Source organism: Dreissena polymorpha, chromosome 8 (genome assembly GCF_020536995.1).
Source record: "Dreissena polymorpha isolate Duluth1 chromosome 8, UMN_Dpol_1.0, whole genome shotgun sequence".
NCBI lineage: Eukaryota > Metazoa > Mollusca > Bivalvia > Myida > Dreissenidae > Dreissena > Dreissena polymorpha.
In genome coordinates this window covers 35,384,923-35,457,011 of record NC_068362.1, presented here as the reverse complement: position 1 = coordinate 35,457,011, position 72,089 = coordinate 35,384,923, and the positions used below count along the sequence as shown (strand labels likewise).

Genomic DNA, 72,089 nt, shown 5'->3' with positions numbered 1-72,089 from the left:
ACATAATTTCAAATTTACTAGAGTACTTTTATATTGCACCACATAAAATGCTTTAAAACTATAATATTGAAGTGCACATATAAACTTTATTATAGATGGGTAGGTATTTCGTGTCAATCTCTTTCACATATGAAAGAGCTGTTGGTCATGCTGCTTTAAGTACATATAGATGCATGACACAATTTAGATTAAGCAAAATAAAACACTAGGTATTTGCCAAGAGTCAAATATATACGAGCAGTAAGAGCGTAATCGTGCACAGCGATACTTACTCTTGTAGAATTGAAACTCTTATTGCTTTCTTTCGAAATAATTTCATGTGTCCGATCTAATATGCAATATGCCCGGTGTTTTTTTTGCGGATTAATGTTCCGTTTTAGATCCATAATTAACGAATGCCTCAATATTTTCAAAAATTAACACCGGAATAATGTTCACCGACATTTTTTCATACAGATTGGATATAAATATTATAGAGCTTAACAAAAAATACATTAAGCCCTGTTCTCCCGGCACACGTGCTGGACACACAGGTGGTTAGCGTGTGGCTATGATAATAATTAGTGAAAACATCTTTTTGAATGATAAATAATCATATTAAAACAAAAAATCAAATTTTCTATAAAAAAAAAATCACTACCGTTTTATATATAACAAGGTATCCAACTCGAAATCATCCGAAAACGGGGTGCATCGTTTTGAGCAGCCATTACTAAATTAATTTTGCAGCGATTTTCATGACCCGGTCTTATTCAACGCAGAAATGAATTTCCTTTTAGGAAATGTATATATATATTGTTATATTTCTACACATGCTGGGTCAAATTTTAAGAAATAAAGCTATACATAATTCGCTTGACCCAGTTGTTATCGATCAGACCGTATTTATGAATGAAATCTCCAGTTGTAAGGACACAACTCCGCATTGGAGCAATGAAATCACCCTTGTGTTTAAAATGTCAGTTGGTTGAAATGTATGTAAACAAAGGTTTGAAAATGCGCTGGACAGTTAGTTTTGATGCATAATTCTACGGCAAGCACGGTAAGAATGTTTTTTTTTCATACGTTTTATTGAATTATGGTATCGAGGTTCGTGAACTTTGCAGGGAAAATGCCCATTTCCCCGTGAAGATTTCAGTCATGAATACTGTCTGATCGATCACAGCTGGGTCACGCGAGTTGTGTATCGTGTTATTTTTTAAAAGTTGACCCAGTATTTGTAAAAATATTGCAAGACATATACATTTCCAGAAAGGAAATTTATTTCTGCGTTGAATAAGACCAAGATCGTGAAAATCGCTGCAAAATTGATGAAGTAATGGCTGTTTAAAACGAGGCATCCCGTTTTCGGATGATTTCGAGTTGGATACCTTGTTGAATATATATTTAACTTATTTTTTTTAAGAAAAGTTGATTTTTCGTTATAATATGATTACTTATCATTCCAAAATATGTTTTCACTAACTAGTATTATAGCCACACGCTAACCACCTGTAGCTGGACACTTTTAAAAAACACTATACAAATTCAAGTACTTATGCATTTAATTGATTGTAAACAATGACGGTTGAAATACGTGCGTGGGAATTTTTCTGGTAACCAAGAGCGACGTCAACGTTCATGACAAACCTGTTTATATGACATTTATTTATTGATTTTTTCCAACTTGATTGAAAATTATGTTTTATGATATTTTAATACATGTAGATGAAGTAGTTGTTTTCTCAACGAGGAGTACAATAGTTGTACAGTACTAGACACGAGTACTTGTAACTTTCAGGTTTCTCTGTATACCACAGACATTATATAGTCATAAAATGATAAATATGTGTTTATAGAAATTGTAATTATAGCATGGTAAACAGACTAGAGAAATCTGAAAGTTTCACGCACAGGTCTGTGGCAATGGGGGTTTGGGCTACTTTATAAATATGAGGTCGATATGCAATGCACATCGGTAGATTACGTCTACTGTAATTATTTGGACTAGGGAAGGACCACAATTCCAACACATCAGCCCCGTTATGTTCTGAATAAAATGCATGTATAATTTCTTGAGTGCCAATTGCATCTTACAAATATCAAAAACATTCACGGCAGTCAATTCATTGTGTAAACTTACTGGTCTTCATGGCAATAATGAACGTATTTAGTTTAATGGAGATTATATAACGAAGGGAACTAATTCAGCTTATTCAGTTTACTAGTCAAAATGATTCGGATGTTTTCGCTTTTTTTTCCGAAAAGTAATTTATTCAACATACGGAAAATAAACGCGCGCCACCTGATGTCATAATTTAGTAACTTGCATTCTGCTTACTGCCTGTTGCTAACTGCCGTTGTTAATGACGCTTAGTGGCAAAACCGATTATGACTGGTTTCAGGAATAATGAACACACAAACATTGGATAGTCACCAAGCATGTTGAAACAATCATCAAGTATAACCGATAGAGAACAAGCATGTTGGAACTGTCATGAAGCATGTTAGAATAAACATCACGCACAATGTAAATATTATTCATGAATGATGTAATGTTGCAGCAATCATCAAGTATAAACGAATAGACAACAAGCATGTTGGAATTGTCATAAAGCAAATTAGAATAAGCATCGGTCATAATGTAAATATTCACCACGAATGATGTAACTTTTACCTAAATATCCTTCCATAGACATGTGTTGTTACTAAAATAGACATAGAGATTTGAGCATTGGGAGTGACCTAATCATACTGTGCTTTAGCAGTATTACGGAATACCGTTAGTGCCATCGTGGTTACACATTACAATCCAGAGGGCGAGAACGCGAGAACGCGATAGTACGATGGCGACAATGTGACAATACGATGATGACAGGGTGACAATACGATGGCGACAATGCGATAGTACGATGGCGACAATGCGAGAACGCGATAATACGATGACGACAATCAGACAGTGCGATGACGACAGTGCGACAATACGATGGCGACAGTGAGATAGTACGATGGCGACAATACTACAGTTCTATAGTGCGATAATACGATGACGACAGTGCGAAAATACGATGACGACAGTGCGACAATACGATGGCGATAGCCGACAGTGCGATAGTACGATGGTGCCAATGCGATAACGCGATAGTATGATGGCGGCAATTCGAAAATGAGATGGCGACAGTGCGACAATACGATGGCGACAATGCGATAGAACGATGGCGACATTGCGATGATACCACGGCGACAGTACGATATGACTATCGCATTGTCGCCCCCGTACTATCGCACTGCCGCCATTGTATTGTCGCACTGTCGCATTGTCGTCATCGTACTAGCGCGTTTTCGCAATCGTACAAACGCATTGTCGCCATCGTATTGTCGCACTGTCGTCATCGTACTTTCGCGTTCTCGCATTCTCGCCCTCTGGATTTTAATGAGTAACCACGGTGGCCCTAACGGTATTTTGTACAGTAAAGTGCGTAAAATCTGGTTTGGAATAACAATTTTTATGCCGAAAACCCGACTTTGTTTTATAAGTAGTAGTCTAAATATACAATGAGTTTTCCGAGCATTAAATAAACATATTAAAATAAAATTCATGTTCGTATCAGTTGAAGTTCTTGTTAATAGTAGAAGCAAAAAACACAATAAAACGCTGATTGGGCTTACTAATTTGAGGCAAGAAAAAACACATCGCGCTATTATATATAACATATAACGCGCATCCGCAAAGTTCGAGCGCCCGTCTCGGTGCCGTCGTTTCCGGTGAAAGTTTCGCACAGGAGCTACCGAGTTAGGATATGAGACCACGAATCATGGCTTGACTTTATATATCAGTCAGCGTAGTACCTGACCAGACTGCGCGGTTGGACAAGCTAGGATGGACCAACTTCGGCCGCATATGACATAAGACCCATTTTCGCATGACGCGGGTCATCTGACCTTTATAATGTGTATATAGCTTTGAATGGAATTTGCACATAGTTTTTGGCATGGACTTATTGTTATGTTAATGTGTTGCACGCTTTCAAAAGCAGAGGGCATATATAAGATCAATTATACTACGGAGTTCATTTTCTGTTGCAAAATGAAATGCAATAAAGATTGTTACTCAGCGGTGTGTACAGTATGACAGCGTTGTCTGTCTGCGATGCATTTATACTGGTTCTAAGCTGGCATACTCACCAATTGGACTCAACCATCTGCTCGAACAAGAAATGATAAGTTCTACTAGCATAAACCTTTAATTGTAACTCATTTTAAAAATATTCATGTTATTTATATTATTCAATTTATTATTCAAAATTATAATTATTATTTCCTTTATTGTTGTTTTTCGCATTAAGAAACTTATTCGGCTTACGAAACTGAAAAATCCCATTGGAAAAAAATCCCATGGGAGAAAAAATCCCATGGGATTTAAAAATCCCATGGGATTTAAAAATCCCATGGGATTTTTTGTTTTTTTTTAAACACGACTAAACGCATTAAAATATCGTAGTTGTTCATCATTTCATAAAATATGATGTTTCTGAAAGTTTCATGAATAAATCTCTCAAAATAAGATTTTAAAATGGGATTTTTTTATTACTAAATATTTTTATATATAATTGGCATAAAACCAATATACAGTCCTTAAATAACGTTAAAATACTTGCAAACGCAAATAAAACACGTTTTTTAAAATGTTCAAAATCCCATGGGATTTTTCTCCCATTTGCAAATTATGGGAGAAAAAAAATCCCATGGGAGAAAAAATCCCATGGGAAAATCGAAAATCCCATGGGAAAATGCAAAAATCCCATGGGAACCCCAACTTTGCTTATAAATTTCATAGTGAAGAAAACGCGTTTTTTGAGTGAAAATAACCAATTATTAATCAACGATAAGACTTTTATCGCATACTATGTCTCAAAGTAGCAAATCTTTAAGAAAAAGGGTACTTAAGTTTGCGAAATTTCGGTTTCGCAAAGTTTTTCCGGTGGCCGTTTACTAATGAACCTGATAGTTAAAGATCATTCAGTTAAGGATTTGAGAAATATCTACGAAAAAACATTATTATCAGTTACGAAAGTCGTTCATTTTTGAATGGGCACATTTGACATACAAAACGGTTTATAGTTTAAAGGGATCTTTTCAAGGTTTGGTAAATTGACAAAATTGAAAAAAGTTGTTTCAGATTCGCAAATTGTCGTTTTAATTATGATATTTGTGAGGAAACAGTATGACTGAACATTTACCATAGTCCAATATAGCCATTATATGTATCTTTTGACGATTTGAAAACCTAAAAATTATAAAGCGTTCCAACGCGAAACGATTGAATAATTTGGAGAGTTCTTTTGTTGTCCTTTTTAATTTACGAAACTACGAAGATTGCTTATATAAGGTATAAAATACATAAAGTGTGTATACCCGGCGGAATAGCCGAGAGGGCTAATGCTTTTTTACTCCAGGACTCCGGGGGTCACTGGTTCGAGCCCTGTTACCGGCTACTTTTTTTTCCTTTTTTAAATTTTATTCTTGATTTTTTTACTGGAACTTTTAAGATCCAATGTTTACATTTATCAATATAAAGCATTTAATGACAAACTTCAAAATATGCAAAAATCTGTGAAAAGGCCCCTTTAATGGAGACAGTTTGGTAGAGACCGCCGAGCCGACTAACCAAACAACACGCATTAAGGTGCGTGTATGTGTGTAGCTCAGTGACGTACACTGGCGAATTGATTGTTTTAATACAATCAAACAGGTGCCCTACAGCTACAATACTCATGTTGAAAATAACGCTATACATGCGGTCGCAAACGGCTTGTTCACACCGTGAAGATACTCCCAAAAGATTAACACCACACGTCGTTTGCTCGAGACGTATGTTACGCGAAGTAATCATAATAAACTACGTCACAGTTTGCGGATTCGATCTTATAATTTAACGCATTTATGCCTAGTGGAATCTCCCATCCTTCAATATTGGAACAATTTATTTCCAAAATTAGGGTTGTCTAGTATATTTATTTCTATATTTAGAATATTTCTTACAGAAACTCCTTTAAGCAAACAGCGCAGACCCAGATGAGACGCCGCATTATGCGGCATTTCATCTGGGTCTAAGCTGTTTGCGAAGGCATTTTTTCTTGAAGCTAGGCATAAATGGGTTAAAATAACATCTATTATTAAAGTTTAGTGATTTGCCATTCTATCCTTAGTGCTGAAATGTCATAGCGTTATTATTGTACCATACAACGTGACAGCAATAATCATAACAACCAAAGCCATAAAACGAAGTGTTGATGCAACACAAGATATCATTTAAGTGCCGTAGCTAATGGATTTTTCACACAATGAGGCTATTCCCAAAGTAATCAACATCAACAATTATTTCAAGAGTAAGATAAAGCGACGGTATCAGAGCATGCAGTGCTTTACGGGAACAAACTCACTGCACATTCTTAACAATGAAACAAACGGTGTGTTTATTATGTGTCTGTAGTAACATTGCGGCTTTTGTTTTAGATATATGTATACTCTTATAGTAAATGAACGTACGATACGTTATGTCATTATTTGCCATCGTTGTTCAAATAACACATACAAAATCATAATGATTAGCATGTGAATGCGAGTAAAGGGACGTTTCACGTTTTGGTAAATTGACAAAGCAAAATTAAAAAAACAGTTTCATATTCGCAAATGTTCGTTGTAGTTATATTTTGAGAGAAAACAGTTATACTGAACATTTACAATGCTCTCAAATATGTACGTTATGCTGTTTCGTTATACATCTTTTAACGGGCCGTGCTTTGTAAAAAAGGGGTTTAATGCATGTGCGTAAAGTGTCGTCCAGTGTTAGGCTGTGCAGTCCGCACAGGATAATTAGGGACGACACTTTCCGCTTTTATGATATTTTCCGATTTAAGAAAGTCTCTTAGCCAAAATGAAGTTTAGGCGGAAAGTGTCGTCCCTGATAAGCCTGTGCGGACTGCACAGGGTAATCGGGCACGACACTGCGGACCGCACAGGGTAATCGGGCACGACACTGAGGACCGCACAGGGTAATCTGGCACGACACTGCGGACCGCACAGGTTAATCTGGCACGACACTGCGGACTGCACAGGGTAATCTGGCACGACACTGCGGTCTGCACAGGGTAATCTGGCACGACACTGCGGACCGCACAGGGTAATCTGGCACGACACTGCAGACCGCACAGGGTAATCTGGCACGACACTGCGGACTGCACAGGGTAATCTGGCACGACACTGCGGACCGCACAGGGTAATCGGGAACGAAACTGTATTCACATTCATTAGACCCATTTTTTTTACAGACCAATGCAACATTTGTATGATTCATACACACATTATAACAGACTTTACGTATGTTTTATACATGTATCCTGAGCAATTAAAAATGCCGTGGGTAGGCAGGCACCAACACTGCGAATAAACATAACCGTGATTTCCGAACATATATATAGAGGATAGGTTTTTGCTTCGTGGCAATACCATGAAAATGTTCCAATGCAAGGTTGAACACGTATTGTTTTCATGAGCGCCTGCAATATAGATTTCGAAGATTTAACCCATTTATGCCTAGTGGACTCTCCCATCCTTCTAAATTGGATCAATTTATTTCCAAAATTAGGGGTGTCAAGTATATTTATTTGTATATATAGAATATTCCATAAAGAAATTCATTTAAGCAAACAGCGCAGACCCAGATGAGACGCCGCATTATGCGGCGTCTCATCTGGGTCTACGCTGTTTGCAATGTCCTTTTTTCTTGACGCTAGGCATAAATAGGTTAAAAATAATGGGAATGAAGAACATATTAATATTTTAAATTTATATCTGTGTAGTGTCAATAAAATGGTTTAACATGTATTGTCATATCATTTTAGGAGGAAGTAGCATGATCATCAGTGGCGGCAGCAGTAGTATCAACATCAGTTGTTGCAGTAGTTATAAGGACTGTTCACATACATACTGTAAACTAGCTCACCGTTTGTGACGATTTCATGTTGTAGCGTACAGTTACTCTTTATACTGCGAAGACAATATTATCCTTCAACAAAGGCGATGCCGCTCGCAAATCGAGATAATTCCGATATCAATATTAATCGATGAATGCAAGACGACGTTCATGTAACGCAGATGTACATATCCATTAGATATGGCGATCATAATAGGATTGATCGATATTTTAATCGCTATTATATTCAAATAAAGATAAACTATTTTGCATCGTGGCCAAATTATTTATACCGTTTTTGCTCAATACCTCCGATGTTTTATTATAAACGTTAGCTATTTCATTCCAAAGATATATGGTAAATTAATTGCAAAGATACATTACATGACTTGTGAATGTGATTATATTGACTAAAATTGATACTTGAAGCGAGGTGTTGTTTACCATTTATTATATGTATACATAATCTATATATATATACATAACATTACTAATATACCACTGAACACCAAGCTGGACTACTTTTTCCTATGTGAGTGTGATTATAATAATCTGTATAAGTATTTTTGGATGACACGTGGAACGTGTGCGACTGTGAAGTGTGTTGACTAAATAATACATATTTAAACAAACGACGTATGCATGTATGCGGAAGTAACGATCGTGTTATAAAATGTCAGGGACTGCAACGCCAACCAGCGGAGGAGATGTATCCATTTATCATCAAATAGGGGATACCACTTACAAGTTGTCCGATGACCCGCGTGGTCGATTGATGTACTACATAAACACGATTTGCGGACTACTGAACCTCAAAGGCATAGACCCAACAATCGAAAGGTATCCTTTTTACAAATATAGTTTTAGTTAAGTTGTTTAAGACACATTGTTGAAAAATTGCAAGGCACTGTGTTGAGCAAGTAATTTATTATTTTTTACAATTTCTAAACCAAATAATCAACATAATAAACCACATATTCTAACTTCGTAAAACATTTTATTCAAATCAAGGCTATCTCTAAGTTCGTCTTCAATGTCTGAGGTATTCTCTTTTTACAAACATGCCCCATATTGTACAAGATACCTAAACAGCTTATCGAAATAATACCATTCTATGTAGATACCGTAAATTCCATGATTACAAAGACATCAACGACAAAGGGGTACAAGAGCTACTGGATACTGCAAACTGTATACGTCCGCGATTGCTACTGGGTTTATGCCTTTTCGTTGACAATGAGAAATGCAAGAAGGCCGGATATGCTTCCTTGACATTCCCTAAAACACCCAGTGTTATCAAGAGGCTTCAAATGCCCGAGGATTACGTTGATCTTCCGAATGTTGGTAGAATAGAAATCACGAAGGTGTTTGTGGTCAAACGGTCGTGGCTAAAATACATGTTTACTGAGCCGTATAGTGCCCTTGAACGTGGCTTGCAATCGTATTATTTAGAGGAGGAGGAAGAGGAGGTGGTCCGCCGAGAAGAAGAGAACTTGCGTAAGATGGAAAGAACGAATTGCATGTGCACTGTGAGCTGATTACTTGAGATTGTTATGATTAACCAATTTATGCCTAGTGGACTTTCCCATCCTTCTAAATTGCATCAATTTATTTCTAAAATTAGGGATGTCTAGTATATTTATCTCTATATCTAGAATATTTCTTACAGAAATTCCTTAAAGCAAACAGCGCAGACCGTGATGAGACGACGCATCATGCGGCGTCTCATTAGGGTCTACGCTGTTTTTCAATGCCCTTTTTTGACGCTAGGCATAAATGGGTTAATTATGTTTGAATAAAAGATATAATAATGTATATTTGACGCAAATCCTGCCTATTACGCTTCATATATATTTATATTTATACATTTGTGTTGCTAATATAATTCATATGTCAACTTATGCAATGAAGTGCCTTACTGTAATGATCTGATATATTGTATTGACAAACGCTTATTAATTAAGAACACATAATTACACTCGTGCATAGATCGATGAAGCGATGTCATGATTGTTTCTCGCTGCCCCGATATTCCAAATTAAAAAAAACGCTACTCAAATTAATGAGTGTGACAATTATTACATATGTGTCGCGATCTGAGAAACGGGGCTTAATGCCAGTCCGCACAGGCTAATCAGGGACGACACTTTCCGCCTAAGCTTGATTTTCGCTAAGGAGGGACTTCCTTGAAACTAAAAATACCATAAAAGCGGAAAGTGTCGTCCCTTATTGGCCTGTGCGGACTGCACTGGCTAATCTGGGATGACACTTAACGCACTTGCATTATAGCCCAGTGTTCTCAGAACAAAACTAATATATATATATATTTATATATTTATACAACAAGTGTGTTGCAAATATAATTCGTAATCGACGTATGCAATGTAGTGCCTTACCGTAATGACGACGTATGCAATGTAGTGCCTTACCGTAATGACGACGTATGCAATGTAGTGCCTTACCGTAATGACGACGTATGCAATGTAGTGCCTTACCGTAATGACAGTGGTGTAGTTTAATACAACAGCACGAGTGTGGGAACGGTGTGCAACAGTTCCAGTATTGTTTATAAACAGGTTGCAGTTAAACATTCGCAAATACAAACAAAATGCAATACAAAGCTTTACAATTGCAAAGACAACCAATACAACAATTGCTTGTTTAAATAAAACAACTACAACAGTTCTTGTATTCTGATTCGGTCTCGAGCTATAGATTAATTTAAATAAGTCGCGTTCTGAGAAAACTGTGCTTTATGCATGTGCGTAAAGTGTCGTCCCAGATAAGACTGTGCAGTCCGCACAGGCTAATCAGAGACGACACTTTCAGCTTTTATGGTTTTTTTAGTTTCAAGGAAGTTCCTCCTTACCGAAAATCAAGTTTATGCGGAAAGTGTCGTCTGCACAGCCTAATCTGGGATGACACTTTACGCACATGCATTTAGCCCAGTTTTCTCATAACGCGGTTCAAATTATGAAAGACAAATATCTATCAGAGGGATAAGGGCATTAATCAAACTACCATGTAATCAAAAAAGTACAAACGAAATTCATCACCGATTAGTAACTTTATCGGTGGTGGGTGCGATCAGCTATGTAATTGTAGTTTGTAAAGACGCATTCATTTGACTTAACAAGACAGTTGTATCGATGTCTTCTTTATCACAGATTTCAACATACGCAATTATTCCAACTCCTCACAATATAGTTATCTGCGGGAAGGCAACACGCATCGAAACATCCTTTGCAATTACTGAGTTGTATTTCATCGGTTCGTAAATAATTATGATAAATTCATCGACGCATAATACATGGCGTTTATGTGTTCGTGTTAACATATCTATATATATATGTCATGCTTTTCTGTGGTTTATAGAGATATCGGATATAAAATTAAATTGGAAATTCACTGTTTCAATCAGTAAAAATGAAACTTATCGATAATGACGTTAAGAAGTCAGTTTTTCAGCAAAAATACAAACCATAATCAATTGTAAGCATAACATAATGATACAATTAATTCACTCGTGATCAAAGAATACATTTATGTTCACTCTAGCGCCACTCATGTAAATATAATTTTATATGATCACTCGTGATTAAAACTCGATGTTCCACACAATCCAACACATATTCCCTTTTAAACAAATATACATGAATTTGATAAATATGGAGTTGTAATACATGTCTGTGTACAGTGTAATACAATTATAGAATGTGGGTTTTGCTAAATCGAGTATATACGATTTTAGTGGTTACATTGTATTTTCGCAATCGTTAAACAACATATGAATACGAACGTTTTATATAAACAATTGGCAATCTTTGTATTGTAACAGCAATGCAAATAATGTTTACTTAAATGAAATGTACAACGTGTGAATTCACAGGGCGACCGAAACGCTTACTAAATGATTTGTTGTAGATCCACAAGGTTGTCGTAATTGTGTCGTATTAACTATATATGTATCGATTCGGTCCAACGACACGCCTGGGTCCGGTTTAATGAGAGCGACCATGGTCGGGCGACTATGGTTGTACCAGCGAATAATCGTCGTGCGACGATAGCCGTGTTTAATGGAGAGCGACGGTCGTCAATCGACCGCGCGTTGTTCGACATATTGTCGAGCGACCGCAGTCTACCCCTCACACCACGACTGCTCGTCGCTTGACGCTTTGTCGGCATTGAAAACCCGTGCAAAATGAACGCGGATAGTTTCGAGTTTAATCATGGCGGCCTCCATGCGACTTGTTCATCGAATGCGAAGACATTTTCGAACAGAGCGAGTTTTTAGAGATAGGTTGAATCCATTAGACATGTACAATGATGATGAACTTTTCCGTCGATTTCGCTTACCAAGGAGAGAGCTATTGGAGCTCATAGACACCTTTGCTGTAGATCTAGAATACGTTTCCGAAATTTATACAACATTGTATCATCAATATGCGTATTTCCCATCCAATACACGGATGTCTCGAACAAGGGAAAGTAATACATATCAGTAGTTTAGAAGAAATGCACTTAATTGATTAACCTTAATAACAATGGGATAAATATGTTTTATGATGCTAAACGTCGCGTCATTAATTTTTCTCCCGGCTTATAAAGAGTAGTATTAATACAAGAGAGGAGTGCAAACTATTCACTGAAAGTTAAAGGTTAGTCCCACAGGAAGGCAATGCTCAAATAATCCCGGGTTTATGTGCACCAATATCATTTAATAAACTGCTCATTAAGGGCAACTTTCTTTGGAACTTATCTTGGCATATAATTCGCAAATTTAACACGTACGTTGAGATGAATTCAGTTGAAGGCACTGATTTTACATTCAACGTGTCCCGTTGACGCATTACTCTACATATGGTCCGTGCTCTGTAAAAAGGGGGGTTAATCCATGTGCGTAAAGTAGCGTCCAATATTAGCCTGTGTAGTCCGCACAGGCTAATCAGGGACAACACTGTTTGCCTAAAATAGACTTTTGTTAAGGAGGCACTTTCTTTAAACGAACAATATCATAAAATCGGAAAATATCGTCCCTAATTAGCCTGTGCGGACTGCATAGGCTAATCTGGGACGACACTTTACGCACATGCATTTAACCCACTTTTGACAGAGTACGGCTCATATATATGCTGAACTATATGGAATGACAACATACATGGATATTGATAGCATTCTTTTAAAATTGTAAAAATACACCATGGTATAAAAAACGGCAATACTTATACCATACGCACAAATATTTATACATGCAGTAAAGTGTAAAGTAAAATGGTGTCGATACTTAGTTACATGTGCACAACTTTCAATAGCTTCATCGCTTCGTGTTTATATATAAGAAACAGTACCAATTTAATTTTGTAATAACAATACTGAATGAGTCATATAACCTACATCAATATTAATAATGAATAAGGGCTTTTTGAAGAAAGAATTTGTGGTTACAACGAATGAAGGGAAAAACAGAAACAAATATCAACAAATAAAGGATTGGTATTTTCCCTCATGAATCATTACGTCATTTTTGTAGGTTGAGAAATAAAATGATATATAGATAAAGACATCAAAAATAAAATTAAATCACAAAAATAATGCTAAAAAACACTCGGATTACTAGATCAGTTTCGAGCCATCAATAACCAGACTAATATCTTAAATACAGACAAGATAAGTGTAAGTAAACTTTTTTGTAATACTGACAGATGCTTCAAATATTCATTTGATTAATCTTCTAGTACCGACAATACGAATTCATGACGTTTTTTTTTCAGATCAGATGTGAAATATATCCTGTATACAAATACCGTTTACTTTAGACAAAACAGCATGGTATCAATAAAGCAAATCTCAGATATGTTGAGAGTATTATAAAATATGCAGGAACGAACTCCCCGACATACAATTTTCTCGGCACCATGTACCTAGATTTATTTAGAAGAGTCCCATACATATTATTCGAGTATGTGTATCAAGTTGAAGTGAAATTTACAATGGAATATGAATAATTAACAAAACGATCATTGCCCAGATAAAGTGTCATAAGTTCAATCCTATAAAAGTGAAATATCAAACTTATTTAGATCGATTCTCATTAATATGAATTTTGCAGACGATAATGCAATGTATCAAACCTTTAAGTGCAATAATTATTGGGCAGATTTAGAAGCCAGATATAAAAGAACATTTTAACAAAAATGTCTCAGCAGTATGTTCATAATCATTAGTGAATTCCAGAGCTGATTGCAAACCCGTTATTTGGTTTTAAAGACTTCCGTAGACATCCAGACTCCACAATGCAGTTTTTGCACGCGTTTTCCTCGATCTACGAGCATTATTCATTCGATCCTTCCTTCCGTCCGATTTGTCGAGCGCACCAATTCATATTGGTATATGGTGAATATTCATATAAATGTACGGTCTTTAGTACCAACATCTTGAAACTGCGTTGGCAAGTATGTTTGAGGTTCTGCAATTTTGACACGCGAAAGGACAATGTCCAGAGAAGCGTGAACCATAGTAGTAGATTTTATTTCATTGCGTCAGATTTTGTATTTGAACTTTGAACACTTAATGAATATTATTACAAACACACCTTTGACGAAGAATCCGCAAGCGAATTCTGTTTAAACAAATAATATCATATTATTTTAACAAATTTAAGATTTACTTTTCGTGATATGAGTTTTCGCACAATAAATAAAAAATGTTGATGGCGGAAGTGATAATTTTCTAAAAATAGCGACTACAACGACCGCCGTCGACTGACCACACAGTCATGCGACCACAGTCGCGGCAAATTTCTCCGTGAACGCGACAATTTGTCAGTTGGCGGCCGACAACCGTCGGTCGACCGCACAGTCGCGCGACTACAGTCGTGTTTTGTAGTTTTTTATTAAACCGGACCCAGGGCCCGGTTTTATGAGAGCGACCATGGTCGAGTGAGCATGGTTGTACCTGCGAATAATCGTCGTGCGACGATAACCGGGTTAAATGGAGAGCGACGATCGTCAGTCGAACGTGCGTTGTTCAGCGTACTGTCGAGCGACCGCAGTCCATCCCTTACACCACGACTGCTCGTCGCTTGACTGCTCGTCGCTTGACGCTTTGTCGGCAATCAAAACCCGTGCAAAATGACTGACCACACCGTCGTGCGACCACAGTCACGGCAACTTGCTCATTTAACGCGACGAATTGTCAGTTGGCGGCCGACGAGCGTCGGTCGACCACACAGTCGCGCGACTACAGTCGGATGTTGTAGTTTTTCATTAAACCGGCCCCTGAAAAAGGTACCTTTGTGTTGGTGAAAAAACATCAAATATCACGAGCGTCGGGGATTATGGTCGCTAACTGTTCACAAAATAGATGCCTAAAATATTGGCTAAACATTATAAGCATGCCCGACTCCAGATACATTAACAAATGCTACAATTATTTCTTATTGAACACACACTTCAATCTTAAATTGGACCGATTAAATAAAGTGCTAACTTAGCAAAAAAGAGATTAAAGTACATTTGGATTAACTAGCATGTACCAAACCCACACACATGAGTAAATGAATTAATAGAAAGTACTAAGTCCCAATACTGACAGAACTGGTGGAGTTAACTAAATACATTTCCCAAATTGGAACTATACAAACCGTTTAAGTCACAAACGAACAGGAATCATACCTAGACAACCTATTTGTGCGCACATTTAGGCGCAGTTTTGCACAACTTCGTTACCCCCCCCCCCCCCCCCCCCCCCCCCCCGTTCTCACATAGCTGCGAGTTTACGACGATCATCCCGATCAAGCCACGATCTGAAAAAAGGATCGAGGCCGATCGGAGTCGAAATCAAGCAATTTGGAAAATTATGGTCTTCATTTCGACCGTTCTACGATGCCCCTACGTCAAACGTTTACTGTGTTTACTGCCGCGAGATTCAAGATCATACTACGACGCTACGCAGAGCTTTTACTGCGCTTTTACTACGATAATGAAGATCTCTCCACGATGCTTTCGCGCTACCTGTACGATTACGGCGCTTCTACTACGCTCTTTTTACGACTTTACACCGATTCTTGTTGGCCACGATCCCGCTACGCTTGTTTTGAGCATGTTCAAAATAAGCGTGGCGAGAGCGTAGAGCTCTCCTATCATGAAGACTCTACCGCGATCATACTACGCTTATGAAGACTCCACTACGTTTCTCATGCGATTCGTCACGATCGGCCACGTTTTCGGGCATGCTTTGATCGTAGTGGAAGCGGCGTCTATGTGTGAAGTGGGGATTACGGAACCCTTCGGCTAAAAATCGAAACAGGAAGATCTCACGGTGTAACTAGAGCCTAACAGGTTTGACAATTTGCAATACTGGCGAAATAGAAAGCGAATTACATTTTCTGTAAAAATGCACTGTATTGCAGGATATACAAACACCATATATACAACGTTATTTTTTCATATTTTTTGTCCAAATATTCATATATTGTTTATACTGTCGTCAAACAAAAATGAACAAACAATAAAGCAAACTGCTATTTACATTGTCCAAGCAATTGAAACGCGAACATTAATTTGTGATCAATGATATGACCAAGTTATGAAATTTCCAAGGGAGAAAGCTCGGTTATCAAGCATTTGTAAACATGCATTTATATTAAACATGTAGTTACTTACCTAGAAAGTCCTATATTTCGTATCGATAGGGCTAACTACTCGGTATTAAATTTATATTTAGTAAGTGTAGGCCCTACCTATATGACCTTAATTATGTAATACAATTTCTATGAAATCTAAACGCAGGTTTTAATCCTTTTTTTCAGGTTATATGCAGGGGTTGCATAATTATATACCCCATATAAATGTATGTGTGTATGTATGCATATACATATGCCTGGGAATGAGTGTGCGTTCGCACATGCGTGTGTATATGATAAAAAGATGTAAATATAACTTTTATGCTCTACTAAATGTCAATGTTATACAATATTTTAGCACGCTAATCTCAAAAAAGACAAACGTTTTTTTTTCGTTAAGCAGTACAGGTTATTTTTCGATTGCATTTACATTTAAAAGCTTCTCATATTCCCATTTATCAATACCATCCAAATTAATATTGGCACCAGATGAAATCACATTGCGATTTATCACTTGGCAATGACATCCGACATGAGTTATATTCTAAAGGGATCACGTCACTGTCGGTACAATCTTTTTTGCCGAGACAAAAGCGCATTTATCTCTAAGAAACTGTTGCGTTGCAAGTTATTCTTATGTTGATTGAAATATTTTTGATAAAACAAGTATTCGGGAAAATAACGATTAATGCAACAGTGTACGATTCTGCCCTAGATAACTCCCACGTGGTTAAATATATAAAACAGCGTCATTTTCTTGTGTGTTTGTTTGTGTGTGTTTTAGGTTGAAGATCGATTGAGTTGATTTGTTTTGTAACTTTGAATAATGTAACTTTTTGAACGACAAAATAATAAACATCATTACATGAATGGGATACACGTGGGTTTTCGTGCTTAGTGATTAAACTAGTCGTGTTCTGAGAAAACTGGGCAAAATGCATGTGCGTAAAGTTTCGTCCCCGATTAGCCTGTGTAGTCCGCACATTCTAATCAGGGACGACACTTTCCGCCTAAATAGGATTTGCTAAGATGAGATTTCATTTAAACGAAAAATGTCGTACAACCGAAAAGTGTCGTCCCTGATTATCCTGTGTGGACTACACAGGCTAATCTTGGACGACACTTTACGCACATGCCTTTGAACAGGATTGATATAAAAGCATCTATTTAAGTTAATCTACATCACCACAATTGTGTATGTGGGTACGAAAATTTTGGGTAGGAAACAAATGGGTACGAACATTTTGGGTACAAAAATTATGCCCAAAAAAGTGGGTACGAAAAAAGATTTGGTTACGGAAAAAATTGGGAAGAAAAAAAATGGGGTACGAAAATAAATGTGGGTACGAGCAAAAATTTGGGTACGAAAAAAAATGGGTACGAAAAATGTAGGGTACGAAAAAAAATTGGGGGTACGGGGAAGTAGTACCCGTGGGAAACTCGATCCATTTAGCGAAACTGAGAGGCGGGTTACATTCTCGATCAAATATAACAAGCAATATCTTTAAAAAGATATTCGACGTGTATTTTCTGTACCACTTATTTTAAAAAACGTTCTTTTACAGTAAAACGTTTGTGGATTATATTTACGTTTACGTTTCAGCATATAAATTCAAAACTTGACATGCTCTTTAATTACACCATGCTCTTAAATTCCACATGTATATCATACCAAACTTTATATTTCATTGTTTCCTTTCCTAAGTTAATGATGCTGTGTGTACGGACGTGATTTCACATGCCCATGAGCATGAACACATAATTTTTCTCGTTTGATTATTGTTTTTTTCTTTAATTCATTAAGCTTAGGCATGTTTGTCCGTATAGCACGGCAATAATTTCATGATGATTCCCGAAAGTAGGTATGAGCACATAGTCGTAAGAGCACTTGAATACGTGTTTTCGCCCATGAGCACATGGTAAGGTTTACTAAATCTCCGCGATATTACATAATATGTGTGTTAAAACAGCAAACAATATCCAACAAAAGAATGAATTATCAAACAAAGTATGTGCACTGATGTGCCTCTGTAATTTCTGTTTGAAAAGTTTATTAAATATGCAAAATGGGAAAGAACGCATAAGAGCGAGTTTCAAAGATAAAAGATGGCTATTATACTGTTTATATACCATAGTCGCTACAACATTTACAAATGGCAGTTTCGAAATAATTCGTTTTCTTTACACTCATGATCGCGTTGAAAGTTAATTATACACGTTTAATTCGCAATTTATTTACTGAACCCCGACAAATGTCAAATACAATACAGAAAATACATAGTTGTTTAAGTTATCTATAAACATATAATTGATTGAATATAACTGATTTAAAATTAACGTTGTCAAACTATTATTAAATCCTTTTCCCAGAATATGTTGTCCTATTTATAGCTGAGCTTCCTATACCTTTATCAATGATAATCAGCGAGGTATGCCGATTAGAAAAAATTGAGCTATCTCAATCGGACTGGCTCGTTCTTTTACATAGGTCGCGATTGTGAAGAATGTTTTTCATGGTAATCAACCAAACGATATTAAAAAAATGTGTATAAAGTGAAAGTTTTTTTATTTATGTTGTTTGACTTAAATTATTACATTCATTTTTTAATTTTGTGTTTTTCGGTACAATTTATCATTTTCCAAATCGGGAACAAGTAAATTTAATATTCGTTTGTAAATTACTAGTAAGTGAGTAATGATTTTCTAAGGTTGTATTCAAGTCTCGACACTAGTAACAGGGACATTTATTATCAATAAAACATCAATAGGTATCACTTAAACGTTATTCTAGAACACACAATCAAATATCATTTAGTGCTAGGAATCTAGTGCGCAGTTGTGTTACATACAAAACAGCTTTAAGATTTGAGGGTATACTGCCTTTATTTACCTATCTGTCGTTTTCTTTTGGGTAATTTCGTCAGCAGGGCATTCAGAAGCATGTAGACCACAAGGCATGGAAGGGCGTCGTGTACATCTTAACTTTATATCGATAATATGTGTTCAAGTTTCGATTCATAAGCTTTCGTGCATTGCGCGTAATATTATTTTAGAAACGTGTGAACCTATGGACATGTATAATGTTTCGTTTAATTCTTCGCTGCATGGTGACAAACTCTACAAATTCGTATTATATTGCTTCAGAAATGTACACGTAGTTTTTACACAAAAATGTTACATCGCGTGCAAAAACAACGGCTTACGTCAAGGCAGCGAAAACAGAACTTGTGAATCACTGACACAGAAAAGGCGTCTTACACCTCTACAATTCAGTTTGATGGCATGTGTTAAGTTTATGTTTGATCTCGTAAGAATTGTTGAATCAGATCACTCTGTGAAGCTATCATAGACAGATTGATAATCAAAGCAACCGATAACCCAGCAAACCGGCAGCGTGACTTCTTATTGAATTGGTAAAATGAACGACGATATCGTATGCCTCCGATTTGAAGTCGAAAGCCCATGTGTTTACTTAAATCCATTAATCAAGTACATGTGACTTAAAGCGGGTGTGTTTTTGTCACATGCAGTATAAAGCTACACGCACGCAGGTGTAAAATTTATATTTGTCGAAGGCTCGATCAATTATTATTATATACATAGATGGTGACGTCACAACGTTATTGTCACCTCAATGCTAGGACGCATCACATTCCCCTGATTTGGGGATTTGTGCTTCCGCCAAAATAGTTCCGCGTAGGAATGATTTTTTTTATAATGAGAAAAACGGTGTTAAATATTATGTTTAAAAAGGAATGATGTTTAAAGAAATGTTATTTAATATGTTTAAATGCGATTTTGAAACTCTATTAAGACTGACACCGATTTTATGAAGCACGATTACTTGACTTACTTTCGCTTTTACTTTTCACTTGTAAAAGAAGTGCTACCCACAATTCCTTGCGCGTTAGTTCATAGGTCAGTAAGACCGCTGTGTACACAATGGATCAATTATTCGTTGAAAGGACAGCCTCATGATCGAACGTGCATTATTAGAAGTCAGCATATATAACCTCAGTATTTGGTATTCCATTGGTGTCACTTGTCTTTTTGTGCGTGCAAATTTTTTATATAGACGAGGCAGTTTTTCAATTTATGTACGCGTCAGGGAAAACTCCAATATGTCGAACCATGTGTGAATTTAGTGCAATAGTCCTCGTATCGGCTGTTGCTGTTACGTAAATTAATATTAAAATTATCTCATTGTAAATCGTAAAGTATTGAATTTTGCCTGTATATGGACTTTCACTTTATATATATTATGACTGAGATAAAATCAACAAGTAAATGTGCGCAAATGTATTTCTTACAAAACTTTTGAGAACGTCTATAATAGTGTTATTATCATCATCTTAAACCATTTACCCGCAACATAAACGTTTTATTCTAGCTTGTATCAATTCAAAAAACATCTGATAAAAACTATAATATGAAATACGGAACTATTTTTTCACGAATTATTTACTTGGCTTAATGTGACTTTGCAATATACAAACAAGTAGACAATCGCATACACGTATATAAGTAAACATAAACCAAATCACGTAATGAACTTGACTATAACCATTTATAAATAAAAGTAAATGACTAATTTATATTCAGCAAATTAAGCACGAAGGGCCTTTTTCTTGTTCATGTATAAATCTCTCCTCTTCCGCTTTAACATACGCTTCTTCCTCCGCTTTAACGTACGCGTCTTCCTCCATATTCAGTCGATACACTCTCAAGTCTTCTCTAAGCTTCGTGAAAGGTCTTGTAAACATATACCGTATCCAAGACTCTTTCACCATCATCACTTTCATGATTTCAACTGATCCTATCGTTGGTATGTCCACATAACTTTCGGCAACACCGATGGAACTGTGAGATGTTGGAAGCAAAATCACTGCGTAGCCAGCTTGCATACACATCTCGTCATTGACAAACATGCATATACCATCCAGGACTTTAGGCCGCAGCATATAGGCGGTATCCAATAACTCCTGCAAGTGTTCGTCGCCGATTTCTCGAAAACTTACGTAATCGCTAAACCTATGAATAATAAGGTGAGTATATTATTTATGTGTTTAAGCAGATTTGTGATGGGTATTATTAACTACACTGTTAGCAACTGATTGTGTATATCCCATACGCCATCAGTTACTAACTATGTAACGATTATATCTCAACCGACTACTCGATTACTCGGGGTGTATGGAAAGTACACGGGTGTATGAAAAAAAAAACATGGACACGTGACCGCTCTAAGCCAATCGGATAAGGTCATTTTTGTAGGAGTTGAGATATTATTTTTTGTAAAATAACTTTAATGAGAGGATATTGACTTTTATATCGATAGGCTTTACTTCTTTAAATAATCTAAGGCGGAATAACAAGTAACCAGTTAAGGAAAAGTATGCTAAAGTTGTACACATGAAATTTTCTCTGTTCAATATGCTTTTCAAAAAAATGTATCAATAATAGATACATAGTTGATTACGTAATTTAACAGTATGGTCCAATGTAATCTTTTTAGGAACAAGCAACACACCTGAATAATGAAACAAATATCACGAATTTAGTATTGTTTTAATATATAAACATAACCAAAAGGGCGTTACCTTATATTCGAACTGTCACGAAAAAAAATCAAATTAATACCTTGTAAAAGCGTCGGTCTCGGGCAGATTTAGAATACTGCATATCCTGTAGATGTAATACATGAGCCTCGCCCTTCGGTCCTTCGACAATGTGTGTTGTATGCCATAATCTAATGGGCTGAAGTCAACACCACTCAAAAACGACGAGTAATCCTCCATATTAAATGTTACAAAAATGAAGTCAGTCTTAATTTTACGAAGCAAGCTTATACAACTTTTTGAACCGTAAAATATCCATCAAATTGTAAATATCCATAGTCAAAGTACCAGCAAAGCAGGTGTTGTAGAATATTTCATATATAAACTAAAGAGACAATTGTTTATATACAATAGTCCTGGCTATGATTCGTATACTGTATTAGAAGTCCAAAGCACAAAAGAACAATCCTGTCGGTAAACCATCAGATATGCGACTTTGGGTCACCTTAAAGGCGCTGTATTATCTTGTGTTGTATTCATTGTGGACGGTTAGGCGTTTTATCGATTGCAATTGTTTTATAAGCTTGTATTATGTTGAACAGATAACTAAAACACCTTACAGGAACTGTATTATGTGTGTGCGAGTACATCTATCACATATTTAATTTCGGAAGACACTTTTTAAGAGAGTTGTCTAAATAATAATATAATGCCTCTAACTTAGTTTTAGAGCGTCGTAAAATTATGTCACGCAAGTAAAATGTATCTTCGGCGTTTGTTGCTAAAATATTGAAGCGCTAAAGGCGATCTAGTTTGTATAAAATCGCATTAGAATAACTCTTGAAATAATTGTTTATGTAAGTATGTAAAAACATAAAGCGAAGTTATTATTTACAGAATAAAGCGAAATAATTGATATATAATTGCTGTTATGTGGAATATTGTTTTATTTCGGTTTTAAGTTCATTTATTCAGTTGGATAAAATGTATGCAACATGTCCGACGAATTGAGCCTTGTTCTGAGAAAACTGGGCTTAATGCATGAGCGTAAAGTGTCATCCCAGATTAGCCTGTGCGGTCCGCACAGGCTAATCAGGGACGACCCTTTCCGCCTAAACTTAATTTTCGGTAAGGACGGACTCCCTGGAAACTAAAATACCATAAAAGCGGAAAGTGTCGTCCCTGATTAGCCTTTGCGGACTGCTCATGCTAATCTGGGACGACACTTTACGCACACGTATTAAGCCCATTTTTTTCAGAACGCGACTCAATTGTTCTTCAAAATGAAAAATCATGGGACGCAAACGCAAATTAAGTACATATTTACACTAAATTTTATTTGAAATACCTTGGACAATTATTGGTAAAAAATACAAGAATTAGTAGATGAAACACCTTCATATTTCATATTTAGCAATTGAAACGAGTCACGTTTCGTTTACAATATGTGTACGATATTACAGGCAAAATGAATAATGTAAACGAACACATCAATTTGTCACATTCTAGCTATTTATTCATTTCCGATTATATATATTTTAACACTCACTACGTTAGTAAATTAATTTTGAAAGGTTACCCCTGAACAACACAACACATATATTACTAATGAACATATTATCTGAGCAGTATTCATTATATTTCAACAAAAATCAGTCTGAAATTACTTTGTTAAGAAACATTTTCGCAGCATTATGTATTAGCACATAATGCAAACACAGCACGCTTTGTCAAGTTTCTTCTTGAGATCATCGCGACGACTACGATCTTCGTCTTCTTTATCTTCATCTTTCTCCATCTCTTCCTCTTCTTCCTCTACCTCCTCTTCTAGACAAAAGCGCTGAAGCTGTTGCTCTATTATTGCGTATGGCACATTGAACGTGTATCTTAACCAAGAAGTTTTCACAACCATTACTTTGGTAATTTCAATCCTTCCCACTGTGGGAATATCCACAAAGTCTGCATCGATGTTGAACCGTCTTTCTATTCGTGGTACTTTTGGAAATGTCATCGTTGTAAAACCGGCTTTATCGCATATTTGATTATTGATGAAGAGACAACTACCAAGCAGTCTACGAGGTCTAAACGCATTGGCCAGGATCAACAGTTGGTCCAGATTGCTTTTGTCTACAGATCTGTAATTGTGGTACGCCATGTACCTACAAGTAAATAGTTAAAACGGTTTCACTTGCTACAGAATACCCGAGTTATTAACAGATCAATGGAATAAATGAGTGCGTTAGTAATGTTATATAATGTGTTCGTAAGTATATTTATTCACTCACTAATTCATATTTAATTTTCAGTGTAAATAATTTTAAATTGTCTTTTCAATTCAAACATTCTAAATTTGACTTTTAAAGACGAAATAGATTCCATGAATTGATAAATTCAATAACAAATAATTAGGGAATAAAGCCAGGGATAAACACACTAAGTTTTAACGCTTTGCCAACAAGGTAGCATACCTGTCCAATGAAGGATCGATCCCTCGCAAGTTAAGGACTCCACACACTTTGTCAATGTAATACATGAGCTTTGCCCTCGGGTCGTCGGAGAGCCCTTGTGTGCTAGATGTTGCATCAGAGTGTAAAGAAATAGCACCAACACTCATCGGAGTCACTGTTCCTGAACGTGCCATTCGTGACCTATGCACGTGTGCACAAACACAAATAGCTTACAATTCTATAAATCCGGTTAAACGAGTACTCATACCACCATTGTAAATAAACAGTTTAATTCACATTTAGTGTTACTTTGTAGAATTAAGTATTATTACTGACTCTAGTAATATTAAGCATAACAAAGCTAGCATAAAGCGGCATACCTCAACACTTGAATGTGGAATTTAACATTTATTATCTGTTGGCGCGCCTTCACATACGCGTCAAGATCTGAATAGAGAAGTTGGCGGTGTCACAAATATTGTTTTATTCATTTAATTGACAATGCCTTTATCGTCACTTATTTAAAAGGCTTTTCTTTGATAAGCATCTCTAGTATATTAAAAAACCTTGCGTGTATTTCACAAAATGTTATTGTAAAGTAATAAAAATCTTATCTGAACTAGCTCTAGTGTTTGCACTTTTAAATGAAATGATACGCATGCATAAGGTAAAAAAAGGCAATAATTTGAAGGATAGTGTATGTTAATTTTGGTATAATGTCAGTTTCACAACAATCGTGAACGTTGCCAAGCAAAACATACTATTGCATCGAAATATTGGATACAATTTCCATTAATAGCATATCGTTTAATAAACAGCGCTAAAGTAAAAACCCTCCAGGGATTACTGGAAGCGTGTCTGATTTTGAAGCAAATTGACGCAAATTCGAATCCTGAGATACAGTATTGTAATTAATCTACTCTTTAGCCATCAACATATAAATAGTGTTCCAAACATACTTATTTTGCAAGTAAATACTTGTTTTAATATTGAAAGTCTTAAACTTATGAACACATCATTACTAACAAAAGTAACTACTTTAATTATTTTTATTTATAGTAAGTTATAATAAAACCCTGTCGCGAATATGTTATTGAAACTTGTGTTATTTTATTGCCGTTTAAGATAACAAAATAACAACATATTAATATTAACAATGTGTATCGTATATACGATACCTGTATTGTATATGCATATGCTGATATATTTATCAAAATACCATACATTCGTACTTGTATAATCAAGCTGACAAATATTGTGTTGATGTACCGGATAGATCGAACATGAGGCATCGACAACGCTATTTAACACACAGCGAACTAATATATGTGTTTAACTTCTTACATTCCAAGCTATCGAATAACCAACACTATTCAAGAAAGCTTATAATAGCATCGTTTATACCTAGTGTTTTGTTTAAACTAACGTTCATGTCAGTGTTACTGTAATAAACATTTATTCCATGTGGGTTTTTATCGCAAGTTATTGTGATTATTGTTCGTATACGTTTATATATGAATGGTTTGTTTTTCTTAAGATTCTTCTGGCATTTACGTTGAATTGCCTGAAATGTTGAGCACTTACTGCTGTTATTCCAGTCGTTTATAGAAGTATGTATACCGAAATACCCAACATGTGTCCATTATTATGGAGTGTATACCGAAATACCCAACATGTGTCCATTATTATGGAGTGTATACCGAAATACCCAACATGTGTCCATTATTATGGAGTGTATACCGAAATACCCAACATGTGTCCATTATTATGGAGTGTATACCGAAATACCCAACATGTGTCCATTATTATGGAGTGTATACCGAAATACCCAACATGTGTCCATTATTATGGAGTGTTTACCGAAATACCCAACATGTGTCCATTATTGGGGATTACAATCTAACTAATTGTAAGTATCCTGTTACCGGACGCAGCAAGATAGTTAACCCATTTATGCCCAGTGGACTCTCCCATCCTTAAAAGTTGGATCAATTTATTTCCAAAATTAGGGATGTCTAGTATATTTTAGTCTATATTTAGAACAATTCTTACAGAAATTCCTTTAAGCAAACAGCCTAGACCCAGATGAGACGCCGCATCATGCGGCGTCTCATCTGGGTTTACGCTGTTTGCAATGTCCTTTTTTCAGGACGCTAGGCATGAATGGGACAATAAAAGAATGTTTCATTCTCAGTGTATCAGAATTGATTACACATCATGGGTCTGTATTTATTGGTACAAATTAGAGTGGAGCTATATAACACGAACTTTCGTGTTCAGAAATGTAAAGGTGTGTACCGCTATTTGACGATACGGCTTCAATAAATTAAAGGAAACATTCATTCCATTGTGTGGTATTGAATGTAATAAAAGCAGGAATGACACCATATATCATTAAAAACAATAAACAAAAAATTCGTTACAAAACCAATTGTAGAACCAATGTGTTAGTCAAATCAACAACAGTAGTTGGGTATGCACAGATCCATGCTGCTGTTAAAGGCACGGTGTTTCACGGCATTCACAATTCCACATTGTTGAAAGCTTTCAAAATGGAAGATTGATACTAAACTTTCCTTTTTTTAAATTTATCTTTAACGCTGAAATTGACAATCAACAACAGATGGGTAATCTGATAGCTTTGTTGTGTGCAGACAGTATCAGATATACACGTAATCGACTTATATGGATATTTCAAACATTATTTAAAAGATCTTTTGTTTTTGTCTAAGCATACATTATTAACCAAAGATGTCTTCTTTTTAATTAGGTCCGTAAGAAATTGGCCGTATAGTCCGAACATAATACACTCACTGGCCGAGCTATTGATACTTGCAATATCGGATAAGACGGCGTTAAGGAGAACACATTAATAATACGGACACAATATATATAACGTCTTGTTTTCTGACTAATATCTGATGGCGCGAGATCTCCTGGATATGAAAACCTTCGGCACAAATTTCTGGCAGAGCTCCGACTGATATTATATCAACTTCAGACCACACGTTTTGTCCTTAGAAACATGATTGACAGTTTAATATCGGCAATGTATTTACTTGATTGACTGTTACTAAATCCCATTTATTATCATAACAGGCTGTTATTTTAACTTGGTTCATCAATACATCGTGTAAAATATGGGAGTTGTAAATTAATCATTTCCGTTTGCATGATATGTTTGAAAGATTATTTAATGTTTTTATTGATTAGAAATAGAACAAACCTAGTATTTTATGGACGCTTATTTGGTGCTATATTTAAGAGATGTGTATAGCTGTATTTTTATTTACGACCTACGATTTGTGCATTTGATAATATAAGTATAATTTGTTTTCCTTAAACAAAACAAATATACTTTTTAAACAAATTGATTATGCTTGCTAAGTTAAATACTTACCATAACTGGATACGAGCTTTTTCAAATATCACAGTGTGATTGAGATCATTATACCATTATGTTTAACTATATTCGATAGCATATCGATAAGTATGTGTCCCGATTAATAATTGCATTGAGACGTTACTTATTGCAACGGAATGTGAAACTTATATCAATGACGGTTCGATCTATTCTTGTGTGATTCTCGTACGAATTGCAAATATATTTGACAGAACCTATATCATAAACAAGTTTTTCTTGTATTAATATGCGTGTCCAAAACGTGAAGTTAAAAGGTTTTATCATTTACAATGCGATTTAAAGCATAAACAGATGAGTTGATATGACATATTTAGCAACTTAAATGTATTCTGACACCAAGCATCCGCAGTAATTTAGTTTAAAACGTTAATTAACTTAACACACGTTGGGAAATATGAACATAACATCACTATATTTGCTTGTCTTCCGATTTTTGTCCATGCAACTTATTTACTGATAAGTCGAAAAATAACGTGATACTCTACATTAACAACCAAAATATATGGATACTCTGTAAATTGATGTGGTATGCAATTTCGTATCGATTAATTCTTCTGGAAATGTATCGTAAATACACCATACTTCAAGCGTAAGGCATGACGATCACTCATGACTTCAACCTGTCAGTGTTTAAGTTCGCTTAGGTCAATAGTGTAAGAGCGTTATACAGCTAATAACATACACATATTTATACAGTCAGTGCACTTCTATATATTGCGACAATCAATTATACACATATTGCGAGACAGCGCGACAAAGCAGTGCAATTTGAGATGTTTCTTACACAACACTTGTCAAACTTGAATATCGCAGATATGACCTAAGACACACCCTATACGTCGATAATCCAAACTGAGTTGGATAATTCAAACTGAAGAAAAAAAATGTCAGCCGAAACTGAAACTGAAAGGTAGGTGATTATTTCATCATTTCTGCTAATTTAGTAACTATAAGGACGTATTGTTTTACACATGTGATAATGAATGTCTGATACACACATGCGTTTTGCGTTTTGAAATGATCTAATAGTTTTATAGTAAAAAACGATAAATTTGTCTTCGGAAAATGCTCATTTTCATGAAATGCGACATATGTGTTGAAATATTTACACGTTAATTGACAAAAACGCGAACGAAACTGTCACAGAGATATTCCAAATTATATCATAAATGTCCTTTAAATTTTTACTTTTAACACCTAGTGTGTTTCGTGTTAAATCATGTGTTTGCAGGACGGGTATAAAAGTTTATGGATAAATCCAAACTGATATGAAAATTTCAGTGGATAATAACCAAACTCAAAATGTATAATGCACAAACTGCGATGTATTGAACATGTTTTTCCAAAGACAGGTTGGATATTTTTCTTTGAAAACAACTATTCATAACCAAAACCTCACACGATGTGTATAATGGAATATAAAAAATACTTTCAACGAACATCAACATTCATTTATTTGTTTATAGTGAAATCAATTTCAGCGGAACTTGCATATATAATTATACAATTGAGATTAGAAGGAAAATAAGCATGCGAAATTTGCATTCCACGTACACAGAGATGCCATAATACGTGTTCCATGTCATTTTGGATAGCATGAAAAGCATAGAAATTTTATAATATCCCAACTTATTATTTAGTCACTTGATTTAAAGAGATTCGAGTCGAAGCTGCAGATTAAAGTGGCATTTGCCCCGCTGATTCATATGTGTCATCATATTAGAGGTTTCGAATATCATGTGAGGCATTACTGATCTGATTCATTATAAATTATATCAGAAGGATTGCATCGAATGGTATACAAATATTTAAGGGGCATATCGACGGCTAGTATAGCATTTTTCTTTCCGAAATATATTTACTCTGAAAAGAACATATTAAATGATTTCTCAATACACAAACATAGATATTAAAAATCTTCTGTAAATTATGCATTTTAATAATAATAGAAATCTCCCGTGACCCTTTTCGCCGACGCGGGAAAATTGAAGTAGTAGTAAAATATTTACGAGTGAATTGTACAGTACTCCGCTATGCGAATGCTCACTGACGATCAGCGATTTTTAACGTTTTTTTTTAGCAAAGAAAGCTTGCGAGTTCTATATGGAATGACTTAGAACCCTATTGGAACATTGGTGGGAATAATATGTGTGGACTTTTAATTATATTTCTTTCCGATTTCATCAATTACGTATTCACGGTGCCTATACCACATGACTTTTTCGGATCTGTGTTGGGAGAATAAAGCGCGACCTAGTTAACATTTTTAAGGATCTCTTTTTAAATATTTCACAATGTTTAATAGGATAAAGTGGAGAGCCCGCTCATTCGTAAGAGTTGTCTATAGGTATCATGATCTTTTTAAACAAATAAGTATTTTTTCATTAAAGTGCAACCGCGCGTTTGAACGGTTAGAAAAAATATCGGATCAGTGTGGGGACTTCATATTACAAACGCGCGGTTGCACTTTACTGAAAAAATACTTATTTTTTTAAAAAGATCATGAAACGTATATACAACTTTCACGAATGAGCGGGCTCTTCACTTTTTTCCATTAAAAAATGTGAAATATTTAAAAAAAAATCATTAAAAACGTTAACTGGGTCGCGTTTTATTCATAAAGACATATTGCAGTTTGGTCATTATCGATCGACTTTCTAATGTTAGTTTGGAATTATCCATACACCAGTAAGGTCATTATCTAATTTGTATATTCTTGTACTAAACAAATACGAATATATTGCGTTTTCGAGCATTTACGCAAATCAAATTTTTTACATACATACATGAAAGGCTAATACATAATACATATGCATTAAAACATTAAATACATTCGATTATCATTGTTTTTGGCCTAAAACTTTCGACAATTTCATTAACTTTTTCCAGATTTTCAAACACATTCATTTTATTTCGACGTACTTGTTTTTAATTGTTATGGGTTTATTAGCGCATTGTCTCCGGAAATTAACATTTTATCAAAAAGAAACATGTATTATGTCACAACTTACCTTAAATAAACGTGTTGTTAGAAGTAAATGAATGGAGTCTTTATTTCTGTCGCCATTTTTTTGTTCAGTTTGAATTATCCTACTCAGTTTGGATAATCGACGTACAGGGGTTGTAAGATTTTGATATAACATTGTATATCTGATCAATTACAACAGTTTGAGCAAGCGCACGATACAAACATTCATTCGATTGGATGCTTAAGCATGTGGGGTATGTATGGTTTCATCCTTTTGCACGTGGACATGATGCACACAAATATTATTCTGAATTTATTGCAATTTCATGCATGTTGGTGTTTTTCTTTCACCAGGAAAACATAAATATAATTAAAAAATGTATTGCTCATATGGACATTTACGGGCAAAACATAGCAGTTTGGTAAAAATGCAGGCTACCTTCTCCACGTTAAAAAGCGTCAGCTCGTCATTGATTAAGAATTGTGTCGTAAGCTTACACCGAATGTAGTCAAATGATAACATCAACAATTTAAGAGGTACATCTATACTTATAAGTGAGATATTCAAGTTTGACACGGGTTGCGTTAGGACAGTCTTCAAAACACTTGCAAGCAGGCTGTCGTTTGCTTATGTGCGCGGATGCGCTCCTGAATATTCATATGATAAGGACATTTTGTAATAAGTTTCATGTTTTCATTGTGTAAGAACTCACCTGAAATTTAAATACATTTTGAATAATATCGCGTTTTACCATTGCCATATGCAACCATATTAAACTATACATAATCCCACCTATGTACGCTTCCAATCGTCACGGATGAATTCTTTTTTGGTCACAAGCTTGCTCAAACTCAGGTCAAATGATTGCATGTAGAGTTTTACATTTAAATCCCCACTTGTTATTGAGATACAAACTTGTGAAAAGTGTTGCGAAATGAAAGTCGTATGGTGTACACATTTAGGAAATAACCAATATAACATGTTTTTCTTTTCATGCTCAATAGGCTATGCAATACGTGTAAACATGCATAAACATGAAGTCCAAACAAAAGCGCAATGCTGGTAGTAATTGTACTTTACATACTGTAGTATACATGTTTCATAATAAGGATACTTGGTTGATGTTATTTTGATGCTATATGCCTTTTAAAGTACCTAAATATTCAGCAATTGAACTCATATTCTAACGGCCACCGAAACCGAAATTTCGCAAACTTTAGTACCCTTTTTCTTGAAGATTTGCTTATTTGTGATATAGTATAAGATAAAAGTCTTACTTGTGATTAATACATGTTTTTTTTTTGCTTACAAAATGCGTTTTCTTCACTATGAACTTTATTTGCAAAGTTGGGATTCCCATGGGATTTTTGTAATTCCCATGTTTTTTTTATCCCATGGGAATTTTGGTTACCCATGAGATTTTTCTCCAGCTTTTTTATGGGAGAAAAAATCCCATGGGATTTTCAAAAAATTAAACACGTTCCTTTATGCTTAGTTATCGATTTTAAGCTTTGTTAAAGCGTTTGTGCTTATGTTCGTTCAATTTTCTTCGATAGAAAAAAAACCCCATTTTTTTATGGGAAAAAAAAATCCCATGTTTTTTTTTCTGATTTTTAGAGATTTATTCATGTAACGTTCAGAAACACTGCATGTTAACAAATGATGAACAATTCTCGCGATTTTGACGCGTTAAATCGTGCTTTACAAAAAATCAAAAAAATCCCAAGGGATTTTGCCCATAGGATTTTTTCCCATAGGATTTTTTTTTTCCAATAGGATTTGTTTTTCTCATTGGAATTTTTTTTCCAATGGGATTTTTTTAGGTATACGTTTCTAAAAGCTATATAATAATAATAATAATAAGAATAATAATAATAATAATAATAATAATAATAATAATAATAATAATAATAATAATAATCGTGCTCAATATGTTTAATTTGTACTTTAAGCGACTTACGTTTTTATTCATTTTTTATTCGAGCCGAATGGTGTGTATGACAGCAATTAACCAGTACAAATAAATCTCACTTGTGTAGAGAACGCTACCGTACTATACAAATAGTCTTGATAACTAGTCATATCATTTCTCGACAGGAAATGAAAACATTATGGGTATTGATGTCAGCAATGGACCCGGCTATGATAAATATTGACAAAATAAACCTTTGACAATAATTCCGTGTCGAATACGCACTGGATTATAGCAATCAAATTCATATAATATAAAGAAGTGAAACTCCAGCTGCTGGAGCAGTATTGAATCCTCAATATAAGCATTGATAAGCTGATATGCGAACATTGGTCTTATGTTATATACATCCAGCGTAGCTCCAATCCGTAATGCGCATTCGCTATGTCCGGTATAAAGTCACGTTTCGTGGTCGAATTATAGCATAGTAATTATTTTCACCTTACGCGAGTCATATGAATTTGCCTAAATATATATTGTATTAAAATTTATGTTACACTATTGTGCGATGAAGAAAATTGTTTGGATTTTTCGGAACACGCTTTCCGGATTGTGTGAATATAATCTATGCATTACCGAATGCGGTTGACGGTTAAATAGAATAAATTAACGTTTATGACGGAACACATAAAATGCAAGAGCGTCCAATATATATATATATATATATATATATAGTTTCACAGTTTTTTTTAAAGACGTCATCATATTCTATGTTGCGTAAACTTCATTAACTAAGAGAATGTTAAGTTGTTTTTTATTCCACACGTAAGACACAGTTGCAGTATTTCATTGTCTGGTGAATACAATTGTTCCTCTCAATATTAAAATCACATATGCTGTCGATTTGATTTCAAAAGAATAAGCCAGCGAACATTCAGAAAAAATCTGAAAACAGTGAAAATAAGTTTGTCACGTAAAAATTTTGCGATGACTGTCCCTATAACGAAATCAATCTTTGGAGATAGGCAGTGTCATATGTAGACACGATATGACTATAATGTTTAAATTTATGTGAGGTAAACCACAATAACTCTGTGAGTGTTGCCTGAATACTCAAAATGTAACAAACACATTTACTTGAAATGCACGCAATATGATGTACGAAAATGTGTGGACAATATTACAATGTAATATTGTCTACATATTCACATCGGTCTTAAGTTATGGCCGTACTTGTGAATTTAGGTAATCGCGCACAAGGCTCTTGGATATTTGCTCAAACGTCATATTTGAAGGAGGTGGGTGGCGTACAAAAACTCTCTCACGATATAACCATCCCCGACAAAAGCTCTCCTATCATTGTACCTGCCAGCCAGACAAACCCTCTTCCGCGTTAAAACCATCCCAGACAATATATTGTTCATAATTTTAGTAGCCAGGCAGACACAATCTCTTTCGGGACTTGTCTCACACTTGAAATACGATAGAGACGGTAAATTGTTTAAATCCGATGTAATAACTGTATATGATTCTATATCCAATAAATTCATCCAATTGGCATTCGTCATATGTGCCAAGTGACCGCCCGATATATTCCGGTATTGGATCCAAACAGTTTGTATGTTTACCATATTGGACAGTTGAGTACAAGTGCACTAAGCAATTGTTTTATAACTGAAAAAGCCGTTACTGAGAAAATGTATCCGAATGCACACCAATAGATTCACACAGGCGCTTGTCTTGAAAATAGCATAGATTTCCAATCCACAGTGTAATTGATATTTAGAATGCTTGTCTAAAATGAAGTACAACACAACAAGTGATCAGTAGCATGATTGCTTGGCCGCAGTGTGCTAAATATATGCATACAATTAATGTATGTATTCGAACCCAATTCCAATTTAAATGCAATTGCTAATCCACACATTTCTAATTAATACATTGAACATGTTTCACAGGTTATGATACAAATACCGAAGTAACATGCATATTGCAGCACTTATATCACACTAGGACATTACGAAAGGGATATAGAATATATGGCGTATTAGACGTTTAAGCAATGCAATAAAAATGTTTGCTGATCCAAATACGTGTATATCTCCGTATTGTACAATGCAACGTTTAATAACTTATACTTATAAAACGAGTATGTTCAATGGATGTTTTTGTACTCATGAACTGAACTGATACATGTAGATGTTTATGCCGTTAACATCACTGTTTTTATATTTGCGTTTGATACATGTTTGCATGTTTGTTTTGTTTATGTGTACATTTACGTTTTTAGTCCGATAAATCAAAAAGTGTACACGATGGCATTTAAATAAAAAAGAATAATTTACATTGTTAAGGGTAATCAGTTATTAATATGGTTGTTGGATATAACCGTTACTGGCAGTATATTTTTTTACAGTTGAGCAAATGTTAGAGTTAAATTCTAGCTGTGTCTAAACATGTACAGGTTATCGTTTTCTTTGTGAAGTTATCGCGACATGATTTTTTTCCGTGGATGGTAAATTCGCAACAGAGACTTGGCTATACAAATAAGTGACCAATATAATCTTAATCGAGTGAAAACTCACAAAGCACTTAGATAAGTTCTTGGTTTTTAAAACACTGAGGATTTCAAAATGCAATTCAATTCAATATGAATGACTGAAAGCATTTTTGTAAAGTATAATTAGTCCGAATGCCTGTTCTTATTATGCGTCGTATGTATCAGCTTAAATATCAGTTTTGAAAACTCAATTCGTATAAGCAGCCATTGCAATTTAATATACGGTTAGGAGCTAATCAGGATTTTCTAAACACAGTATTTGTCCATGGCGAAAACTTCAGCACAAAGCATTAATTACATATATTCCACAGGGATTGCTTACTATTTGGTATTAGAAATACATTATTAAAGCCGGGGTCTTAACATTGAAGCGATTGTTACAATGACAGCCGTCTGTTCAATACAATAGATTGATCATCTTCTTTGAAATAAACACGTAGTGTTTTGCCATAGTAGTAATTGCATACTCCACTGTTAGTAGCCTCATAAGGATGTTTAGTAGATTTATACGTATCCATATGCACAAAATAAAATAACAACGGAGTAAATGAGAACGTAATCCGGTTAAGTATGGCTTCCGTCTTCATAAATATTGTTTAAACATTATATTCAGACAAATATTACTGCCTAAATATTTTGAACAAATTACGACAAAATGTATGTTTCACATGAGCAGCATAAAACAATTTATGCTGTCAAACGGGCATAGTCAATGATTTCCTTAACACGTATGTCATAATAATACACTTTCAGATACAGTTTTACCGAACACAGATGTAATCCAATAAAAAACATTAGTAATAACTCCTTTTCCCTGTAAAGGAAGCTTTTGCAGACCATAACACTCTACGCTTTGAACGCAGCCACACTCTCTAAGATACCATGTCTGTAATCAAAGATGTGCCATATTATATACAAGATAACGATTGATGCAAAGCATCAAAGAGCGTCGGGAATTTCAGTGTAAAAGGCACTCAATGAAGTTACATGGAACGATTGTTTTTTCTACTGTAAATAATTATATATTGGCCGAACGAAACAAAATAGAAAAAGATACTGGTATAACCATTATCTATAATTTTGTGTTATAACCCCCAAATAACCATTATCTATAATGTTGTGTTATAACCCCAAAATAACAATTATCTATGTTTTTGTGTTGTAACATCCAAATATTTCATAGTTCATTTTATCTAAATTGGTTTCCTTTTTTCTACTGGCATCCGTGTGCAGTTTTTTATTAATGGAACAGAACTGTGTAGGTTTTAAAAAATCTGCTTCATATTGTAAGCGTAATTTCATATTGTTATCAACTTCAAGGGGAGATGATTCTGAACTTATTTTTACACTGCTCATTAACGATAGGGGTTGAGTATTCATTGATATGAAAACACTGAAAAAGTTTTAATGTGTTTACGAACCCCCCTGCCCCCCACCCACCCTCTCACACATATATTTCATGGGCATAATAAAACAAAAAATGGTTACAATAAAATAGCATATTTATTTTTATTACAATGTCTACATCAAAACAAAAAGTTAACATAGAACACAAATATAATAATTTGATTCTACTGGGTCTAGAACCTTGGGCCTCTCACATGTGAAGCGAGCGTGTAACCACAACACTACGGAACCGCTTGAAAAATTATCTTCTAACTAAGATATCAATAAGCTATTAATAGTCGGTTTAAATGTAAACCCGGAAGTAAACGCTGGATAGTGAGCGGAGTTAAAGGTCCATACCCAAGGGTCCATACCACTGGCAAGATACGGGTCAGGCCTGCGGCCTTCTATATGTGGTTCTTAAAACAAAACCTGTAGGAAGACTTGATAGTAAAGAGACTGGGGTGCTGTGAAGGTGCTCCTCATTGATAAGCGGCTGCTTCCTTTATCAAGACTCATTATTACAATTAATAATACGTGTCGCGCTTCGCGCTCTATAGCGCCTTTATTAGTAACTAGGTGGTTGCTAGGATAGTGTAACAAAGAAGTTTTGTTAAAATGGATTTTATCTGTGAAAGTGCATGTTTGCGGGATGCCTATTGTTTAAATGAATAATTGATGATTAAATTAATTCAGAGTTATAAATCTGATATTAAGAATAACTTTATTGAAATAATCAAGAACATAAACGTCTCATTACTCGATTTTTAGTTTTAACATATGTTTAGTATCACAGCATACTAAGCAGTGTAGTATTTTGTGTATTAAAATAATCTACATGGCGTAAAGACATATGACCCGTATGGTACGCAAATCTGGGCCGTATAGTCCGCAAACCTGAGCCGTATATTCCGCAAACCTGGGCCGTATGGTCCACAAATTTGAGCCGTATAATCTGGGCCGTATGGTCCATGGTCCGTATCGTCCGTATACCCTATTGGCTATAATATTGTGTCTATAAGAAAAGGCGGGAAGATGGACACCTGCGCAGTGGAAAGATATGGTTCTATAATGTGTTTACGACCCCCCACACTCTCACACATATATTTCATGGGCATTACAAAAACAAAAAATGGTTACAATAAAACAGCATATTTATTTAGACTAAAATGTCTACATAAAAAAAAAATTAACATAGAACACAAATGAAACAATTTGTTTCTACTGGGGCTCGAACCTTGGGCCTCTCACATGTGAAGCGAGCGTGTAACCACTACACTACGGAACCGCTTGGAAAATCACCTTCTAACTAAGATATTGATAAGTGACTGCAATGTAACGGTTATCAATAAAGCAATAAACCGTGTAATAGCTGTCGTCTTGTAAAATTGAAGAAAATACGCGTTAACCAAAACTCGAACTGCAAAAGTCTGCGCTTTTGTTAGAAAAACCACAAAATAAATATATTTTGATTATGTTTAGTTTTTATACAAAACCAGAAAGTTTCACCGGTTCTTGTATTTGCTCAGTCCCTGTGATCTTTTATTATTGCCCAGTCCCTTTGATCAGTTATAAATTAAAAGAATTAGCTTTGTATTAACACATAATAAATGTTGTAGTAAATGTAATAGGCACAACTGCAGTACTTATTTACACTAATCTACACAAAAAATCACCTCTATGCAAGATATTCTGACAACAAAAATATATACATTGATCCGTAAAATAACTTCTCCTCACATAAGCGAAACAAACCGTATTACATACTAGTCGCCGCACTTCAGTGCGACGCCAATAATAATGTCATGATAATCGAAAGATTTCAGTAAGTGTGTAAGGTTTGAATACGCATAGCTATGGCGCGCATAACCGTTAAATATAGGCCTGATCATGTCTCTCTTCTTAATTTTAATTACAAAAACGACGCGGTAACTGATCTCAGCAGGATCGCCTATTGAACATGCTTTGGCTTGGTAATTTATATTTCTAAAATCCTTTATTAATTCACCTCAAGATCGATGCCTTAACACATACTCACAGTTTAAATGTGACAACGTGATTGTAGCAAAATAAAAAAAAATTCATATCACCTATCACATGTATTGCTTTGCGGGGAGGGTTTGACAGCAAATACTTATATGTAACGTTCATGCTATAAAAATATTCTTATCAACAGTTGGTCGAATATTATAATGTCATTACACACTTTATAAAATAGAACAAAATTCGATTAAAATAATGTGTTCGTCTTCTATTTATTATAGGTTTGATAGTTTTTGTCCGTGAATTAAATGCTCCTTTACAGAACAGCTCCGTTCAAAGCATGCACCGTTTGACATGCGTTTGCATATGCTCCATTCACGTTTTGAACTCATCAAATGTTTATTGTTAAGCGGCAGAATATACTATATACAGGAATTAAACTGCCTATGGGTGCGTTCAGAGAAGATCAACGTGTAATTCAGTACACAGTGTTATGATAATTTGGTGTATTTCATTAATAACATTAAACTAATGCCTTGTATGATATTGATATATTGATAAGATTCCATTTCAAACAAATACATGTTAATGCTATAATTTGTACAATCTATTATTATGCTTTAAGCATAAACAACGTAGAGCGTTGATGTCTGTTTTTACTATGACAAGCAATCCGAGTATAACCTTACAAATTATACCGAACAAAACGTCTTAAATGTCTGGAAAGTATAATTTATATGGCGTACCATACCCTGTGATTGTATTCGTTTGATAATTTCCTTGATCCGTGTTCCGAGCCAATCTTAAACATGTATGACGAAGTTGTGTAGGATTCGGGCAAGTATAAAAGTATGGCTGAGGTATTTAGTAGAAATGTACTGTTCACACAACATATGTGCGTGCCTGTTGACAATCAGGACAAATACTGTTGTTGGAATTCCCATAGATTATTTCAAAAGTGATATTATTGACATTACATTCACTGCCTATTATCGTAAGAGCACAAACCAAATAACCCATTAATGCTAGATAATTGATACCTGACTCCAATTCATAGTGATTTAAGATAATGCACCCAAGTAGAAATATGAGCCATGACAATAATTACTTTATTTTTTCAGCAGTGTATCGTTACGTATGGTTATGTTATATTTATGTAAATATGTGGATCAAATTTTAATGAATTTTGTTCTTTGCAATCTTGTAGATTTGAAGCCTTTATGATGCGTGTGTATGTACATAAATATCATATTTATGTTATTTGTCTTGGCAGGCTTTACGATTTACATTCATGTGCATGTAGAATTTGGCATATTTATTTTGCAAAAGCATGACATCATCCGCTTGACACTGAAATAACGGAAATGATACATGTTTTGGTTAACAATAATATATTATCATTAGAATTTCTTGAGCAAAATTATATATAAAAACAATTTGATTCGGCGAGGTGTCGATAAGGTAAAGATAACACGCATGCTAGTTTAGTCTGATTACTCACTATGATTCAATCGACTTTCTTCACCCCCCCTCCCCACGATCACTGGGATTTAAGTCGTCTGTTTACATATAGTACTTTGTTAACGTGCAATTGTTGCATTACTATATAGAGACAGACGCTCGGTGGTTATCATACTATTTACAGTACCCTTATAAGGTTACATTATAACAACGCAAATTAAAGCTTTATTTGATGTTAGACATATAATTCAAATTTATTATAGTTCATGTTCAGTGTTACCTGTATTTTTACAGGCAGACTTAATATTTGCTCCTATTAACATCATGTGTTCTTTAATTAACTGTAAAACTGCAAGCCAGTATAATAATATATTACCTCTTTCAACAAAATTATCTTGTCTACTTTGCATTTTATCGATTAAAAATTAAACATAAAGCACATGCAAATACCGCTTTTTATATCCCTAGGTATGAATGCTATAATTAATTAAAACCCCTAACCAATATATATTTATATTCAAAGTTGACAAGTAAATTTAGTTAATTTCGACGAGTAGATTAATCGTAAATAAACGTGTATCATTTGCGTGACGTTTATGTTATACACAACATGGAATTATTTTATGTCCTAAATTACTGTAAAATATTGGTGAAAAACACGATTTAAAAGGTTAATGACAATTGCAAGACCACTCCTTCGGGTTCCTATTTTCCACGAAGCTACACATATATTTCCGCATAAACAGGTGTCGTTTTAAGTAAGAGTTAGCGTAAAACAATTATTCGTTATTTACTGCATTTGCAAAAGATACTAAACTGAACTTTAACGAAAACAAAAAAGGTCAATACAATTCAAGCCGCATCTAATACCAATATTTTTTATATTTTTAAGTTGGCATCTAGGTTGTTCAAAATGATGCAAGTCAATCAGTTTTGCAATTTTAATTGTATTAACTTGCTGTCTTTTTTAAAGCTCTACTATAATACTATGAAAACATGAACGAAGAAAAATAAAATAAATAACCACTACATGTACATATATGTATGCTTCTCACATCTAGTCAACGCCGCTTTCGTTTTTTAAATATTTTTTATGATTATTTTCTGCTAATGTAGACGAACAATCCTTCCAAATAACAACACGATGAATATCTACTGAATATAGTGCAATTATTCGGTAGTTGAACATGAGTTTCATTGATTTTCTGCACCGGGATCGCAACAGAACGACACATGATAAGTCTAGATAAGAAGCGAACATTATTACGGAATAAACGCTTATCACTGTCTTCCTGATATGGACGGAAACTAAGCGGCATTTAAAAAAATAACAAAAGTAGTTAAGGGTATACAGCGGCGAAACATATATTAAAAGGCACGGACGTCGCATCCTGATTATCACGTGATCACCCCCCCCCCCCCCCCCCCCGTTATGTTAATTGAACACTTTTATTGAACGGAAAGTACTGGTCATTCGCGTTTGTTTAAATTTGAGTAATAAGCGATCGTAACGCAATTCTGAAACCATGCTATGTCATGAACTTTTTGGTAAATGCTTTCAAAATTGCATGACATGTCAAATGTCATACATGTAAATGTCGCGAAACGTTTTCTTTTTTTCATATATATACCGATTGATACAATTAGCAAAAGGGAATTCCAAGCAACACTCACAAAGGCAGCGGTAATTAAATATAAAGTGCCAACGTTTGTTCTTGATTATTGCATGTAAATGTTCAGTCAACTTATGCATTGGTGACTACTATTCAATTAGAAACAGCGTTTTTTGAGCGATTGAATAATATGTTGCGTATTTGTGTTACTTGTTACATGACAGCAAAATCTACATGTATGTGTAGTCCTATTATGTATCGATGAAGTACTCCCTCTTGTGTTACTTGTTACATGACAGCAAAATCTACATGTATGTGTAGTCCTATTATGTATCGATGAAGTACTCCCTCTTGTGTTACTTGTAACATGACAGCAAAATCTACATGTATGTGTAGTCCTATTATGTATCGATGAAGTACTCCCTCTTGTGTTACTTGTAACATGACTGCAAAATCTACATGTATGTGTAGTCCTATTATGTATCGATGAAGTACTCCCTCTTGTGTTACTTGTTACATGACAGCAAAATCTACATGTATGTGTAGTCCTATTATGTATCGATGAAGTACTCCCTCTTAAGAGAACGACTAAATCATATTCAATTGTGTCCTACAACAGTTTGCGAACTTTAAGCTGTTCAGTTAATTATAGTGTTTAAGTACATGAAGATGTATGCATTTCTTATTTACAACCAGCAAGCAACCGTTTTATAACGCTATTCCCGGGCGCTTACCGTATTCCATTTTGGCGGAAATAAGTATATGCCACTTACTTTATCCATAAATCAATAAAACTCTAATGTTTCATTTATTTTGTGGCGCACAGTGCCTTTTAGTTAGTGGTTAGAATTAGTTGTAAACTATTGTGTTGAACAATCAGGGACAAGATTGACGTGTATATATTGTATTTATTATCCGTTTGCCCACATGCGACTTGCAATGTTTGCTTTTTGTGACGATACGTGTTTGGGCTCATATAGTTAAAGCACATGCTTATAAATGATATTAAAACAGTACCAAATCAAATAACTGACTGTTTAAAAACAACTCGACCTTTATTAACGTGAACATCGATCTATTTAGTTTGACATTGTAGTGATACTACGATTTTATATTAGACTTTGAAGTTAGCCTGTGTGTGATAATAGTAATTTTTTCATAACATGTATATGAATATCATAAAATGCATAATACAATTAAAACACATATTTATTATATAAACAAACAAATACCAATATTAAATTGCAGTAACAAGGATATATAAGGAAGGATAAACAAGTTTTACTGTACAACTGTGAGTCAATGAGGAAGTCACAATAATAAATGTCAATATTTAGTTGCGTCTAATTGCGTCTCGGAGGAACGACCTCAATTTACCAGGAAATAAAGTATTATATAAAAAAACAACTTAAAAGCAGCCCTTCGGGTATTGCGTATATTAATTATGTGTAAGTTTACAAAATACTATTTCTACAACGTTTCTAAGAAATAGTGTTTTTTATGTGAACAATAATTAGTATAAGGTAAACTGAGTAAACCACGGAAACTGGATAATCTTTTATGTGCCAAAATGCAATTCATTAACGTGATCGAAGCAGACAATTTAATCGTGTTTGTATTCAAATGTGTTAAATATAACAATGTGTAAAGTTCTTCAGAGAGAAAATTACGTCTAGATGCTTTGTTAAGGAACAATATATATTTGCATTATTACACTAACGACATGACAACATTTAAAAGGATACACGTAAATACGTAAAAACTGTTATTCACTTATATGACAAACTGAAATGTAGATTACTCGATATATCTAATGTTCTGCTGATTAAGTCTGCATCGTTTAACACTTAATATATAGTAATTAAATTATATAATAACATAACGGAGAAACAAGGGCTATCCAAACAAATACTATTATGTCAACGGTCCATTCCGTTTAGCACTTGTTTCTAGACGATGTAATTAATCTGTTGTATTACATAACACAAGAGTTCGATTATCTATTAAGATAGTATTTAAGAGTGTAATATATGCAATCCAGAGAGGGAATTTGCTTAACATATGAACATATTTTCCTTTACGTGGTGAATTATCTAGTATGCTTACATACATGTAGTATGATTTATACGATACATAAAACAAGTATATAATATTGACACTTAGGGAAACATATGGGTTTGTGTACATGCATACCTCTATTATACATATAATACAATTCTTACGTACTCTATATGAGTGTTGTGTACATATTTACATTTTACAATGCTACTGTTAATTTCAGTCAGTAACTTATTATTTTCTTCCACAGGTTCAACCAGTTGTATATTATAAAGAAAAATATATTTCGTGAACACAATTTTTTTTAATGGATTTTCGAAATGCAAAACGTGCATATATTACGTGCATAATATCACCCCAATCAGCCGATGCATTATGCACCTAGTGATCGTTAAATATTATAATGGTATTAATTAGTTGAATTCATATTGGCTTTGTTATTGAGCTGAAGATAGCCGTATTAGCATGAAGCCGCAGGCTCAATAACAAAGCCAATATGAATTCAGCTAATTTATGACAATTTTATTAATTAATTTGATAATATTATTAAGCAAGAAAAGCTTGAATTTCACTTTCGAATTACAGGATTTTGCTATTAAATGAGTATCAAGTTATTACAAATATAAGGCGAGTTTCGAGCTTTATTGGCGAGGCTCAACTTGTATGGGGGGAACAAATTGAACACATTATCTTCTAATATTATAAAGTTAAATAATAATCCACCGTATTTGACGGGCATGCTGCCAATATATTCCGTATTTGTCGGTCTGAGTTAACAAGATCATTTCTGATATTCAATGAGTGAACCCCAAACGAATCTACATTGTGTAAAAACTGAATTTATTTAAAATCTGATAGCACACGCTAAAGTATGCTCAAAATAACGTAACAGTCTCAAGTGACTCAAAGGAAAGTGAAAACGATGTTTAATACTAACGTCTGATAAGGTTGTGCAATGACCTTAACGTTCGCGCGAATACAAATATACTACTCAAGATGTGTTAAGGATCACTTTTTATAGTATGTGTAATTTGAAGTTCACCCATAGCTAGATTCAGCCAGCGTCACGCATCAATGATAAATCAATACATAAAAATAAAATCAAGAACACGCATTTTAGTATCAAAACCGCTAAAATAATACATTAAATTAAATTGAATTGAAGATAATGTGAAAACAAAACGTGATCCTTAGCAAATTGTGATTAGTATATAAACGTGCGGTACAAACTTGTTTTAACTTACCCAATTTTATTTGAACGTCTAGTTTTCATAATTGCATGCATGAACAAGTTTATAATTATGCTCGTCTGATATGGCATGGATCCTTTATACTAGTCTCGTCAAAATGAATGAACGTATTTCACGAAATTCTGTTAATGATTATATGATTGTTTTATTGGGATTTAATATATTTGCTTCGGCAAATAATAAAAAAAAACTATTAAACAGCTTAAATTTGGAAGATAACATTTTCACAATCATTATTAATTCTTAGTATTCAATCAAATAATGAAAATGGACAGTAAACATATAAGTGTGAGTTTATGAGTAATTGTAAAGTTATTTTCATTACTATTACATTTTGGTTTGTATGTTAAAATAATAACGGTTTGACAAATACAATTATTTTATCTATGAAGTCGTTTAAACAAGTTTTCATAATTCCTTGAGATGCTTTTTTACACTGTTATACAACGCGTTTGAGGTCGCATACTTTTAACTACACAACATGTTCTACTGAAAACACTTTAACTAGGAAGCAAGCCAATATCGTATTAACCATGATAATTAATTTCCAGTACTTTAACGTATTTTGAATAGTTAACATTATGATAAGTGCACGTTTGATGCAAGAACAAACAACCAAATGAAACATCTAATAGTTTATAACGTTGAACGTGATAGTGAAAATGGCATTAAATAAAAATGTTTAAGGTATGTGTCAAAACACTCATCGGTAATGAAATGTACGTGTACAATGTAATATCCTCCGGTATCGCAAGGTAATTTTCTTTTATAGAACTTGGTTAAGTTTCACCAGACATGAGAATGATTAACTATGTATATATGGTATAAGTAAACGCCATGTTGATGGCTATGAACCCAGGTTTATACATGTATCTCGTAAAGTTGCTTTATATATTATGTTGCGTATATTTAACTGTTTTTCGATTGTAAATAACTATTGTTCTTGCGCTTGTTACATGAGAGTTGTCGCTTGCCGTCGAAGTTGGCGGTTGCTTATTGTAACGGAATTGAAAACAAATGGACGTCGACAAAATAATGCACTACGTTTTATAAAATAAATGACGCTATGAAAACTCGAAATTATAAAAACTTGTACAGCCTGTGCAGTAAAATCTCGTCTTTGTAAATACATTTCCATAGAAATAGTACATGTTTTTAATAAGTTTGCATGAGTACCTACTACAAAACACTGTTTCCATACATTAATGGACTCAACAACGACGTTTACTTATCGTCACGTCTGTATAGTTTGTCCATGTTACGTCATTGTTTGCCGAAGACTAACACTCAGGTGAAGCCACGTATACTATAAGATCAAAATTAAATAGTTATGATCTCATATCCCTAAAGCATCGTTAATACTAAGTGCGTTGCTTAAACTAACTTAACGTTCCTTTTAGAGTTACTTTATTCGACATTAATTAAAATGTGGGTTTTGATCACACGTTATTGTGAATAATTTTTGTATATCTTTCAATATCAATGGTTTGTGTTTCATAAAGTTATACTGGCATGTATGTACCTGAACTTGTGAGCAAGAAATGCTGTTATTCATGTCAAAGATGAAAGTATGTACACCGATATACACGACATGTCTACATTATTGGTAACGCCAATCAAAGATGTAAGTATGTACACCGATATACACGACATGTCTACATTATTGGTAACGCCAATCAAAGATGTAAGTATGTACACCGATATACACGACATGTCTACATTATTGGTAACGCCAATCAAAGATGTAAGTATGTACACCGATATACACGACATGTCTACATTATTGGTAACGCCAATCAAAGATGTAAGTATGTACACCGATATACACGACATGTCTACATTATTGGTAACGCCAATCAAAGATGTAAGTATGTACACCGATATACACGACATGTCTACATTATTGGTAACGCCAATCAAAGATGTAAGTATGTACACCGATATACACGACATGTCTACATTATTGGTAACGCCAATCAAAGATGTAAGTATGTACACCGATATACACGACATGTCTACATTATTGGTAACGTCAATCAAAGTAATTGTAAGTATCCTGTGACCGGACGCGGTAATATTAAGAATAAAAGGATATGCCAATCTAGGTGTATCAGAATTGATTACTCGTCATTACTCTGTATACATTAGTACAATTTAGCGCGGAGCCCTAATAATTAAACTTTCCTGTTCCGAAAAATAAGGGCGTGAACATGCTGCTTCTTGACGATACGGCTTCTTATATGTAGTGCCTAAAATAATCAGAAACGCGCATTGATTTGTGTGTGGTATTGAATAAAATTAATCAAGAATAAAGACTATATATAATTACGCAAAATATAACATTCATAATACAACCCAATTTTCTAACTAACGTGTTAGCCATATCAACAACAATAGTTGGAAATGCATAGATCCATGCTGTTGTTACAGACCCGGTGTTTCACAGCATTCTTACAAAATTGGCAGGTTGATACTAAGCTTTATTAATTTTGCTCTGAAATTGACAATCAACACTATAGGGATAGTCTAATAATTTTGTTGTGAGCAGACAGTATGAGATATACTTAAACGAGTTATATGGATATTTCAAACATTATCTAAAATATATGTTTTTGTCCAAGCATACCATATTTACCAACGAGGTTTCCTTTTTAATTAATTTGGACCGTAAGTAATAAGCCGTTAAGACCGAACATAATACACTCACTGGCTGAGATATTGAAACTTGCACTATCGGATATGACGGTCTTGAGAAGGCCATATTTATAATATGAACACAAGTAATATTACTGTTTGTTTTCTGACTGACATCTAATGGCGCGAAGTCTCCTGGATATGAAAGCCTTCGGCATAAATCTCTTGCAGAGCTCCAAATGATATAATATCAACTTCAGAACACACATGTTGTTCCAGAAACGTTATTGACAGTTAAATATCGGCGATGCATTTACTTGATTGACTGTAGCTTAATCTCATTATTATCATTACTGGCGGTTATTTTAACTTCGTCCATCAAGTCAGTATTTAAAATGTGTGTGGAGTTTTTAATGTAATCATTTCCGTTTGAGTGATATGCTTGAAAGCTGTTTTTTTCGAAATTCACCTTTAGTTATACTGATAATATTAGAACGATTTGTTTTTCTACAAAAAGATAAATATACTTTTTAAAACATTTTGACAAGTTAACTACTTACCATATGTTATTGCACTGGAACGTTAAACGTATATCAATGACTATTCGATTCATGCTTGTATTAACTAGTCTAACGCATTTGCAAATATATTTGACATTTTATATTTCATATAGACCATGCTAGTTTATAAATATGCGTGTCCAATAAGTGAAGTTAAATATTGTTATCATTAACCATGGGTTTAAAGCAAACACAGACCTGTTGATAGTACATATTTAGCAACCTGAATGCATGTTTAAATTGTGGAAATGTATTAAATAACGTATTCATTTTTAAACCAAGCAGTAATAATTGTGCCGTTATAATTCAGTGTAAAGCCTTGAATACCTAAAACGAACGTTTGGAAATTTGTATATTAAATCAAATTTTTTTTAGACTCTTAATTTTTTTCATGAAATTCATTTCGAATAACTTGTAAAATACACGTCATACTCTGCATAAACATCGAAAATATAATGATACTCTTTAAATTGATATGGCATGCAATTTCGTTTCGATAAATTATCCTGGAAAATGTATCGTAAAGGCACCATACTTCACACATGAGTCATGACGATCACTCATGATTCTAACCTGCACTGCCTTCTTGACACAAGAGGAAAATTCAGATCAGGGTTATATTCCACATTGCTTATTTGGGATGTAAAAATGTAAGTATAGATGAAGCAAAGAAGATATTGATAAATTGGCATGTTGATACTAAGCTTTATTTATTTTTTAATTTACCATTGCTCTGAAATTGACAATCAACAATTTAGGGATAGTCTAATAATTTTGTTGTGAGCAGACAGTATTAGATATATACTTAATCGAAATATATCATCAAATTATGCGCTTAATATAAGATTTTACAGAAAACAACAATGATTTAAATGTGAAATTAAAAGTAAATAATAGAGTATTTGACAGCGGTCATTTTGATACCAATTGGAATTGGCAGAACGGATACAGAATTGCGCGTTGATCGCTACAAAAAAATCCGGACTTGAAACAACAAGTGGACTGATGGAAACAGGAGACTACGAGTTAAATAGTAAAAAGGCAATGAAAAAGAAACTCTATGCGACCACACGGGACCACGCGATTGTCAAGGTGACTGGTGGTGGGCTGAAAATCGAATATAGAACTGGTATGTATGAACTTTTCAAAAGCTGTTCTGATGAGTTTTACCAGTCTGAAACTTTGAAATTTAAATGTCAAAAAACACCAGTGCATGATAATATTGGTAGTTTAGTGGAAACTAAATACAGGCTATCATCCGGACGAAATGGTGTGTATACAATTAACTTGTATCACACAAAATGTTCGTGTCTGGTTAATGGGAAAATGGTGAATCAGTTTGCGGAAAGTGACTTATTAGAAATCATACAACTCACTTCAAATAAATTAATATCAGAAAACTTGACCGTCGATGAAGTGAATGCAACATTTCAAGAAATTCTTCAGGAATGCATGCTGGTGTTAACTAATAAACAAACTGAAGAAAAAGATGTATGTTGTTTGAAACCGGAAATAAATGATTTCAATGGTATGGTTAATACCAAGCAACCTGAAAATATTTAATCGGTGTTAAAAGTTCAACACGTAAAATTTGACGCAAGTACTGAAACGGAGAGCACCGGGATTGAATTTAATTTTGAAACACTTTTTTGTTTGATCCAAACAATTCAAAAGTCTGTAGGTGATATGCGCAAAGATGTATGTGAGCACATCTAAAACACCAATCGCGGATTCAATGAGATGAAAGACATTATCCATAGTGAAAAAGTAAATAGTACAACGAATTCCCGAGGTACGGACGACAAATGCGATTGTTTACAGGAAAACGTTCAAGACCTGAAGCAAACCCTCGTCTAATTAAATATATCTGTACAGAAAAAAATTCAATCGCTCGGAGATATACTTAAGGCAAACACCCTACCAAGTGTTCTTTCCAAAGGTTATATGAATGGCTCTGTAGAAGAAACACGTAGACGGATGTCCGATGATCCCGTCGAAAATGACACATTACTAGAAACCGAACAAGTGACACTTGAGCCTAGCCCACAAGCGATCTCCGATATACAAGAAAGTACTGTGCATTTTCAAGAAGAAACCAATAAAGGCGAGCATAGATCGAACATTACGCCACAAACGTCGAAGACGTTACTGATTGGAGATTCAATTTTGAGAGGCATAAATAGGCGAGGATTATGCGATTCTGTGGACATATGCACTTTGCCAGGGAAGACAATGCTGGATATCTGTGAAAAACTGCGAACAATGAATATCTCTGACATATCAAAAATAATAATATTTGCTGGTGGGAATGATGTCTCGAATGGCCAGCCAATTTCAATAGTCAAAAATGTAATCTTGCAGAATTCGCAATGCATTCAAGATCAAACAAATTGTGAACTATTTATTTGTAAAATATGTCCTCGACGTGATGTTATGTACGCGATTTCAACTCGATGCTAGAAGATGCATCAAGCGAACTTCCGGTAAAGCTGATCGATTGTTATAATTGTTTTGTGTACGGAAACGGACAATTGGCGAATCGACTATTCAGACCTGATGGAATTTACCCAAGTAGTTATGGATCAAGCTCACTTGCGGCAGCAATCAATGAAGTAGTGCATATAGAAAAGAATGCAGCAGCAACAACATCAAAATCAGCGGAGGCGTACTTCTAACGGTAACTTCAAAAACGGGCATCGTGAATACCGGAGCGCTAAACCGAACTTCCAATACGGGCTTCATGGCTTAAGGAACGGGCATCGTGACTTCCGGAACGGTTATCACTACTTCCGGAAAGGGCATCATGACTTCCGTAATGGGCACCATAACTTCTTCAGGCAGCATTATCTAAGGAACGCACACCTGGACACCCGGAGTGAGTATCAGGATTGTCATAATGAAAATCGTGACTTCCGGTACGTTCGTCGACACGTCAATCATGAAAACAGTCGACACTGCACGAACTGTGACAATAGGTTACTGATGACAGACGTACTACATCGTTATATAGCACAAATAAATTTGACATTCTTTCGTCGGTATGTAACCAATGTGACTCGCACAAATGTAAGTGTAGTTTAATTATTGCTAATGATGATACAAATCAACATAATCCACATTGCTTAAGATTGAATAATGTTAGATGTAGCACAATAAATAATTTAGACACTGATATAACATCCCTGGATAGTAACGTTTTTATGGAATTTCACATACAATCTACTTTAAAATGTAACATAAATAATGATAATTATAATCCATTTACATATAAAGGTTTGCATATTATTCATTTGAATATCCAACATGTATTGCCTAAATTGGATGAAATTCGTGTTTACTTACACGAAAATAGTTCTTTAGATATAGTAGGCTTTTGTGAAACATTTTTAAATGATAAAACGGAGATTAATACAATATCCATTTCCGGTTACAGCATTGTAGACGTGATAGGGCTATTTCTGCTGGAGGCGGTATAATAGTTTATATAAAAGATAGCATCTCTTTTGTACGTAGACATGATTTAGAAAGTGACGAAATTGAATTTATTTGGCTACAAACCAACATTGTAAAGTATAAACCATATCTAATTAACTTTGTTTATCGCCCACCAATTAGCCCTCAATCTTGGATTGACTCATTTGAATTACAGATAAATAAGGCAGACATGGAAGATTGTAATGTGTATTCAACCGGGGATTTTAATTTTCACTGTTTAAGACAAAACATATTTAACAATAAGAAATGGAAAAAAAATTATCACTGATTTTAATTTAAACAACACGTGTCTTTTCCAACAAGGGTTACTGAACGTTCATCATCAATATTAGACCATTTGTATTCAAAATATGACAACATTTCTGAGGTTATCATACCAAAAATAGGCATAAATGACCATTACCCAGTAGTTTTTACATTAAGCGTCAAAGGTAAAATTGTAAAACAGATGATTATAAAATTATTAAGTACAGATGTTTTAACAAATTTAATGACATCAATTTTCAAAATGACTTAGCAAATGCTTATTTTGATATGGTTGAAACAAAAGAGGGTACTAATGAGGCATTTGAAGTATTTTATAACATATTAAATTCAGTCCTAAATAAAAATGCCCCTAACAAATATAAAAAAGTGAAGAGATTACAACAACCTGGTTGGTATAACGAAAACGTAAAAAATGCCAGGTCTTTAAGGGATAAATGTAAACGTGGATCTAATTGGCCACACTATAAGTTGTGGCGTAATAAATGTAACAGTGCAATCAAAAGTGCGAAATCGCTCTGGAAAACTATTAAATTAGCATCAAATGAACACACAGAATCCTCTATTTTGCCAAATGTAATAAGGAAGGATGATCAGATAATATCTGGTAAAATAAATATAGCTAATGCACTTAATGACCACTTTGTTGACATCTCGAAACTTATTAAAAAGACTGAATTTGTTGAACACGATTTCCGCTCACTGAAAACATATCTAGATGCTAACTTGAATCGAATCTAAGCACTTCTCTGTTCAGTGTATTACTACATCAGAAGTTAGTACTTTAATTAATCAACTTCATTCAAACAAATCTACTGGTGCTGATGGTATAGGGTCCAGCATTATTAAACTTTGCAAAGAATTCATTATACAACCACTCACTTCTCTTATAAATAACTGTATATCACATGGAACCTTTCCCGACATGCTTAAAATTGCAAACGTAATACCTTTATACAAGGGTGGATCAGTAGAAGATCCCAATTATTATAGGCCAATATAACTTTTACCTACTATATCTAAAATATTTGAAAATCATATAGCTAAACAATTGCAGATATATCTAGAATCTACAGGTCTATTAAACAAAACTAAGTCGGGTTTTCGCAAATATCATTCTTGTCAAACAGCATTGATTGATATAGTTGATTCATGGCTTAAACAAATTGATAATGGAAATCTGGTAGGTACAATTTTCTGGGATTTAAAAAAAGCATTTGATCATGTGAACCATAGGGTTCTTTTATACAAATTAAAACTTTATCATTTTAATGATAGGTCATGCGACCTATTTTCTTCATATCACCGCAATCGATTTCAGTATATCAAAGCAGAAAGCACTACCTCTACTTGTAAAAGAATCATTGCTGGTGATCCCCAAGGATCTATTTAAGGACCTCTTCTATTTCTTATTTACGTTATTGATCTTTCGCTAGATCTTACATGTGATTCTGCAATGTATGCTGATGATACAACATTGCACACTGTGGGAACAAATATTCAAACACTTCAAAATAAGCTACAAACAAATCTTTCAATTGTAAATGATTGGTGCCAAACTAACAACATGATTATTAATCCACTAAAAACTACTTGTATGGTATTAGAGTCGAAACGGAAAGCTAAAAACTTAACAAATCTAAAACTTAAAATTTCAGATACGATGATCAAAAACAGTAAATTGTCAAAAACTTCTTGGTCTTTATATTGACAATACTCTATCTTGGAAACTACACATTAACAGCGTTTGTTCAAAAATGTCATCACAAATGTTTCTTTTGCAAAAATAAAACCATATTTAACCCTTGAAATGCGTAAGCTTTTCTATAATGGTTATATCTCACCTATATCCGACTACGCATGCGTTACCTGGAGTTCAGCGGCCAAAACGGAAATAAATAGAATAATCAAAACACAAAAGCATTGTGGTGCACATATTTTAAATAAAAAGTACAACACTAATACAAAAACACTATTTAAAGATCTAAAATCGTTGACGTTCGGACAGCGTTATCACTATTTCACGTCAGTTATTGTATTTAAAGCATTTCACAATCAAACCCCAACATACATACGTGACCTTTTGACACCTTCACAAAATAATCACTATAACTTGCGATCTTGCGAAAAGGGGGATCTTAAGCTAGTGCGAATACCCAAAACAAACTATTGCAAACAATCGTTTGAATTTTCTAGCAAAAAAATTTGGAATTTGTTACCCCAATCTATACGTCAAACAAACAATTTAATTACATTTAAGAAAAAAATAAAAGCTTATCTTTCTTCCACACTTTATGAAATGAATTGAACATGCTTCATGTTGTTTTAGTGTATATTCAATATACCTCTTAGTTTTGTGACTAACATCTGATGGCGCGAATTCTCCAGGATATGAAAGCCTTCGGCAAGAATATCTGGCAGATCTCCGACTGATATTATATCAACTATTGAACACACTTGTTGTCCTTAGAAACGCAATCGGCAGTTAAATATTGGCGATGCATTTACTTGATTGACTGTTACTTAATCCCATTTATCATCAATACAATCGGTTATTGTAACTTCGCCTATCAAGTCAGCGTGTACAGCGTATATGGAGATTTAAATAAATCATTTGCATTTGAATGATATGTTTGAAAGATGATTTTACGAAATGCATGTTTAGTTTTACTTGTAATGACTAAAAATAGAACATCTATTTAGTATTATATTATATATAGAGGATAGTTGTTGGATAAAAATGTGTATAGCTGTATTGTTTAATTTACGACCTACCTGTGCAATTGATACTATAAATACGATTTGTTTCCTAAAAATAGATAACTATCCTTTTTTTAAACAATTGACAATTCAACTACTTACCATAACTAGTACAAGCTTTTTGAAATATCAAAATATGAAGTCATGATATCATTATGTGCAACTATTTTCGATGGGCTATCGATAGGTATGTGTCCTGATTAATAATTTTATTGAAGCTAGAGTTATTGCAACGGAACGTAAAATTATATAAATGAATATTCGGTACATGTATGAACTAGTTGTTCGAATTTGCAAATATATCTGACAATGCATATACCATATACACCATGTCATTTTATTAATATGTAAGGTTGATAAGTGAAGTTAAATAATTATATCATTAACAATGCGATTTACAGCATTATAAGACGTGTTGAAAGTTCATATTTTATAACTTGAATTCATGTTTAAATCGTGGAAATGTATGAAATAACGTATTCATTCTGACACCAATTACCCCGAAATAATTCAGTTTAATACCTTTAATACCAAAAAAAACGTTGATCTATTCTTCTTGAAATGTATCGTACATAACTCATAATTTTAACCAAGACTTGTTTAAGTTCGCTTAGGTCAATTATGTAAGAGCGTAATGCAGCTATTGATTTACCCAAATACAAACGTACACATATGAAAACAGTCAGTAAACATCTATACACTTAGATAATTTTCTAACGCAACACGCATTCATATCAGTATAGCTCTCTAATTTTATTACGGATTTTGTTGAAATTCGGACTCAGAATAATTCAACACATATGCGATACTTTATGTACATTTTATTGAAATTGATCAACGTAGAAATATCAATCATGAAAAAAAATCACAGAACAAGTAAAATTCTCAAAATCGTACATCGTAAAATAATAATGTGAAAAGTAAAACGCATTCGCTTACACGTCTTCAAAACCGACCGGCTTGCAACATTGCGCTCATGAACATTCATACGAGACATATTGTTTTTTTTAATTAATGTTATTTATTCCTGGTGTTTAAACACAACGAGTATGATGAAATTGAAATAAAATTGGAATTATACGTTGGAATTGAGCATTGTACTTAACTTGTTGACTTTTCGAACGCAGAGTTTTTAAACTTAAATATCTCAGTTATGAGTTGATACATTGATTTAAATTTGTGCATGTGATCGTTTGACTACAATATGTGCTATCAAACGATACAATCATTCATCCGTGACGATCGGGTTTCTTAAGCAAGTGGGGTAGGTAGCCTGCAACACGCTGATTGCGCTGTTGCGCTGTTGCGCTCCTGAAATTGTTTACGAGATATATTGAATTTTAAATAAATTTTATTATTTGCTGGTTTATTAACTCATCTTTAATGAACAATTGAAATACAATTAGAATCATATCGCGTTTCACAATTATCACGTGCAAAAAATGAAACCACAACTACCCCACCACTGCAAAAGCGCCCAATTGTCACGGATGAATGATGTAATCATTATCTTGCAATTACTACAGTCAAATGATCACATATGCATTTAATCAAAATCTTAACACAGTACCAATAAATTCAAGTTCGAAAAGAGTTTCGTTAGAAAAGTCTCTAGTATATTGCGACAATCAATTATACACTTAATGCGAGACACAGCGCAAACGCACTTAATTTTGGTGATTTTTCTTACGCTACACTTGTAAACATTTACAATTTTATATCTCTGATATGAGCTGAGATTTTGATTAAACATTTTACATGAGACTATTGTGATTATTTGACTACATTTTGATCAAACTCATGATAGAAACATTCATCCGTGACGATAGGAAGCTTTAGCATGTGGGTATGTACGGTTTCATATTTTTGCTCAAGCACATGATAAACACAAATATTATACCAAATGTATTACAATTTCATGCTTATGGATGAGTTATTTCACCAGGAAAACATTAAAATAATGTTAAAAAAACGATTGCTCCTTTGAATATGCAAAGGCAAAACATCGCTTTTTGGAAACACAATCAGGCTACCTACCCAATGTTCAAAAGCGTCAGATCGTCACGGATTATTGATTGTATCTTGCACCGAATGTAGTCAATTGAGATGAATATCTCTGCTTATGCGTGAGCTTTTCAAGTTTGCAAAGTGTTGCGTTAAAAAAAATATTGAATACACTTGCACGTAGGCTGCAATTTACGAATTTGCGCGGTTGCGCTCTTGAATATTTCAATGAGCAAAACATATAAAAAAAGTTTCATTCTTTCAATGTGTAAGAACCCACATTTCATGGTGAAATTAAATAAATAAATTTAGAATAATATCGCATTTCACAATGTCAATATGTAAAAATATTTAAATATACAAAACCCCACGTTTTTAAGCGTCGACTCGTCATGGATTAATTATGTAATCTAACGCTTGCTCATAATGTAGTCAAATGATTACATGTTGAATTATAAATCCAAATCTTCACCAATAAATTATATACTAGACTTTTAAAAAGTGTAGCGAAAGAAAAGTCTTACAGTGTATACAACAACATGTTAGTAAATAACCAACACAACACCAATCTATGACCTTACATGCTCAATACACTATGCAATTTGTGTACATATGCATACTAATAGGGTTAAAAAAGGCCCAATTCTGGTAGTTGCACTTTAAATAATGTATTGTACTTATTGCTAGTAAGACTACATAATTGATGTTAATTAGAATGTTATATTACAAATACTTGTTCAGTTTAATAATATACAGCCATTAACTCATAATTGGTCACGTACAACCTTCGAGTTGACTGTCCCTCAAACGAAAGCATCAATCTTTGGAGATAGGCAGAGTCATATGTAGACAAGATATAACTATGACGTCTATATTTCTTGGATGTGAACCACAAATGTACTGCAAGTATTGTCTGAATACTCGAAATGAAACAATATTACTTGCAGTGAACGCAATATGTTGTAATACATGTGTGAACAATTTTGCAACCTGCAATATTTTCTACATATCCACATCGGTCTGAAGTTACGACTTTCTTGCGAGTTTAGGTTATCGGGCAAAATGCTCTCTCGAATATTGGCTCACACGTCAGATTTGAAGTAGATGGAACATACGACACGACACAACTACCCCGGTGGAAATATCTTCTATCATTGTACCTTCCAGCCAGACAAACGCTCTCCCGCGTTATAACCAGTCAAAAGCTAGTCCAAATGTTTCAATAGCCAGTCTGACATGATCACTTTCGTGCATTACCTCACACTAGAAACACGACAGAGATTGCCCAATATTTAAATCCTATGTAATATTTTATATTTTAAAACGAGTATGCTTAATTAGGGTTTGCGTACTCATCAACTGAACTGATACAAGTTGATGTTTATATCGATGTCTTCCCTTTTATATATTTTATTGTTTGATATATTTGCTTGTTTGGTTTGTTTATGTGTTCATTTACATTGTTCGTCCGATAAATTAAAAAGTGTACACTATCGCAATTAAATAAAAACTAATTGTTAAAATTGTCCAGGGTGATAGAAAAAAATCAGAGCACAACGTTACCGGCAGAAGTATAATAACAGTTGACTATGTTCGGGTTAACTGCTGTGTCTATAAATGAACGGGTAATCGTTTGCTCCGAGTAGTTTATCGCAACTTGGTTTTTCACGGGATAATGAAATCGCCGGCGATCCATGCCTATAATATTTATATAAGTGATCAATATAATCTTAATCGAGTAGAACTTAAGGGCGCTTAGTTATGTGTTTTTAACACTGACTGGATTTTAAAATTCAATTACATTTAATATGAGTGACTCAAAACAGCATTGTTTAAAGTATTGTTTGCAATTATAGTCCGAATGCCTGTTTTTATCATGTTTTATACGCGTCGTATGTACCAGCCTTAATATCAGTTTTAAAAACTTCATTCGTATAAGCAGCCATTACAATTAAATAAACGGTTGAGAGTTTATCGGGCTTTTCTTGACAAAGGATATTTCTCCATGAATATAAATGCAGCACAAACCATTATGTGCATATGTGCATATATTCCCCAGCGATTTCAATCCCACAATGTGTTAAAGATAGTTTTCAGGTTTTACATAAATGCATTTTACACGAGGATTCCGTCAGATTGTATTTCATTGAATCTCACAAACACGTTGCTTAATTCGATTTAAATGCACTTAAGGGAATATTTCACTTTTAACAAAAGCACATTGCCAAAGGGTAATGCTATTAGGGCATCGATGTTCTATTAAGCTTTATTCTGTAACGACCAAATGAGTTTCTTAGTAGCACATACCAGCAGTAATTCTGTTTTGTAGTTACATATAGATACGTTTGTAAAACATCAAAGCTTAAGATTTCAAATGAAATAACAATACAATAGTTTCAACAATGAATCACCAAACACACCATACTTAATGTTGTTTTGACGGTTTCAACATAGAGGAATGATGCAAATCTATGTGAGACATTTGCGTTTGCGTTCAGGGGATAGTGTCTTCATTTTTTTAAGGCGTCTTGCAATGGCTCATACACCTCAAGACAACACTTATGAACTTGATATTATGAATACATTTTGGAGCGACCAATACCATGACAAACTTCTTTCAAAAATAATTAACCGGTTTCCCGAAACCGGTTGATTATGGATGCCGTCTTCATAAATATTGTTTACACAATATATTTACAAATGCATTACTGTAAATGGACTTACATATTTTGAACATAATGGACTTACATATTTTGAACATATTATTACGATCAAATGTGTGTTTCATTTGAGGAGTTTTTAACAATTTATGCTGGAACATTGGCATAGTACAAATTATACACCTTTTTATGAGCGGTATTTCGCGTAACTATAAAATTATAATCATCGTTTTCCTCAATGCATATGCAATATTCATACACTGTCATTTGATCACTCCCTGCAGACCATAACAGCTTATACATCTTTACACGCAACCATATTAAGTAACCATGCATATTATCAAAGATGTGCCACATAATATAATATCATGACATATGGAAGATTTCTGTAATTGTGCAAGGATTTGATATGAATAGCATTGGCGCACGTCCGTTAAAAAAAGTCCTGATCATGGTCATTCTTCTTCATTTTAATTTAAAAAACGACGCGGTAACTGACTTCAGAAGGATTTTCTATTGAACATGATTTTGCTAGGTATTATAGTTTCAAAATCCTTAATTCATACACCTAAAAACTGTGTTCAAATACTCACAGTTTAAAAGTGACGACATGGGTGCATTTTACGATAGCGAAAAACTAAATATTCATCTTACTTATTCCATAAAATATATCGCGGTGAGAGTGTGGGGGCGGAGTATACACTAATATGTTACGTTCATGTTATAGAAGTATTCTTATGAATAGGCTGTTTGATGGTTTTGGTCCGTTAACGAAATGTTTCTTTAATGATTAGCTCTGTTCAAACCATGCACCGCCTGATAAAATGGGTTATCATATAAATAATTGCTGCATTCACGTGTTGAACTCATCAAATGTCCATTGTGCAGCGGCAGAGTACACTATATACAGGAATCAACTAGCCTATGGGAGAGTTCAACCTGTAGTTCAGTATATGATTATTCATTGTATGGCATTAATTACATAAAACGAATGCCTTGTATAATAGTTATATATTGATAGGATTACATTGCTAAAAAATACATGTAACTGATATAACTTTTTACAATATCTTATTATGTATAAAGCATAAACAACTTCAAGCGTTGATATCGGTGCGCCATACCAATGATACTTTCCAGATATTAAAGAAGTTTTGTTCGGTTTAATTTGTTTGGTTATAATCGGATTCCTTGTGATAGTAAAACCCGTTTTCACTATCACTAACAATCCGATTATAACCTAGCAAATTATACTCATTATACTCTTAAATATCTGGAAAGTATCATTGGCATGGCGCATCCCACTCTGTGATTGTATTCGTTTGATAATTGCCTTGATCCGTATTCCGAGCCAATCTTGATCATTTATGGCAAAGTTTTGTAGGAATCGGACAAGTATTTAAGTGTGGTAGAGGGATTAAGATCACATGTACAGTTCACACAACATATCTGCGTGCCTGGTGGCAATCAGGAAAAAAGAGTGATGCTGGAAAGCTTTTTGGTTATTTTCAAAATGAGACATGATACAGCGTCTGCTGCCTATTATCGTAAGAGCACATACCAAATAACCCGGCAATGCTAGATAATTGGTACCTGCATCGGATTCATATCAATTAAGTATAAATAAACCATTATATAAATATGAGCCCTATAAATAATAAGTTTATTTTCTAAGCAGTGTACAAGTACCTATGGTGATGTCATATTTGTGTATTAATGTATGAATGTATTCGATGCAACTGTCGTTAGATTTTCAAATCGTAATACAATAATAATAACATATATGTATGTGCATACAAGTAGAGATGAGATGTTGATACAAAAAACTATTTGTCATAAACACTATACTGCTATAAAATAAATAAGCCTTTAATTACTTTGTTCAAATATTTTATTTTTGGAACGTGTATTTCCTTATTATTTTGTTATTGATGCGAAGTATTTGGGTCATGAAATCAATATTCCTTAGACAGTCTGGATTTCAATGAATATCTCAGTAGTTTATAAAACCTATTTTGATGGGCTGCTAATGGCCCTACCAACAGACATAACGACTTTGACCATCTAAATGTGTGTCATACTGACCCTAAACAAGGTTAAATTAAGCTATTCAAAACGCAACAAAACCGGAAAGCCGCAGAAAAGCGCCACATTTTATGATGATAAACGATCAATTGTTATATACAAACATTCCAGGGATATTACAAAACACGATGACTTAAAATTGCATTAATCTTCCTTCAAAATGGAACGCCTTTCAAAGCCTCCATCTGCGTTAAGTGTAGCTATTTGCATATCTAGAGGCATTTCGGGTCGTCACTTTGAAAAGAAACCGATAAACCTCGTGTCTCTGAGCGCGTGAACCTATTTTATGATGTCAACATATTCAAGAAACACATGAAACGTGTTTATGCTTTCATTATAAGTACAATTCCTCATCGTTTTCATACATTTTTTATTTTAAATTATATAAACATGTTATGTACCTTTGTATTGCAAATAAGGATCACATTTTCGGCATTTAATAGAAAACAATTAAGACCTACTTAAGATTGCAATGGTCTGCTACGTTGCTTCTTAATCAATGTCATTAGGCCCCTGCTTAACACACTGTCCATTAATATATAAACTTAAATGTATATAAGGGTCTCGATTTAGGTGTGTATCAATTACACAAGACAACATACAACTTGGGTACGCGGCATTGGCTCTAAATCGAATTTGTACATTTTTGAAATGTTTAAACTCAAAACTGCCAACTGAAAACTTGCCACTGATAAAGCGCATAATGCGTGTTCACTGTATATTAATTTCACTAGTTTCATTTACTTTATTTTATTTAAATTTAACATGCATTATACGTATATATTGCAATGGATTATGAATATGACCCCGTTCAACAATTCAGTTGAAACAAGGTAATCGATAAATAATTATTCGCAGTTGTTATTGTACAACATGTGATAATTGCAAACAAAACAACAGCAACATTATTTGCAACGATTTGATGGAATACTCGTATTATATTATATTATTTCGGTTAACTTTTTACATTCAAAGTAAACACCCTTTTTTGTAAAACGGATTACATAGTAATGATATTGTGGTAATCTAATTATGTTGCAAATTGTTCGTTTTTGTATTGCCATTCTGACTTCTTGGTACAGTTTCGTGCTCTGCGTGCATAATATATCTTTAAGTTGATAGACAAGACATTCTTGATTGTGATGATAAATCACTGCTTCCGGCCGTTGGATTAAGACTGTGATCATGTCTGTTCTGAAGGCTCTTCCATTTCCGCCATCTCAGGTTAACGAATATAAATGCGCATGTTCCAATCTGTAGTCAGTTTTGACATGTTTACTTCGGAGATGCTTGATGCGATATTCCTTAGAATAGCCAATCAAAAAATGTTATTACAACATGCAATATGATTGTAGTTACTTTAGACTTAATATCCTTGATTTTTGTAGAGTTGAAGCAATTAAGATGTGTTAAAATGGAAACTCATTAGTTGTTATGTAACTATCTTGCTAATGACCTTTGCATACCCTTTTGCACTGATGTGGTGATGGATTGAGACACGCTCGGTATGTAAAGGCCATCAGCATTATAATTACATAACACTTAATGAGTTTCCATTTTAACCTCCAATAATTCTATTTAAAACTGTCTTTGGTATCAATCATATAATAACATTAAATTATGTGGGATTACCCTCTAATAATGGACCACTATTATAAAAAAAAGTGCAAGTCGTGCAAGTACATATTCGTTGATATTTGAGGAATAGGCTTTCGTACCACCACTCTCAAACCTTGCTATGTCATAAACTTATTTGTATTACGTTCAAAAAAGCATGCATTGTGCATTGTCATATAGGTTCAGTGCACCTTTTAAACATATTAAGAATACAACAATACGTAAAAGGGAATTCTTACCAACGCTAAAATTAAAAGCGCCAATCAAACAGAAGATTTCCCAAGATTATCTTGATTATTGCATATACACGTTCGGTCCGCCAATGCCTTGGTGAGTACAATATACAATATGCATTTGGCTATATTAACATCCATGAAAGACAATACTTGTTTCTAACGATGTTGTAACCTCTATAAAAGAGCATGCTCAAATTGGCGAAAGAATGCAATTTAGAGATGCATATAAAATAACACGTCAAAGTGTATATGTGATTGTTACTTTTTGTAGAAAACGTCAGTGCTTTTGATAGCTAAACTAATGAAAAAAAAGGTACGTTATAGTGATATAGTGTTATATTAACAGTTAAGAAAATATGTATTTTCTCAACAAAATATACTGTACGGATGTATTATCTAAAAACAAGTAGTGAGATCAACCCACGGGGGTGAAGTTATTGCTACTACAATTAAAAATCATTCAGTGAATGACATTTATAAGATAATACAACACATATATATCATTGTCTAAAAGAAATAAAAGTTGTGAGATTTACCCACTATGGTTAAAAAAGTGAATTTCATCATGAGATAATACAACACTTACATATTATTGTCTAGATGAACCTACATTATAATCCTTTCACAAATGTGTAATATACACATTCTCATAGGACTTGCTTAGTATTAACAACTGTTTGTCAGTTGTTAACGATTAGCTACTTCGGATGTTTTTTAAGGAATTAATTAAATATATTCACTTGCATTATATATGTTCATTTAAAATTGTATTATTTTACGAAAAAACTTTACTTTATTAAATGATGTTTGTTTTAATACCACTCTTGTCAAGGTAGCATTAGCTGTACGTTATGTATATTCAATTATGTTTGAATGTAAGACATGGTATTACACATATGTAGCACTTTTTATGCAAAAGCCTTTATCGTATGTGGAATAAATGTTATTAACTATCGTGAATGAAAAATACCAAGGATACGATTTAAACGTGAGATATTAATATATAAGCTCAAACCGATACAGATATATTATTAGTTTTGTAAGAGTTAAACGGAGAGAAAATAAATCTAAAAAATAACTGATCGTGTCATTGTGTGTATAGAAAACAAGTACAGCCGATGCCTTTCTCATATCGTGTACACACAAATCTGTTCACGTTAGTCAAGAAAATGCTCGTTTTTACTCGTTTTGTGTGAGAATATATTTGATGTAAATTTCTCGCGACGATATCCGAACGTTAACGAACGAACTTGGGTTTGGCTTCGGGCTCGTTAATGTTTGGATATCTTCTTTTCAAATTCACATGGCACGTTTTGTGGCATACAAATAAAAACGATAAGTTTGTATCTCGTTCAATCTATGTTTACATAACACATCTAGCGTTAAAAGTATGGCTATTGCTATAAGTAGCACTGATTTTGTAATATATATTGTACGAAGTATTTTGAAAAATATACGTTGATTTTAAGTATAACTTTGACTTTACCTATCCTTTTATTATTGTTTATATTCATTTCTAAGTGAAACTTCAGTTTGATAAAACTGTCGGTTTGTTGTGGTTGTTGTTGTGTTAACACGGCATTTTTTGTCGAATTTAAGTTGAACCATATTTGCAAACAAACGCATAGCATGTGCATATCATCAATACTAACGTGTTAATGCAACTGACAAGTTGGCTGGGAAGTCTGAATGAACATCATTATACATCAAACATATAAACTGCGTGTTTTGTAAAGATTAAATGATATATTACGTTTGCGTTTAATTTTGTGAACGACATTAAAAATGGCATATGTATGTCGTCCAGTTTTGTTATACATGATGTGTCCATCTTAAGAGAACGGCTAAATCAGATTCAGTGTCGGCTTACCGCTATTGACGTACTGGTAACAGTTCGCTTTATTGTAGAGGTTTTTATTGCATGAAGATGAATTCGGTTACATATCAAATTAGACAAGAACCCGTTTAATACTGCGATTCCGGAAGCAAAAATAGCATTGCATTTCGGAGGAACAAAGTAAATGTCACTTACTTTATCAATAAATTGCGTAAGCTCTGTTTGTTAATTAATTCATGGTACACTGGTCTTTTTAGTTATATAATTCACACAATTGTTAACCCATTCATGCCTAGCGTCCTGAAAAAAGGACATTGCAAACAGCGTAGACCCAGATGAGCATAATGCGGCGTCTCATCTGGGTCTGCGCTGTTTGCTTAAAGAAATTTCTGTAAGAAATATTCTAAATATAGAAATAAATATACCAGACACTCCTACTTTTTGAAATAAATTGATCCAATTTAGAAGGGTGGGAGAGTCCACTAGGCATAAATGGGTTAATATTCCGAGACAAACGAGACTATTACAAGTATCTAATGTGAAGTATTCAGTGGAAACATTTCACTTTTGAACATGTAACTTGCATTTTTTGCTTTTTCTTTCGAAACGTATTTCAGCTAGAATAGCTTAAAAAATGAGTGTGAATACTATTAAAAATACCAAATAATACAACTGAATGTTTTAAAAACGACTTGACCTTAAAAATTGAGCTTCTCGACGTAAATATGTGTTTGGTATTTTACAATGTAGTAATACTCCGATTACATCTAATGTAAGCTTTTCATGATAATAATAATTACATTATCTTTATAAGATTAACATAAAAACATGTGCAATCCATACCAAAATTAGTAAATTTTGTCCCCATATATATTGCTTTAATGTATCTGATTTTTTCCATTTAAGTTCTCACCTTACAAAGAATATTTAAGTCTATTTTGGACGAATATATTATGTTGTATACATATATTATTTCTCACAAGAATACATACTGTTAAAATGTTTTGAAGTTCGAAGTCACCTACATGCAAATAAATGTTGTTGTTATTGTTGGAAATAAATATAATATGTACTATGCAAATTCTGTTTGCACGGCACTTACATCTCTGTTAATCTTTCTCCGATTGATGTTTATAATATTTTTAATGTTCCTATCACTTTTCACGCTATAATTGTATTGTAAGCTATAAGTATGCATTGTTCTATTTTATGCCAGAGTAACGATATGTTATGTTATGATATGTTAAAATGAGTAAATAAAAACATGATTGATTTTACAATCACATCCATTTGACGACTGTTGATTTGCATGAATAAGGAAATGTGTTTGTGATACATTAGGATTTACTTTAAAACTGTACGTCAATTAGTAAGAGTTAATAATACATGTCAATATTTATTTGCGTCCAATTACCTTCTCGGACAAACAACCTTAACTTACAGGACAAACAGTCTATCATCACGACTCTTACAAACAGCATTCGGGTATAAAGGATGTTAAATATTACTATAATTGCAAAGTTTTTAAGTGATTCTTATTTTAGGGACACCATAATAAGTAAAAGGTCAACATATATTGTTGATGAAACGCGTGTTTCATTAGTGACATATACATATATATTGGTATGATTTATTATGTCTGTGTGTATTATGTCTGTGTCTATTATGCCTGTAAATTTGTATTTATGTGACAATGAATGTTTAATTTATGATAAGGGGTCGATAGTTTTGGATGCCAGTATACAGGCGCATAATAATTTCCTAGATGAGGTCCTCATTATGGTCTAATTAGATACAAATTTATATGTTGTAATTTGTCACAACATATTCTATGAAATATACACATTACTTAGAGCAGATATATATTACAAAAGTAAGTAATCCCCGGAAACGCGATACGCATTTTTGTGCCGAAATTCAATTTAACAAGATTATCTAAGCAGAAAATGTAATCACGTTTGCATTCACATTTTGTCAATATTTACATGTTCACATGCTCACAGTGAGAACATAACATCTATAATTTCTGTAAAGGCGTTTACAAAGGATATTTGCATACAGCACAAACGACATGTTAAAATTAACAAGGCTTCGCTTGCATACGTACTACATTTAAAGCATTCAATAGTTTATTGCTCAAACTATAGTATTATGGTTAAGTCTACGGCATTTAACACTTTACTACTTAGATACGTATTCATTAAAACTAAACTATTTAAGAAATAATGTATTTAATATTTATATGTATACGTATATGAGTATCGTTTAAGTATCTGCACTGACTAACTTGTGAGGATACTTCACCCACATGCATGAAACCCCCTTTCACAGGTTGTTTTACAATAAACGGTATACCGATCTAGAAACACCTGATTCCTTACATGACACGCATGACCAATACTCATCATAAATCATTTACTTCAACTAGTGTATTACAGTGTATTTTCCGAGATGGTGTTAAATGATTTATTGATGATATACGCCATTCAGTATATGTACAATACTTAATAATGATACAAGTAAGCTTTACTGGTATAAAAACCCAACGAGTATGATAAAATTGAAATTAAATTGGAATTATACGTTAGAATTGATCATTGTACTTAACTTGTTGACTTTTCGAACGCAGAGTTTTTAAACTTAAATATCTAAGTTATGAGTTGATACATTGATATAAAATTGTGCATGTGATCGTTTGACTACAATATGTGCTATCAAACGATAAAATCATTCATCCGTGACGATCGGGTTTCTTAAGCAAGTGGGGTAGGTAGCCTGCAACACGCTGATTGCGCTGTTGCGCTACTGAAATTGTTTACGAGATATATTGAATTTAATAAAATTTTATGATTTGCTGGTTTATTAACTCATGTTTAATAAAAAATTGAAATAAAATTAGAATCATATCGCGTTTCACCATTGTCAAGTGCAAAAAATGAAACCACAACTACCCCACCACTGCAAAAGCGCCCAATTGTCACGGATGAATGATGTAATCGTTATCTTGCAATTACTACAGTCAAATGATCACATATGCATTTTTTAATCAAAATCTTAACACAGTACCAATATATTCAAGTTCGAAAAGAGTTTCGTTAGAAAAGTCTCTAGTATATTGCGACAATCAATTATACACTTAATGCGAGACACAGCGCAAACGCACTGAATTTTGGTGATTTTTCTTACGCAACACTTGTACACATTTACAATTTAATATCTCTGATATGAGCTAAGATTTTAATTAAACATTTTACATGAGACTATTGTGATTATTTGACTACATTTTGATCAAACTCATGATAGAAACATTCATCCGTGACGATAGGAAGCTTTAGCATGTGGGTATGTATGGTTTCATATTTTTGCTCAAGCACATGATAAACACGAATATTATACCAACTGTATTACAATGTCATGCTTATGGGTGAGTTATTTCACCAGGAGAACATTAAAATAATGTTTAAAAAAAGATTGCTCCTTTGAATATGCAGAAGCAAAACATCGCTTTTTGGAAACAAAATCAGGCTACCTACCCAATGTTCAAAAGCGTAAGATCGTCACGGATTAATGATTGTATCGTTAGCTTGCACCGAATGTAGTCAAATGAGATGAATATCTCTGCTTATACGTGAGCTATTCAAGTTTGCAAAGTGCTGCGTTAAAAAAAAAATTAAATACACTTGCACGTAGGCTGCAATTTACGAATTTGCGCGGTTGCACTCTTGAATATTTCAATGAGCAAAACATATAAAAACGTTTCATTCTTTCCATGTGTAAGAACCCACCTTTAATGGTGAAATTAAATAAATTTAGAATAATATCGCATTTCACAATGTCAATATGTAAAAATATTTAAATATACATAACCCCACGTTTTTAAGCGTCGACTCGTCATGGATTAATTATGTAATCTAACGCTTGCTCATAATGTAGTCAAATGATTACAAGTTGAATTATAAATCCAAATCTTCACCAATAAATTATATACTAGACTTCTGAAAAGTGTAGCGAAACAAAAGTCTTACAGTGTATACATCAACATGTTGGTAAATAACCAACACAACACCAATCAATGACCTTACATGCTCAATAGGCTATGCAATTTGTGTACATATGCATATAAATAGGGTTAAAAAAGGCCCAATTCTGGTAGTTGTGCTTTAAATAATGTATTCTACTTATTGCTAGTAAAGCTACACAGTTGATATTAATTAGAATGTTATATTACTAATACGTGTTCAGTATTATAATATACAGCCATTAACACATAATTGGTCGCGTACAACCTTCGAGTTGACTGTCCCTCAAACGAAAGCATCAATCTTTGGAGATAGGCAAAGTCATGTGTAGACAAGATATAACTATGACGTCAATATTTCTTGAATGTAAACCACAAATGTACAGCAAGTATTGTCTGAATACTCGAAATGAACCAATATTACTTGCAATGAACGCAATATGTTGTAATACATGTGTGAACAATGTTCGGTCTGAAGTTACGACTGTACTTGCGAATTTAGATTATCGGGAAAAATGCTCTCTCGAATATTGGCTCAAACGTCAGATTTGAAGTAGATGGAACATACGACACGACACAATTACCCCGGACGAAATATCTTCTATCATTGTACCTGCCAGCCAGACAAACGCTCTCCCACGTAATAACCAGTCAAAAGCTAGTCCATATGTTTCAATAGCCAGTCTGACATGATCACTTTCGTGCATTACCTCACACTAGAAACACGACAGAGATCGCCAAATATTTAAATCCTATATATTATTATATATTTTAAAACGAGTATGCTTAATTAGGGTTTGCGTACTCATTTACTGAACTGATACAAGTAGATGTTTATACCGATGTCTTCCCTTTTATATATTTTATTGTTTGATATATTTGCTTGTTTGGTTTGTTTTTGTGTTCATTCACATTGTTCGTCCGATAAATTAAAAAGTGTACACTATCGCAATTAAATAAAAACTAATTGTTAAAATTGTCCAGGGTGATTGCAAAAAATCAAAGCACAACGTTACCCGGCAGAAGTATAATAACAGTTGACTATGTTTGGGTTAACTGCTGTGTCTATAAATGAACGGGTAATCGTTTGCTCCGAGTAGTTTATCGCAACGCGGTTTTTTCACGGGATAATGAAATCGCCGGCGATCCATGCCTATAATATTTATATAAATGACCAATATAATCTTAATCGAGTAGAACTTAAGGGCGCTTAGTTAAGTGTTTTTTAACACTGACTGGATTTTAAAATTCAATTACATTTAATATGAGTGACTCAAAACAGCATTTTTTAAAAGTATTTTTTGCAATTATAGTCCGAATGCCTGTTTTTATCATGTTTTATACGCGTCGTATGTACCAGCTTTAATATCAGTTTTTAAACACTTAATTCGTATAAGCAGCCATTACAATTTAATAAACGGTTGAGAGTGTATCGGGCTTTGTCCATAATCATGGACAAATGATATTTCTCCATGATTATGAATGCAGCACAAACCATTATGTGCATATATTCCCCAGCGATTTCAATCCCACAATGTGTTAAAGATAGTTTTCAGGTTTTACATAAATGCATTTTACATGAGGATTCCGTCAGATTGTATTTCATTGAATCTCACAAACACGTTGCTTAATTCGATTTAAATGCACTTAAGGGAATATTTCACTTTTAACAAAAGCACATTGCCAAAGGGTAATGCTATTAGGGCATCGATGTTCTATTAAACTTTATTCTGTAACGACCAAATGAGTTTCTTAGTAGCACATACCAGCAGTAATTCTGTTTTGTAGTTACATATAGATACGTGTGTAAAACATCAAAGCTTAAGATTTCAAATGAAATAACAATACAATAGTTTCAACAATGAATCACCAAACACACCATACTTAATGTTGTTTTCACGGTTTCAACATAGAGGAATGATGCAAATCTATGTGAGACATTTGCGTTTGCGTTCAGGGGATAGTGTCTTCATTTTTTAAGGCGTCTTGCAATGGCTCATGCACCTCAAGACAACACTTATGAACTTGATATTATGAATACATTTTTTAAGCCGGGGTCATTCCCTTGGAGCGACCAATACAATGACAAACTTCTTTCAAAAATAATTAACCGGTTTCCCTAAACCGGTTGATTATGGATGCCGTCTTCATAAATATTGTTTACACTATATATTCACAAATGCATTACTGTAAATGGACTTAAATATTTTGAACATAATGGACTTACATATTTTGAACATATTATTACGATCAAATGTGTGTTTCATATGAGGAGTTTTTAACAATTTATGCTGGAACATTGGCATAGTACAAATTATACACCTTTTTATGAGCGGTATTTCGCGTAACTATAACATGATAATCATCGTTTTCCTCAATGCATATGCAATAATCATACACTGTCATTTGATCACTCCCTGCAGACCATAACATCTTATAGATCTCTACGCGCAACCATATTAAGTAAACATGCATATTATCAAAGATGTGCCACATAATATAATATCATGACATATGGAAGATTTCTGTAATTGTGCAAGGATATGATATGAATAGCATTGGCGCACGTCCGTTAAAAAAAAGGCCTGATCATGGTCTTTCTTCTTCATTTTAATTTAAAAAACGACGCGGTAACTGACCTCAGAAGGATTTTCTATTGGACATGATTTTGCTAGGTATTATAGTTTCAAAATCCTTAATTCTTACACATAAAACTGTGTT

At 33.9% G+C, this 72,089-nt stretch overlaps 2 protein-coding genes across 2 annotated transcripts; one reads left to right on the top strand and one right to left on the bottom strand.

The window, feature by feature from the left end:
- Window positions 1-8,643: 8,643 nt before the first annotated feature.
- On the top strand, window positions 8,644-9,638 carry LOC127841128 (uncharacterized). Its single transcript, XM_052369692.1, has 2 exons — window positions 8,644-8,794; window positions 9,075-9,638. The coding sequence occupies exons 1-2, from the start codon at window positions 8,730-8,732 to the stop codon at window positions 9,490-9,492; spliced, it is 483 nt and encodes a 160-aa protein (XP_052225652.1). The 5' UTR covers window positions 8,644-8,729; the 3' UTR covers window positions 9,493-9,638.
- Window positions 9,639-23,719: 14,081 nt separating this feature from the next.
- On the bottom strand, window positions 23,720-24,953 carry LOC127840879 (uncharacterized). The gene is made up of 2 exons (XM_052369313.1): window positions 24,604-24,953; window positions 23,720-24,294 (listed from the first exon to the last, which is right to left on the bottom strand). Exons 1-2 carry the CDS (start codon window positions 24,774-24,776, stop codon window positions 23,835-23,837), a joined length of 633 nt encoding a protein of 210 aa, XP_052225273.1. The 5' UTR covers window positions 24,777-24,953; the 3' UTR covers window positions 23,720-23,834.
- Window positions 24,954-72,089: the final 47,136 nt, after the last annotated feature.

Excerpts from the sequence above, each read along its gene's own strand:
- LOC127840879 (XM_052369313.1), bottom strand. The coding sequence starts at position 24,776 with ATGGCACGTTCAGGAACAGTGACTCCGATGAGTGTTGGTGCTATTTCT. Across the intron at positions 24,295-24,603 it reads ATCGATCCTTCATTGGACAG|GTACATGGCGTACCACAATT; the intron begins GTATGCTACCTT and ends ATTTACTTGTAG.
- LOC127841128 (XM_052369692.1), top strand. The coding sequence starts at position 8,730 with ATGTACTACATAAACACGATTTGCGGACTACTGAACCTCAAAGGCATA. Across the intron at positions 8,795-9,074 it reads ATAGACCCAACAATCGAAAG|ATACCGTAAATTCCATGATT; the intron begins GTATCCTTTTTA and ends CATTCTATGTAG.